At 42.3% G+C, this 72,089-nt stretch overlaps 2 protein-coding genes and 1 pseudogene across 3 annotated transcripts; 1 reads left to right on the top strand and 2 right to left on the bottom strand.

The window, feature by feature from the left end:
- Positions 1-4,314: 4,314 nt before the first annotated feature.
- On the bottom strand, positions 4,315-19,500 carry LOC311055143 (methionine-R-sulfoxide reductase B1-A-like; annotated as a pseudogene). Its single transcript, XR_014602906.1, has 4 exons — positions 19,383-19,500; positions 12,911-13,053; positions 5,275-5,389; positions 4,315-4,506 (listed from the first exon to the last, which is right to left on the bottom strand). The product of XR_014602906.1 is annotated as a methionine-R-sulfoxide reductase B1-A-like (transcript).
- A 2,026-nt stretch (positions 19,501-21,526) lies between these two features.
- LOC311055145 (methionine-R-sulfoxide reductase B1-A-like) lies at positions 21,527-28,787 on the bottom strand. Its single transcript, XM_084071247.1, has 4 exons — positions 28,664-28,787; positions 24,572-24,714; positions 23,063-23,177; positions 21,527-22,118 (listed from the first exon to the last, which is right to left on the bottom strand). Exons 1-4 carry the CDS (start codon positions 28,716-28,718, stop codon positions 22,099-22,101), a joined length of 333 nt encoding a protein of 110 aa, XP_083927373.1. The 5' UTR covers positions 28,719-28,787; the 3' UTR covers positions 21,527-22,098.
- An 18,803-nt stretch (positions 28,788-47,590) lies between these two features.
- LOC311056483 (uncharacterized protein) lies at positions 47,591-50,615 on the top strand (the record flags this gene model as incomplete). The annotated part of the gene is made up of 2 exons (XM_084073129.1): positions 47,591-47,747; positions 49,327-50,615. The coding sequence occupies 2 exons, from the start codon at positions 47,591-47,593 to the stop codon at positions 50,502-50,504; spliced, it is 1,335 nt and encodes a 444-aa protein (XP_083929255.1). The 3' UTR covers positions 50,505-50,615.
- Positions 50,616-72,089: the final 21,474 nt, after the last annotated feature.

Consider the following 72,089-nt stretch of genomic DNA (forward strand, 5'->3'; position numbering starts at 1 on the left):
CCATAAAAACACCACCAGGGGGCTTAATGAAGTTCTATCAACCTCATAGACACATGAAAAACAAACAAAAGTGCAAAACCATGGCACCACCTCTTTAACTTTTCGTGTTTATTTCCCCCCCGTAAATAAACATCCTACTTGATCCTACAGCAGCGTCACACAAAAGCATCAAAAGTAGCAGATCTACAAAGATCGAGCTTTGTAGATCTGCTACTTTTTATATTTTTGAATCCTAAAAATTAACAGTTTTGGACATTTTCCACCCGACAGAGACGACATCCACATTATAACCTTGGTGACCCTATTTTCAGTCAGTGAACAGGAGAAATCTTTCATTGTAATTTTTCAATTATTTTTTTCTATTAATCCATTGAATCCGGGAACACATCTCTGTCAATTTAAGATTCCTTTGGGCTATTCAAAAATAGCAGATCTACAAGCTCATAGCGCGGCACCGAGTGCCGCGCTATGAGCTTGTAGATCTGCTATTTTTGAAAAATCGTGAAAATGTGTGCAAATCTTTGAATATATATATTTTTTAAAACATTTTGTAAAATATTTTGTTCCAGGGACCCCCCCCCAGAAACAAAGATGAAAATATATATGTATATGTGACTGTTTTTGTCTGGGGGACAGTCATCTCCGCTGGTGCCCAAATTTGTTTTCTCCAAAAATGAGTTAATAGCCCAGTTAGGCTCTTCACATACTAGAGTATGTCTGACACAAACGTCAGAGCTTAAATCGACATGTAAATATGAAATAAAATGCATAAACATGTAGCTAAGATACAAGGTTATGGCAGCAAACCTCTAATTCAAGCGGTGTTTTCTCTACCTAAGAGTTTTAACTTGACTTCAGCTCTATAAGCTGTAGTGTCAAAACTATATTCACTCACTCGTTAGGGATGTTAACAATTAATCGAATTAAGCGATTAAGAAATTATCCGATTAAATCAAACGATTAAAAATTAATTGAAAAAACAAAAAAATATGTTCAGAACCCAAGATATGATGATTTGAAGATTTTCTGCTCCATTCACTTCTTGTTTAACTTACTTAAAAAGGCTGTATCTCGGCTTCTAAGCACTTTTTTTAAAATCTGCAATTAAGATTCTCAGATTAAAAAAAAAAAGCCGCTTATCAGTTAACCGGTTAATCGGTTGATAAGGTTATCAATTATCAATTAATGAATTGATCGATAATTTGCATCCCTATCACTCGTATTAACCAATATATCATTATTTTGCCATGATTCCCTTCTTTCATATGACATGAAAAAAATGAAAATGAAAAAATGCTAGATGACTGTCTCCCAGTCAAATTTGGTCGCATATATTCAAAGATTTGCACAAAAAAAATAGTAGATCTAGAGCTCATATGAGCTTGTATGTCTGCTATTTCTGAATAGCCAAATAAATCTAAAAATGACACAGTCAGATGCTTTCCCAGTCTTAATGGGTTAATACAAAATGAAAAAAGGGGGGGGGGTAATTGAAAAATGATGGTCCCCTCATACGCATTACAAGGACAATATCAGAGCAGAACCAGAGACGGGTGTTTTCAATGAGTCTAACATGGTCTAACATAGGAGTTTGAAGCTGAATGGGCTCATATATGCTTATTATGTCTGATCATATGAATATGACGTATCAAAAGATTGAATCAAGCAATTTAAACACTGTCTGGGGTGAAAGAGAGACATGGGGGGGGATGGGGGGCGGGGCAGTGGTTTAAAGTAACTAAGTACATTTATTCAAATACTGTACTTTTACTCCACTACAATTATTTGAAAACTTTAGTTACTAGTTACTTTTCAGATATGAATTATTACATTGTAAAACGTACATTAACCACTATTTTATACCTAGGCTATTTGAACATAGCCGATCTACAAGCTCACAATCTGCTATTTTCTGGGAAAAAAGCTTGTAGATCTGCTATTTTCCTCTAACATTTTCTGCTAAAATGTTCTGCTAACATTTTAGTATTTGCGTTTGGTACTTTAAGTACATTTTGATACCAATACTTTGTACTTTTGAATTCCGGACTTTTACTTGTAACAGAGTATTTCTATATTGCAGTATTGATACTTTTACTTAAGTAAAATATGTGAGAACTTTTTCCACCAGGGGGGGAGGGGGGGGGGAGAGAGAGAGAGGGGGACGAGAGCAAGAGAGACAAACAAATGAGTTGTTTGTTTATGATGAATGCATTTATTTGTTGTAATCATGTAAATCATGTAATCTGTATAGGATGCATGCACACACACCAATAAATAAATACTAGATTTTCTATACTATAGATGATAACAAACTGTATAGGTAGGCTAATGATACAGATGAATGAATACAACTCTGTATACAGTAATACAGTAAAGGCTTTGCACATCAAAAGGAACCAACCATGCTCAGACAGCAGGGACACTTTTGGTAAAGAAGGCAGCGCCATCTTGTGATGAAAACTTGTCATTGCACTTCAAAGAAGTTGAGACGTGTGCTGTTGCTGAACATTTAGTTCCATGCAGCGATGAAATAAGTACTCTTTTTTTGTTTTGAACTAAAGTAAAAGTATCAATACTGCAATGTAGAAATAGGCTTACTCTGTTAAAAGTAAAAGTCCGGTTTTCAAAATTCACTTGAGTGAAAGTACAAAGTTTTTAAAATGTATACAAATCTTTCAAAAACAGCAGATCTACAATCTCACACACAATTTCAAATATCCGAAGTGTGTGTGTGTGTGTGTGTGTGTGTGTGTGTGTGTGTGTGTGTGTGTGTGTGTGTGTGTGTGTGTGTGTGTGTGTGTGTGTGTGTATATATATATATATAGGACTGAAGGGGCTGAAGGGGTTAACATACGTTTTGTATTAATAATCAAAATATATTAAGTAACTAGTAACTAAAGCTTTCAAATAATTGTAAGTAAAAATACCTCAAAATCGTACTGAAGTAGGCTACAGTACTAGTTGTCGGTGTGCACACAAAATTGAAGTTAAACTTTGACATGTTTGTAACTCTGTTGATTATTAATTATGCCAGCTAATCCACACGGGGCAATCTGCCACAAAGAAATCATGAAATGCTCCAAATATGGTATAAAGATGAACTGTTTTCATTAAGCATAAAACTGTGATATGAGACATCCTAAATACTCATAATCAGTCTCCTTTGTGTCTCCCACCGGAACCCACTGTCGGACATCAAATTATTGCCTTATAGGAGCTGGACACAACTTATATGAGTGCTCTTATTATCGGTCATATTATGTTTTTGTTTCAGCATTTCTACTCCTCTCTTCTCTTTCTTCACTGACTTAACATTGAAACACAAACGGTCCTGTTGTGTCTCCACGATGTGATCGGTACTAGAAACACCTAAAGCCATCACCATTCCTTCAGTCAGTCAGTAAAATGTGTAAACAGGGAATTTGATTTAACCAAATGAACCGTCCCTATATCCTGGGGCAAACATTCGGCGAGAATAGCAGATTTTCAAGCTCATAACTACTATTTTCAGCGAAGATATTTGGTGTAGAAAGAACGAAAACAGGAGGGGACCTAGTATAGAGCCCTGAGAGACTCCGGGTCAACAACTTATATACTGTAGGGTTTCAATCCGGGAACGGAGCATCTCTGTCATTTTAGATTTCTTTGGGCTATTCAAAAAATAGCAGATCTACAAGCTCATAGCGTGGCACTTTGTATATCTGCTATTTTTGAAAAATCTTGAAAATTTGTGCAAATCTTTGAATATATATTTATTTTTCAAAGTGAAAATGTTTTACTCAAATCTTTGCTTCATGGGGGTCCCTGGAACAAAACATTTTGATTTGGGGGTCCGCGGCCAACTACAGATCTAAAAATGTTTTCTAAATCCTAACAGTATGTGGCTATATCAGTGGCGCTCCACCTTTTCTATGTCAAGGACCACCAAAATTATATGTATTTGGTCGCGGACCCCCCATCTCAAAATATGTTGTCCCAGGGACCCCCCAGAAGAACAGATCAAAGTTAAAAATGTTCGCTTTAAAACATAAATTACATATTCAAAGATTTGCTAATTTTCCTAGATGTTTCCAAAAAAATGCAAATCTACTAGATATATTTAGATTTGCTATTTAAATAGATCTGCTATTTTTGAATAGCCAAATAAATCTTAAAATGACACGGACGCGTTCCCGGTCTTCATGGGTTAAAGTGGGTAAGGAGAGCCAAAGAAAGCCAAGCGAAACAAAATGTGCGACAATAGATTGTATATGTTCCTAGGGTGGGACATTTTGGCTGCTGTACTGTGAGAGCGTATAACTGCGTACCACTGTGCCCACTGCAGGGCAAAAGGAGTTGCGTTGGGTCAGGGTGACACCCGTCCTATGGTGGCCCAGTGAGGACATTGTACCATCAGAGTCCTGGAGGTCCCGGTCGGTCACAGGGCTTTGTCCCAGGACCCTTCATCCATTGTCCACACCGTCAGCCTCCTAACAGAACACCTTTACTGTCCATGATCCACCTTATCTGTAGAGTGTGACAGAACACTGTGCTTAGAGCAGTGTTGATTTTGACACCAAATTTTGATTTCGTTTTTAATAGTCATATTCTAGTCATCTGAAATGTTTTCGTTTTTGTCTAGTTTTAGTCGACTAAATCTACAGTTGATTTAGTCGACTAAAATATATGTTGGTGGTGCCTTGATGGCTTCATAATGGCTGATTTTACACTTGGTTGCATGCTGAAAATAGCCGATCTACGACGCGTTGTGAGCTTGTAGATCTGCTATTTTCAGAGCACAACACCCGAGCGCAACCAGAAATAAAAATGACTTGTCTTTTAGTTCTACTGGATCTCTTCTCCACTAGTCCTTCACTAACATTTTAGTCTAGTTTTTATTTGTTGACGAAATGGTCAATATTATATTATTTAGTCTTAGTTTTAGTCACCTTTCAGTGCCCAAGGCACACCACTGTGTACAGCAAGGGTTCATATCTGAACTGGGGAACCCCCACCTTGTCAAGCACTTGGAATTGTAGCCATTACATTTAGTTTGACTCGGTTCCACAGATAAATATTGTGAAAATAGCCGATCGACAATTTTCACAATGTCTTTCTTATGTAATATTTGACAATTTGGCCACTTTGGTATTAAAAAGGTCTTAAAAACATTAAATTGTTATTTAAATAATAATAATACGTGCGTGCGTGCGTGCGGGTGAGATAGAGGGCGGGAGCGATGGAGAGACAGAGAGACAAAGTCAGAGCTGAAGTGTCCACTGAAGGCCTCTCTACCTTTAGGGATGAAGGTCAGTGAGCTGCTGAACACTCAGAAGCGGGACAGTCCCTCTCTGGGTCCGTCGTATAAGAACTCGTGACCTAATCCGTTGCCACACCTCCCACAGGAAACCTGGAATCACAGCAAAAACACCAACAACATAAAGTCCAGACTGGGAGAGTGAGAGCTCAACGGTGCGGGTGTCATTCAGTGCTGCCAAGTATAGTGAGAGAAAGGAGCCAGCCCGACCTACAAAAATAAGCCAAAAACAAGCACAAATATAGCTGCAAGCAGCGATAATACGGGGCCAGTGAATAGAGAGAGAGAGACATGGAAACGGAATAGATTGAAGAGAGAGAGAGTGACATGGAAACAATAGATTGATGAGAGAGAGAGATGGAAACATAATGGTTTGATTGGACATCTCAACCTACTGCCATTAACAGGATTCGAACTCTCAACCTTCAGACTAATAGGCTGCAACACTACCTATAGTGCTATAGCTTTGTCCAGGCTGATATTGTCTGTTGAAGATCATAAACTCTTGCCTTCTTTCATGAACCAAGCCCCTGTTTCACTAACACTAAGATCACTCGTTCACAAGCCATTTACCAATGAAGAAATTGTACATCTCCTCAGAACCAAAACTAATGAAAGTAGCCGATCTACAAGCTCACAAACCATGAAAAGTTGTGAGATTGTAGATCAGCTATTTTCAGAATGAAGTATGTCATACGTAAAAAACATACTCTCAAATAAGCATTTCAGGTTATCTTTACCATTTGCACATGTATTCATTGATACAGTCATGTTGTTTGCAATTCAACTTAAATTAAGTCTACATCAAGTGAGGCTTGAACTGGCGACCTTGAGATTGTGAGGCATTCATTTAAGGGAGACGCCATTGGCCCAACAGACAAGTAACTGTGAAAAAGGAGATCACACAGATGATACAGTTTCACGCAAATAGCTGAAAAATCCTGGGTTTAAGTGTTTTTCAAACTGCTCAAAATTGCGGACAATCTAAGGGCGGAGCTTAATGGTCAAATCGATACGTGTGTTCCTCATGAGTCAAGGCACATGTGTAAGCAAGTTTCACGACTTTCGGCCAAACGAGGCATGACTTATGCCTGTTTAAAGTCTGCATTTAAAAAAAATTGCTATAGCGCCCCCTTTTGGCCAATTGGAGTAAGATTGGTTTCAGTGATATTTGGAATGACCCTGTACATTTCTGCAAAGTTTCAAAGAAATGTGAGTCTGCATGTATGTTTTAGGCACAGATGAATAATTTTCATAAAACTGTAATAGTTAAAATCTATCTCCTCCTGGGATTTTTGAGCAATCTGCACGAAACGTTTACCACTTGAACTTTGGACCTCTGCCTACAAAAATTTCCAACGGATTTTCCATAAGTGAAAAAATGCAGAAGTTAGGAGCCAATGACTGTTTTTCATATAATTCAAAATGGTGGGAGATCTAAAGGTCAGAGGTCAAAAGTCAGACCACGAAAGTTGTCGGGCATGAAGAGACGCATGTGTGTATCGAAGTTTCATGGTTGTAGGTCAAACAGGGCATGAGTTGTACCTGTTCAAAGTTGGCACTTTCAATTGAGTGCTATAGCGCCACCCTTTGACGAATGAGTGTGAGAATTATTTCTTGGTAGTTTTTCATGAGCATCTACCATATGGCCGAGTTTCGTAAAAAGCGTATGCACGGTTAAGCCAGAACTGGCAAAAACAAGTATTTTTCAAACTGCTCAAAATTGCGGAAAATCTAAGGGCGGAGCTTAATGGTCAAATCGATACGTGTGTTCCTCATGAGTCAAGGCACATGTGTAAGCAAGTTTCACGACTTTCGGCCAAACGAGGCATGACTTATGCCTGTTTAAAGTCTGCCTTTTCAAAAAATTGCTATAGCGCCCCCTTTTGGCCAATTGGAGTAAGATTGGTTTCAGTGATATTTGGAATGACCCTGTACATTTCTGCAAAGTTTCAAAGAAATGTGAGTCTGCATGTATGTTTTAGGCACAGATGAATAATTTTCTTTAAACTGTAATAGTTAAAATCTATCTCCTCCTGGGATTTTTGAGCAATCTGCACAAAACGTTTAGCACTTGAACCTTGGACCACTGCCTACAAAAATTTCCAACGGATTTTCCATAAGTGAAAAAATGCAGAAGTTAGGAGCCAATGACTGTTTTTCATATAATTCAAAATGGTGGGAGATCTAAAGGTCAGAGGTCAAAAGTCAGAGGGTGAAAGTTGTTCAGCATGAGGAGACGCATATGTGTATCGAAGTTTCATGGCTGTAGGTCAAACAGGGCATGAGTTGTACCTGGTCAAAGTTGGCATTTTCAATTGAGTGCTATAGCGCCACCTTTGGACGAAAGATTGTGAGAATTATTTTTTGATCGTTTTTCATGACCATCTACCATATGGCCGAGTTTCGTAAAAAGCGACAGCGCGGTTCAGCCAGAACTGCGAAAAGTGGCAGAAGAAGAAGAAGAAGAAGAAGAAGAAGAAGAAGAAGAAGAAGAAGAAGAAGAAGAAGAAGAAGAAGAAGAAGAAGAAGTGACAGAATACTGCCAATAACAATACGTGTACAGAGCAGAGCTCTGTCCGCGTAATTTTATCCAAAAGTTGCGGTAAATAAACAGACTTGGCAACGCTGTCTACTAGTGATGCGCGGGTTGACCCGTAACCCGCGGGACCCGCGGGTCAACCCGCGGCGCGGGTGGGTCGAGTCAGAATTTCGGAGAAAATGATGCGGGTGAGCGGGTCACGCGCTCTCACACGCAAAAAAAATGAAAATAATAACATGCTCTTGTTTTGTCTTTATTCCTAATAAGAATAAGAATAATAACAATAAAACAGTTTGAATACACTTGGGGATTATTTTCTAACCATGATTTTACAGAATAAAAAAAAAATTGCGGGTCGCGGGGCGGGTTGAGCCGTAGATTTATATATGGGTTCGCGGGCGGGTTGAGGCGGGTTGGGTTCCGTCGCGGGGCGGGTCATGAAAAAACACGACCCGCGCATCACTACTGTCTACTAATACTAGTATGATGCCATAGTCTGGGAGTGCGCTCAGTAGCTCACGGCCATAGATATATATAAAGGCTAGATGACTCACCCGCTGATTGTTTATTAATGTTGAGTTTTAAAAGTCTAATAAATATGTATTGTATTTAATATATATTAATCAATATGATTAAATAGTGTGCCCATTTAAAGAACAACTCTTATGTTGTTATGCTCATCTGGAAAACGAAATTAATAACAGTTAATAAATACATAAATAATACAAATTGCATTTCAGGAGTTTGGGGGGCTCAGGGCTGGCTCCCCCAAATTAATTAAATAACCTAACCCTAACCCCGAAATAAAGTAACAAAAAACAAACAAAAAAAGTTTCAAAATTCGGCCAAAAACTGAAAATTGTTGCACGTGCGCGCGCCAGGCCCGGCGCCAGGATGAAATGACTGAGGGGGCAGTTGAAAGCGAGGGGGCACCGTTTTGTCAGGGGGGGGTGCAGCGTGGAAAATAATTACGTTTTCACTTTCCGTCAGCCAAGCAAACATTGGTCGAGCCTCACGTGACACTTGACAATACGGTGAAATAGTGTGATCTGATTGGCTAGTGACATATAACGGGCTATAAATACATGTGTCACTTTGAAAGAGTCTTTGCCTCTTTCAAAGTGAGGTAAGACAGGAATAATCACAAAATGGCTGAGAAATGGCGGATACTGTAACAATTGGATAGGACACTTACACAGACAGGACAGATAGGACACTTACACAGACAGGACGGATAAGACACTTACATAGACAGGACGGATAGGACACTTATACAGACAGGACGGATAGGACACTTATACAGAAAGGACGGATAGGACAGTTATACAGTAACTCCAGGTGGGGATACCAGTTTTATCCAACTAAGGTTTGGATAAAACAGACGGATAGGACACGGATAGGACACTTGTGTCATGTTACTATGACACAGTAACATGTTCTAATTAGAACATAAGAATTAGAACATTCCCAACATTCCCAACACAAGTCTGCTGGTGGAGACTTGTGCTCCGAGGAGCACTTTTTCTAGTTCTGTCTTCTTTCACTTTCTCCACGCCCTTTGGTGCCCCCCCAAGGTTGGTCAAGCATAAACTGAGGGGGCAGAATTTTCAACCAAGGATGCCGGCCCCCCCCCCAGGCACCCCCGTGGGGCCAGGCCCGGCGCCCGAGCCTACGCATTTCCTTTTTTGTCTGGCGAATAGACAGCGCCGGTGCCAGCGTCCTCTCACGGACGTTCTGCTCATCATCACGGAGGTACTTCTCAATCTCTTTACTGAGTGTCTTCTCCAGCTGAGCCACAGCTGTCTTCACAGTCTCCACATGTGAAGATGGGTGGACAATGATATTTGATATTTGCAATAATAATAATAAATATAGCTGCAAGCAGCAATAATACGGGGCCAGTTAATGAAGAAGAGAGAGAGAGAGGGAAAGAGAGAGAGAGAGAGAGAGAGAGACACATGGAAACGGAATAGATCGAAGAGAGAGAGCGCCATGGAAACGGAATAGATTGAAGAAAGAGAGACATGGAAACGGAATAGATTGAAGAGAGAGAGAGATGGAAAGAATGGATTGATAGGACATCTCAACCTATTGCCATCGAACTCTCAACCTTCGGACTGACAGGCTGCATCACTAGGCTCACTAGGCACCAGGCTGATGTTGTGTGTTGAAGATCATAAACTCTTGCCTTCTGTCAGAACCAAGCCCCTGTTTCACTAACACTAAGATCACTCGTTCACAAACCATTTACCAATAGAGAAATTGTATGTCTCCTCGGAACCGAAACCAGTGAAAGCAACCGATCTACAAGCTCAGAAACACGTTGCTATCTGAAAAGTTTTGAGATTGTAGATAATGAAGTATGTCGTACATTGAAAAAACATACTCTCAAATAAGCATTTCAGATTATCTTTAACAATTGCACACATGTATTAATTGACAAAATCATGTTGTGTGCAATGCAACTTCAATGAAGTCTGCATCAAGTGAGGCTTGAACTGGCAACCTTCAGGTTGTGAGGCACACGTTTCTTTTGACGAAAGATTGTGAGATTTATTTCTTGATAGTTTTTCATGACCATCTATCATATGGCCGAGTTTCGTAAAAAGCGTATGCACGGTTCAGCCAGAACTGCGAAAAGTGGCAGAAGAAGAAGAAACAGAATAATGCCAATATTAAAACAGGGCCAGGAGCCATGATGGCAGCCTGGCCCCGTAAATAATAATAATAACAACAATAGTTCTGGAGGAGCTGGGGGTGTTCTTCAGTGAGTGAGCGCTGCTTCAGCTCAGAGCTCCTCTTCTCTAACTGAGTGATTTCCTTTTGCAGCTCTTTGACGAGTCCCTCAGCCTGTTCCTCTGTTGTTTTCTGCTTCTCCTCAATGACCTCAATGACCTCAGCCTGGCTCCTCTCGATACAGCTGATCAGAGCAGCGGAGACCTGCACACCCTCTGCTATTCCTCTGTCGGCGTCTTCCCTGCTGAGCTCTACCGAGCGTTTGACGTCCTGAATCTTAACTCGTCTCTCCTGGATCATCTGCTGAACTTCAGCCTCTGTCTTTGCTTCATATTCTTCTTTCCACTTGAGGCTCCTGAACTTCTGAACCATCCCAGAAACCAAACTATTGACAAAGACTTCTGGTCTTTCGTGGAATATTTTTGTACACAACGGACACAGACACACACGACTGGTGTCCCAGAACCTCGTGATGCAGGCTTTGCAGTAGTTGTGTCCACACAGAGTGGTGATAGGATCAGTGAACACGTCCAGACAGATGGAACAGCGCAAGTCCTCTTCAGACAGGAGACTGCCGGCAGACGCCATTTCTACGAGTTGGGAATTAAAAGTCAAAGTGTTGAAAACACTGGAAACATATTGGATGGTGATGGATGGGTGACCTTCTGGCTCCGTGGGGTGTGGCTTTCTTTGACCAATGCGCCTCCCACTCTGTGTAATCAGCCTGTAATCAAGCATCATGACATCACTCTTGCCCAAATATGGACTTCCACATGGTTTCCAGACTGGCCTCCAGGTACATATCGGGTAACCACGGTAACCTGATAGGAAATGACTGACAAGAATGCTGTGATATTCCTTTCCATGAAATATATACATCCTTCTATAAAACTCCCTTCCCAAATGGGCTCTCAACGACTCATTCATGAAACAGAAAAGTCCTAAGTGATCGTATCAAATGACGATAAACTCACCAATATTGCACCTGTCCTGATAAACAAAGGGGGCATGCCCAATGCCCATATATGGGCATATAGAGGGATCTCCATATACGGGCATGAAAGGGACAAGGACCATCCTATTATAATTCTAGTAACCTCACGGTGGTGGTGGTGGTTGGGTGGTGGTTGGGTGGACTCTTGATCAAACTGCGTATGCGTCGTTGCCAGGTTTCGCGAGAGAAACAAGCAGCAAGGTCTATGAAAACGAGGCCAAACCAAACGAACCCTATAACACCAGAGTTAAAAATAATAGAGATGGCACCGGAAATCCCCTCCCATCCACTTGTATGGAGTTGCTCACCCAGCGCATACTCCATTTTGACCCCTTCTTCGGGTTGAGAAATGTGACAGGCGCGGCCTATTTGAGGCCTCTGGGACCAATTGCGCATGTGCGTCACAGAGGTGACGCACATGCGCAATTGGTCGAAACCGCTTTTGCTCGTTCATGTGTCGTGCCCCGGCCGTGATAAGCTGCATAGTGCGGCACCGAGTGTCGCGCTATGAGCTTGTACATACTGCTATTTTTGAATAATCGTGAAGATTATTTGTGCAAATCTTTGAATATATATTTTATAAAGCGAACATTTGGCAAATATTTTGTTCCAGGGACCTCCACCAGAAGCAAAGATTTGAGTTACAAAGGTTTGCTTTAAAATATATACGTATTCAAAGATTTGCACAAAATGTTCAAGATTTTTCAAAAATAGCAGATCTAGCTCAGAGCGCGGCACTCGCAGTATTGCAAGTTGTACTGCAACTGAGATGCGATCATCTCATCTAAGCATCTAAGTTGCTTGCGGCCAGTGTTATTTTCGTCGACTAAAACTATGACGAAAAGTGTTCGTCGACTCCCTTTTTTCACTGGCGAAAACTAAATAAAAACTAAGCTGTGATGACTAAAACTAAGACTAAATATATTGTCAATTTTGTCAACAAATAAAAACTAGACTAAAATGTTAGTGAGGGACTAGTGGAGAAGAGATCCAGTAGAACTAAAAGACATTTTATGTTTGGTTGCGCTCTGAAAATAGCCGATCTACAAGCTCACAACGGCTATTTTCAGCATGCAACCAAGTGTAAGATCAGCCATTACGACGCCATCAAGGCACTGCAACATACATTTTAGTCGACTAAATCGACTGTAGATTTAGTCGACTAAAATCTTATGATATTTAGTCGACTGAAACTAGACAAAAACTAAAACATTTCAGATGACTAAAATATGACTAAAAACTAAATGGAATTTTATTCAAAAGACTATGACTAAAACTGAATCGAAATGAGCTGTAAAAATCAACACTGCTTGCGGCTATTAAGACAGAACGGTAAACCCACCTTTAAGGGTCCCCACGCCTCAGGTCGTTTGGACACACTGTCATGGTGTATGGTCTCTGAAAAGGCCGGCCAGGGAGAGGAATGCTCAAACTTTGAAGTGCTGCTGAACAACTCATGTCCACACTCGGAGCACACGTATATACCTGGGAGGAGGGGAAAAGACAAGAGTATTGCTGTGGTGTACACTCCTATTATTCACCATGGCAAACATTTCAGAAAGTTGTTTCAAAATGTGCAGAGAGGACAGTGAATGTGTTATTCTTTCATGTCTCACAGGCCGAGGGGTTTTAAAGAGCTGGTGCCATGTTTTTGCACTTTTTCTGTTTTTCATGTGTCTATGAGGTTGATAGAACTTCATTAAGTGGTGGTTTTATGGTGTTTTATGTCTTCTCTGACTATTTGGAGTTTCTTCCTGGAGGCTGAAACCTTGAGGGTCAAACGTGCCAATAGAGAAACAGCGCTTTAGTGACATAGTAAAAACATACCCTCCCCCTCATTATCATAACACAACAGGTGTGGGCATGAGGAGGAGGAGGGACTAGGACACGTGGGTGGTGCTAAGGTGGTGGAGGAGGTGCTAAGGTGAGAACCAGGTATACTTAATGAACTGGAGGCGTGTCCACATAAAAACATAATTTCAACAATTTCTGTACACTTTTTTGAAAAAAATCTTCCTCCTAGTATAACCATAATACCTGATGATTATGTTTTAGGGGGGGGGGGATCACGGCACCCCGTCTTTAAGGGCATGAAACCCTAGTAGGCTGATTTTCTTTTTTATTTGCACATTTTATTGGAGGAGAAACCCCTTGAGATGCATCATCTCGTCTTCCAGGGGGTTCCTCTGGTTTGTTTTCTGTTTCAGGGTTCGGGTTACACAACAAGCTGCATAAGGCTGACCTTTTCCAGCGGAGAGTGGGCGTCAGTTCTGGTTGTAGGCTATACATATGCAGTCTCGCGAATGCTATATAGCATTGGTTCTCAAAGTGGGGTCCGTGGACCCCCAGGGGTCCTTGAGGGGGTTCCAGGGGGTCCCCAGCAAAATGTGTGAATATAGCGTCACAGTAATTGTAACCTTTTATACTTTGGCTATTTTTGAAAAATCTTAAAGATTCGCGGAAATCTTTGAATATATTTATTTTAAAGCGAACATTTTAACACAAATCTTTTGCTTCTGGGAGTCCCTGGCACAACATATTTTCAGATGGGGGTCCGCGGCCAAATATATATCGATTTGGGGGTCCCTGGCATGAAAAGGTTTGAGGAGCACTGCTATATAGAGTCTGGAACTACACCTCCCAAAACCCAAGAGAGGAAGCTGGCACTTCCGTTCACGAAAATATATTTTAAAATATCATTCTCTCTCATATATATATATATATATATATATATATATATATATATATATATATATATATATATATATATATATATTTATTATTTTTCCATTTCTGCTAAGCAGCAAGCTAAATATACTTAGATGATTTTGATTCATATTAGGGTAAATTTGCGCGACTGTAAAGACAGAACGGAAGTGGGGAGGAGGCTTCACATCCGGTTTATATTTTAATCATGACCAGAGCTTCCGAGTCCCAGACTGTATGGTGGGAAACATTTGAAAATTGTGGGAGGCAACAGTCTGAAAACAAAAATCACGATTTTTCAAAAATAATAGATCTTCAAGTTCATAGTGCGGCACTCGGTGCCGCGCTATGCCTATGAGCTTGTATATTAGTGGAGGTGCTAAGCAACATTTGACTTCAAGTCATGATGCAAAGGTCCCCTTTGGTATGGAAGTACCTTAGGGCCATAGGAAAAGAATTATCCAAAGAGACGAGTTAGATCACCCTTCTTTTTTTTTTTATAGGCGTTTTTTAAAATGGCCGCCGACAATTAACCACTATTACACCAGACCCCATATCTTTGCTTCTGTTAGAGCTATAATAATAATATTGGTGTCAAAGTGTACATTTTTGGGGTCAAGGAATTCAATTAAATAGGTTTCAATGCAAAAAAACGAATACTTCATTAATTGCCATGACAGCGGGGGGTAAAATATGCAAACTTCATTAAAAAAAATACGTTTTAACAGGGTAACTTAACCCCACCCCCTCTAAAACTTGTATTTACTTTTCCCTTTGTCATGGAAGTACCTTAGGGCCATAGGGAAAAAAATATCCAAAGAGACAAGTTTGATCACCCTTCATTTTCTTTATATAGGCGTTTAAAAAAAAAGCCTGACGACAATTAACCACTATTATATCAGACCCCATATCTTTGCTTCTGTTAGAGCTATAGTAATAATATTGGTGTCAAATTGTACATGTTTGGGGTTGAGGAATTCAATTAAATAGGTTTCAATGTAAAATACCCAATGCTTTACTAATTGCCATGACAGCAGGGGGTAAAATATGTAAATTTCATTTGAAGAATACGTTTTAACAGGGTAACTTAGCCCCCCTCCTCTAAAACTTTGAATTACTTTTCCCTTTGGTATAGAAGTACCTTAGAGCACTAAGAAAGAAATGATCCAAAGAGACAAATAAGATCACTCTTCATTTCTGAAATATATGCGTTTTTAAAAATGGCCACCACCATTTGAAGTGATACAGCAGAACCCATATTTACTTCTGTTAAAGCTATAATGGTAAACATTTTAGGGTCAAGGAATCCAATTAATTAGGTTTCAAGGCAAAACAAATCCCCAATAATTTTCTTACTACCATGACAATGGGGTTGTTGTGGTAATTTGCAAATAACCAGTTCTGCAAGTCCCTTGAAATAATTGAAATTGAAGCCATTCATCAAAGGGCAAAAGGAAGAGGGGGCTCGACTCATCATTTACAGCCTTTTCCAAATATCGCTCATAAGCCTTCATCACAAGTACAGAGCAGCTACAGACACCTGATGCATGTACCAGGTTCTGCAGATGTGGTCAACACCAATGAAAGACTGAGCTTTGCCACTAGTTGAATTACCACTATTGGTGAGAGCTGTAGTCCATCCACTGCCATTCATCCAGCCAGTCTCCAGACACACTCCAGAGCATCTTTTTTGGCAAGTGTGAATAGGGGTTGATCAGCTAACATGACTGGTGTCTGACCTGGATTTAGGTAGTTGATTGCTTGAAGGAGGACATTCATTGCATGCCAAGCCAAGCCATAGTGGGACTGGTAGGAGACTCTGTGAACAGTGGCAGTATGTATGATCTGGATGGGGGGGCTGAACAAGGCTCTGCAATGCTTGCATAATATGCACCCCATGAGATCCATTCTTCATCCTCAAGGTTGTCTTTCCCTACGAGGTGTTGGTGACTCTCTCCAACCACTGGCAGCCTTCTTCAAGTATGTTGCTGAGAGGACAAGAGGCTGGCTGAGGATGACTGTTTGTATTAAGGGCAGGAACATCAGTTTGGAGTGAAACATCCAGATCCATTGTTGTGTAGAAAGCTGGAAAGGATTGCACATGCTTCTTCCCCATCTTAGCTGGAACTAGGATGTTAGTGAGATTGGCTGTTTGTTGGTCATCTGACTGGAAGTGCTGCTGAATGCTTATGCATGTCCCGTGGAGGGCTGATTTTGCTGTTGTTGACGATGGGTTGAGGTCAATGTTGTCAAAACCACCATTAGTGAAGACACCCTTAACTGCCTGAGGTGTGTGCAATCTGCTCCCACTGATTGATCACTGTACTCAATGTTTTCAAGCGATCACATGATACACCATACCTCGCTTATGCATGGTATCCACCTGGTGTTTACTGCCAGTATGCAGGTGTAGATTCATTGCCAGATACAGTGAAGCTGTGGTTCCCTTTCTCTTATGTGACAACTAACACTACGGACATTTCTTGGATCTGCATTTCACAGAGTTGTAAATGATTTGCTGCCCAATTGATGTAGCAACCTGGCACTTCTCTGGTTCAGGGGCTGGCTGGTCAATACCTTATCCATCCAGAAGCATCTTTAGGAACAATTGCAGCAGGGGAGGGATTGAATCAGGAGGCTGTGAAGGAACCTGTAAATTATTGTTTCATCGGAAGATATTCTTCCCGGAGGATTTTAGCTGCTCTGAAGATGATGGAGACATCAGTAGATGTGTTGCTTTTCATGCCAACAACAGCTTTCAGGTCATCATCAAACAACATAACAGGGACCAGCCACGATCTAGTCGCACAGATCTGATGTCAATATCCTCGCGAAGGCGCGTGGTGTTACATTTAATAATAATTGATTGACTCAAACATTTCATTGAGGACATGTGCTCTGATGACCTGTGTTGCCTTATTTTCTGTCGTGTCACAACGGCGGTTTCTGCTTTTCTATAGAGCCTAGACAGGCATGCACGATGATGCACTGCCTCCATAGCTACCATGTCACCAGCAGCTTGTTTAGCTAACAGACACTTGTCACCCAGCACCTGAGCACATTATTTCACTTTTCGATCCAATCCCAGGGTGGAAGCCGTCCTTAGTTCCTTTCTGTTGCCAACTTCACCACAGAAGAAACACGGTGTGGTTTATTCACATGAGGATGATGATGAGCATGAGAGTATAGCCTGTGCAGTGAACTTGCCACCACCATTCATGCACTGTGTTTTTACTGGGCTCACAGACTCTTCATGTCTTCTTCTTGCTCTGTCGACTCTGTCCAATAATGGCACAGTTAACATAAAAAACATTCTGTATTCAATGAGAAAGTAATACAAACCTCAAATTGAACCTCAAAGTGTCTCAGATTTTCTGTCACCTCTGATTTAATCAAATTGTCGCAGTCCCTTGTGCAGAATTTATGTTTTGTGGCAGCAACAGGTGTAACTCTCAGGTGATAGCAGTCAGACATATACACTTACAGTCAGACAGACACTAATCTCTCAAGACAGATTCAGAGCTCTGCTGCTGAATCTGTCGGGAGCTCCTGATACAACGTGTATAGTTAGGAATGTTAGGAATGTAAACAAAGACACGTAGACCGGAAGTGGAGGGCTGAGGGCGGACCTAATGGCCACCATCCTGTTATCCACATTCTATTGGGAGGTCCCCCCCAGAGTCAAATCTTAAGGAAAAAAATAGCAGAGGGTGCTGTTTTTTCCTTTTTTTGACTGGGTTCCTAGATTGGACAGACACACATAAAGCATATGGCATGTGCATAAGAGGTTGTACTTCTTAAAGTTTTTTTAATAGGGGGAACATTTTAATGTCACTTATTTTGTTGATGAAATGTGCATATTTTACCCCCATTGTGAGGGTAATGAGAAAACTATTGGGTTTTTTAGTCTTGGAACCTATGTAATTGTATTCCTTGGCTCCAGAAATGTACACTTTGACACCAATATTATCATCATAGCCCCAACAGAAGCAAAGATATGGGCTATGCTGTATTGCTGTAAATGGTGGCGGCCATTTTTTAAAACACAAATACTTTAGAAATGACGTCTTATCTAGTTTGTGTCTTTGGATAATTTATTTCCTATTCCCCTAAGGTACTTCCATGCCAAAGGGAAAACTAAATTAAAGTTTTAGAGGGGAAATAAATGGAAAGTTACCCGTTATTTACGTATTTTTCTAATAAAATGTGCATATTTTACCCCTGTTTTCAATGGCAATAAGAAAATGATTGTTTTTTTTGCCTGGAAACCTATTGAATTGGATTATTTGACCCCAAAAATGTACACTTTGACACCAATAATATTATTATAGCTTTAACAGAAGCAAAGATATTGGTTCTGCTGTATTGCTGTAAATGGTGGCGGCCATTTTTTAAAACGTGTATATTTCAGAAATGAAGGGTGATTTAACTCGTCTCTTTGGATAAATGTTTTCCTATGGTCCTAAGGTACTTCCATGCCAAAGGGGAAACTAAATTAAGGTTTTAGAGTGGGGAAAAATGGAAAGTTACCCTGTTAAAACAACATTTTCCAATTAAATTAGCATATTTTAGCCCTGTTTTCATGGCATTGAGAAAATGATTTTATTTTTTTTGCCTTGAAACCTATTGAATTGGATTACTTGACCCCAAAAATGTACACTTTGACACCAATATTATTGTTATAGCTTTAACAGAAGCAAAGATATTGTTTTTGCTGTATTGCTGTAAATGGTGGCGGCCATTTTTTAAAACATGTATATTTCAGAAATGAAGGGTGATCTAACTCGTCTCTTTGGATAAATGTTTTCCTATGGCCCTCAGGTACTTCCATACCAAAGGGGACCTTTGCATCATGACTTGAAGTCAACGGCATATTTTTGGGTCCTAACACCTCCACTATATCTGGTATTTTTGAATAGCCAAACAAATCTAAAATCACACAGATGCGTTCCAGGTCTTAATGGGTCTTAATGGGTTTTTCTGAAAGTTTAAAAGTGTTTAGAATCTGGCTTTTAACCTGTGCGGGAAAAACAAATGGTATATCAGCCTTGGCTTTTTCACGGCCCTTGAAATCTGCAACGTTCCCCACTCACTGCATTCAAACTCACCAGGTTGGAAATGGTTCTTATATTCTTCTCCACCGGAGAAAGTGCAATATGACATTTCCTCCATGGCAGATAACTTTGGGTCTGAAAGGATTAAGACTGGGGATTACGGAGAGCAGCCACCACTACACCACAGGCCACAGCTAAAACCAAACATGTGCACATGAATACATACAGGTCAGGTGACAGGTCAGGTGACAGTGACCATTCTATTTGTGGAACGCCTGTTCTCATGTCTACCACATGGTGGCAGTATATTCATTATTACACAGCTGAATAGTATAGTGACATGGGGTGAAAACAAAATGTCATTCATCCGTCCACCTTGGGACAGAATTCTACCCATTAAAACCAGGCAAGAATCTGTGTCAAATTTAGATCTCTTCAGCTATTCAAAAATAGCAGATCTACAAGCTCGTACAAGCTTGTAGATCTGCTATTTTTGAAAAATCGTGCAGATTTTGTGCAAATCTTTGAATGTATATTTTTTTAAGCGAACATTTGTAAAATGTTTTGTTCCAGGGACCTCCAGAAGCAACGATTTGAAGGTTCGCTTTAGAAATATATGTATTCAAAGATTTTTCAAAAATGTTCAAGATTTTTCAAAAATGTTCAAGATTTTTCAAAAATAGCAGTTGTACAAGCTCAAGCTTGTAGATATGCTTTTTTTTTAAATAGCCAACGCTAAAATCTAAACGTTTCGAAGGTTTTAATGGGATAAACGAGAATGACCTGATTAAGTCTCATGCATTAACCAGAAAAAACAGACTCAAGAACCATATGGATACAGCAGTGCATGATATTCTCTTTATAAAATTATATTTATTTATTCATTCATTCATCACTATTGATAAAGCAATGCAAGATTCTCATTACAAAATTATAGATCTGTCTCTTTGCACATTTGACGTTTGCTTTTTCAAAACTATATATATATAAATATATATACTTTTATCTACATCAAAAATGCATATTTCCACTTCCAAATATCAACCAAAACAATGCACGTGTATGGTATTGTCAGTGAGTTCACCATACAGTAAATTACTAAATGGAAGTGATTAAAATCATTCAAGTTTGTCCTGTGTACCTACATTGTTGCATATGCATAACTTAATGTAAAGATTTAAATTATATCATTGTTGCCAGAAATATTGTATTTCCATATTTCATCTTTTTAATAAACTGATGCCCTATTTTATACTTTGTCGTATGACAGTGTCACGCAAAAGGTAGTGAAAATAGCTGATCTACAAGCTCACAAAATGCCCTTCTTTCACAAACAAACTAAAAGCTATGCTGAGAAAAAACTATGACTAACTATATTGATAATTTCGTCAACAAAGCTTAAGTTTATTTTATTATAGGTAAGATGCCGTGTTTATCAGTGTTGATTTCGTCGACTAAAACTCGGAAAATGTTGGTCGACTACCTTTTTTCACTGACAAACTAAATAAGAATTAAATAAAACTAAGCTATGATGACTAAAACTACAACTAAACATATTGACAATTTCGTCAACAAATAAAAACTAGACTAAAATGTTAGTGAGGGACTAGTGGAGAAGAGATCCAGTAGAACTAATAGCGGTTTCACACTATGGTCCCGGGTGCGCACCCTGGACCACTTGGCTGATGTTGTGGTAGTGTGAACGTAGTGAACCGTTCCCCGTAACACATCACCGTTCCGTACCCGAAACCACCTCGGGAGGTAGTTTCGGGTCCGATTGCTGCGGAGTCGGGAACGGAACGCGGCAGTGTGAATCCATCCGTACCAAGAGAAGGAAGTGGACTGTAAATCATATATCATTTATATATTTTTATAATGACGCATTATTTTAGCTGGGTTATACCTTCTCATAGTTATACTTGAATGTTGACAAGAAATAATAATCCCGCCAATGTTAGAGTAGCGCGAGCCGTGAAAAATAATAAACAAAAAACACATGTGTGGCGAACGTATTTGTAAGGATAAATACACCAAGGATTAGTCTGTGACGTGACGTCACTGCCAAATTACAAAGGATGCGTCCGTGACGCCAATATCATATTAACAGACGACAGTGCATTTCGAGGTTTCAAAGACCAGTGCACACACTGCTTTGGTTGTGTATTGTTGATCTGTTGTTATTATAACTCAAGACAACGTCAGGAACACAGTCAAACTTTATTTGTCACTGTCAAATGCGAATATGGACTAAAAACAAGAATGCACATTTGAGAACCACTGAAAACAGTGTATTACACTTTAAAGCCTCACTATTTACCTTTTTTGTATTAATAAAATGTAATTTTGTTGTTTTTTTGAGAACTGTTGGGATTTAGAAGACATGTGTAGAATCGGCTTCAGGTCTTAATGGGTTAATGTGTAATTTCTCTGTGCAACACTTTGTGACTTCTGTTCAGAAAAGGTGCTACATGAATAAAGTTATTATCATAAGGTTATTAGGCAAGGTTTCCCGCCACCGAAAGCCAAGACAATGTGATAAACAGATTTAGTTGTGAACGACGCCAACTCATTATTAGCTTAGTTTGTTTGTTTGTTTGTGCGTGTCTGTATGAGTGGTCTGTCCCTGCAGTCCAGAGGGGTCCACGGTTCCATCAGAGTCCTGGAGGTCCCAGGTTAGGGCTTTGTCCCAGAACCCATCATCCACTGTCCCCCACGCTGACAGGAACACACACAGCTCCATCCATCCATCCTGGACCTCCATCAGCTCACCTTACTGTCCATCCACCTTGTCTGTGAACAACAACCTTACTGTCAGTGGTGTACAGTAACTAAGTACATTTACTCAAGTACTGTACTTAAGTACAATTTTGAGGTACTTTTACTTTACTGGAGTATTTCCAATTTTCAATCCTTTTACTTCTACTGCACTACATCTCAGATCCAAATATTGTGCATTCAGTGCCTGACTTATTTCTGTCAGTTTGGCTCTGAGTGCCAGAGCAAATATACATTATAAAAAAAAAGTGCTTAGGAAGCGAGATACAGCCTTTTTCAGTAAGATGTTAAACAAGAAGTGAATGGAGCAGCAAATCTTCAAATCATGATATCTCACGATATTGATACGATACGATATATGGCACTTTTTTTATCATAAAAATATATGGGGGGGGGGGAGCAAATGCAAACAAATATTTCTGTTTTTGCATTATTATTATTATTATTATTGCAATAATATCTTATTATTATTTTTTTTAAATCTGCAAAACAATATATATATCGTCACAAAAACGTATCGCGGGACGATACATCGGCACACCCTTAATGGCATTTGTATCTCTGGGACCCAAATTTATATTGTAAAATCAATGTTAATGTAACTCTGAGCGTGTACAAATGGAACCAAATGGACCCGTTAGGGTCCATTTGGTTCCATTTGTACACTCTCTGAGTTACAGACCCATAAGGGTCCATTTGGTTCCATTTGTACACTCTCTGAGTTACAGACCCATAAGGGTCCATTTGGTTCCATTTGTACACTGTCTGAGTTACAGACCCATATCCATTTGGTTCCATTTGTACACTCTCTGAGTTACAGACCCATAAGGGTCCATTTTGGTTCCTAACCATCCATCATTTAGCTGGGGGACCCCCTGGAACTCCTTCAAGGACCCCCTGGGGGGGACCCCGGACCCCACTTTGAGAAGCAATGCTCTACAGAACCAGGCCGTTTGTACCTTTAGGGACGAACTTCAGGGAGCTGCTGAAGATTCAGAAGCGCGAGAGTCCTTTGCCCGGGCCGTCGTTCACGAACTCGTGGCCCAGTCCATTACCACACTTCCCACAAAGCACCTGGAGAAACACAACAACATAAGGACCGGTCCATTACCACACTTCCCACAAAGCACCTGGAGAAACACAACAACATAAGGACCGGTCCATTACCACACTTCCCACAAAGCACCTGGAGAAACACCACAACATAAGGACCGGTCCATTACCACACTTCCCACAAAGCACCTGGAGAAACACCACAACATAAGGACCAGTCCATTACCACAGTGGTTCTCAAACTTTTTCGTGCCAAGGACCCCAAAATAGACACTTATTAGTCGACAGACCCCCATTTGAAAAGATAAGCCAGGGACCCCAATAATAGAAGATTTTTACGGCTCTCTAGCGGTGATTTTCAACCATTTTTATTTCAAGGACCCCCAGTTTGACATGTATTAGGCTACGGACCCCCATTTAATGGCATGTATGTCTCTGGGGGCGATCAGACGCGGCGCTACAGGTGCAGACGCTTTAGGCACTTGCAGCACAGAGACAAACAAATGTGAAATATATCAATTATTTTCCAGATCTACTTATTTTCCCGTACACTTGGACTGTCTTGTCATGTTCTAATCGACTGGAAAACTGCATGAAAGACTTGGATAGACATTGTTGTTGATCCCACAAGGGAAACTCAGAGATGTCACAGCAGCACCGCAGTATAAAACACAGGTAAGAGGAGAGATACATCTAAAGCTTCAAAAGTAGACCAAGTCAAAACAAACAGGGATAAACAACAGGTAGTAGTGATGCGCGGGTCAGGTTTTTTGTCTCATTCCTAAGCCAATCATTTGATGACCGGACCAGCGGTTCCGGAAAAAGAGTCTCCTTTGTGTCTCCTTACCGGAACCGCTGCCTACCGGTCCACTGGTCATCAAGTTATTGGCTCATGAATTCAAGTCTCCATGGGGTGACTAATCCATAGAAATAAAGTCATTTATTTGGGTGAACTATCCCTTTAAAGGCTCTGTTCAGACCGCAGACAAGGCCCATTTGTTTCTCAAATCTGATCGTCAGGACTGACCGTCCATGAGGGAGTACCAGGGGGTCCCCAGCAAAATGAGTTAATAGCGTCACAATCATTTTCAACCACTTAGCTTTGGGCTATTCAGAAATAGCAGATCTACAAGCTCATAGCGCGGCACTCGGTGCCGCGCTATGAGCTTGTAGATCTGCTATTTTTGAAGAACCTTGAAAAAGTGTGCACATCTTTGAATATTTATATTTTTTAAAGCAAAAATTAACTGATATCTTTGCTTATGGGGGGGTCCCTGGCACAAAACATTTTCCAATGGGGGTCCGCGGCCAAATGTATATCAATTTAGGGGTCCTTGGCATGAAAAAGGCTTGAAAACCACTGAAATACTGCATGAATGAATGAATGAATGAGTGAGTGAGTGTGAGATGATGACCTTAAAGGCCCCGGGTCTCTCCTGGTGTTTGGAGACACTGTCCTGGTGGATGGTCTCTGTGAAGGCCGGCCATGGAGACGAGTGCTCGTACTTGGACCTGCTGGAGAACAGCTGGTGCTCACATTTCACACACACATACATGCCTGCAGAGAGAGAGAGACATAGAGAGAGAGAGAGACAGAGAGAGAGAGAGAGAGAGAGAGAGAGTCAGAGAGAGAGCAGAGGGATGAGAGATGCTGCTTTGGTCACCATACAATGCAACCACCCCAATTGTATTCACCCGTTTCCTAGGCCATTGGTTCTCACAAACCCTTATGGGTCTGTAACTCTGAGAGTGTACAAATGGAACCAAATGGACCCTAACGGGTCCATTTGGTTCCATTTGTACACTCTCAGAGTTAAATGAACATTGATTTTACAATATGAATTGGGGTCCCAGAGACATACATGCCATTAAATGGGTAGCCTAATGCATGTCAAACTGGGGGTCCTTGAAATTAAAATGGTTGAAATCACTGCTAGAGAGCCGTAAAAATCTTCTATTATGGGGGTCCCTGGCTTATTTTTTCAAATGGGGGTCCGCCGTCTAATAAGTGTCTATTTGGGGGTCCTTGGCACGAAAAAGTTTGAGAACCACTGTTTCCTAGGCTGTGTGTTTTCCACTTCCTGTCGATTTGATCCAATGAAATCCAATGAAACTGGTCAGGTGACCAATGATATCCAATGAAATCGACAGGAAGTGGAAAACACACAGGCCTAGGAAACAGGTGAATAGAGCACCGAAGTCCTGACGTCACTGCCACCAGTAGAGGGCGCTTTCCGCAGGTTCGTCGCTTTACTTTTTGTATTGATATATCCTCATTGGGGAATCTTAGATCGCATCATATAAGAACTGTGTTCCAAAAATAAACACACCAGCCCGGCGATTTTACTCATAATGGATATGAAGCATCGACTGAAGGTGTAAATGTACACATTTACCCAAAGAGTAACACAATATAAACACTAGAAACGAGTCAAACGACCCAAAGACTACATTTCCCATGAACGTGGCTGCTGTGGGGACAGTGATATCAGACCCAGAAGTAGCGGTTCTTAAGACTTTTAAGGCAGAATTAATTCCATTTTCGCCAGAAACAGGCTGTATCAAATATGAATGAATATCATACACGATGCAGAGCCACACCCCTGACAATAACGCCAGGGTGGTGTGTTTATGTTTGGAACACAGTTCTTATATGACGTGATCTAAGATTCCCAAATGGGGATTTCAACACAAAAAATAAAGCCACGAACCCGTAAAACAGCGCCCTCAATTGGCAGTGACGTCAGACTTCGGTGCTCTATAAGTTATATTGTATTAACATTCTCTACCATACAGATTGGACAAAATTATATTTTATGAATTTAAAAACATTTACATATACAAAGTGTCGCTTTTAAAGGAGTAGTTCGCTTTTCTATCAATTACACACCCCGTGAGGCCTTGAATTCATGGAGATCTTTTTTTTTTTTTTTGGTCACATTCCTGAGCCAATAATTTGATGACCGGGTCTCCTACTGAGTAATAATGAAAGTAATGTTGTGCCCTCACAGCAATGTGTGATCTAAACCTGCTCAGACTGACCGTGACTTACAGAGTGGACGGTTCACTTTGATACTATGGGTGCGTTCGGAAATTGCGCACCGGAGCGCACTGGCCTATTAGTTTGTATTGGCCAGTGCACTCAGTGCTGTATTTCCGAACGCACCCAATGTTAAAGACGGGGTGCCGTGATTTTCAGTAATTTTTTCCCCCCAAAACATAATCATCAGGTATTATGGTTATACTAGGAGGAAGATTTTTTTCAAAAAAGTGTATAGAAAGTGTAAAAATTGTGTTTTTATGTGGACACGCCTCCAGTTCATTAAGTATACCTGGTTCTCACCTTAGCACCTCCTCCGCCACCTTAGCACCACCCACCTGTCCTAGTCCCGCCTCCTCCTCATGCCCACACCTGTTGTGTTGATGATAATGAGGGGGAGGGTATATTTTTACTATGTCACTAAAGCGCTGTTTTTCTATTGGCACGTTTGACCCTCAAGGTTTCAGCCTCCAGGAAGAAACTCAAAATAGTCAGAGAAGACATAAAACACCATAAAAACACCACCAGGGGGCTTAATGAAGTTCTATCAACCTCATAGACACATGAAAAACAGAAAAAGTGCAAAACCATGGCACCACCTCTTTAAGCTCATTGAAAACGGGAAAGCATCCGTATCATTTTAGATTTTAGCCATATTTTATACTACTGCAGATATAAACAAGCTCATGACGCGCTATGAGCTTGTAGATCTGATATTTTCGAGAAAAAAAAACATGAAAGTTTGTGCAAATCTTGGAATATTTAGATATTTATAAAGCGTATATTTTTAACTAAAATCTTTGCATTTTGTGGGTCCCTGGAACAAAATATTTTGAGATGGGGGTCCGCGGCCAAATACAAATACATACATGATTTTGGGGGGTCCTTGTTGACATGAAAAAGTTTGAGCACCACTGATATAGAAGCATAGGTTTTTCAGAAAACTGTTAGGATTTGGAAGACATTTTGTAGAAGCGGCCTCAGGTCTTAATGGGTTAAATGTATCACCAGCTACTGTAACTCTGATGTAACTTTATTGCAGTGGTGTAAAGTAACTAATTACATTTACTCAAGTACTGTACTCAAGTGCACTTTTGAGGTATTTTTACTGGAGTAAAGTAAAAAAAATAATAATAATTTCAATAATTCTACTTCTACTCCACTACATCTCAGAGGCAAATATTGTACTTTTACTCTACTACAATTATTTGAAAACTTTAGTTACAATGTAGATTTTGATTATGAATACAAAACGCACAAACCACTTCAGCCCCATGTATACTTATGGTTATTTGGAAATAGCAGATCTACAAGCTCACAATGCGTCGCGAATTGTGAGCTTGTATATCTGCTATTTACAAATCATTATTATACATTTGGAAGCTTGTGAAATGGGACAGTCTGCATATTGAGTACTTTTACTTTCAAGTACTGTAATTTTACTCAAGTACATTTTTAATACCAGACTTTAATTTGTAACAAAGTGTTGCTACATGGTATTGGTACTTTTACTTAAGTAAAGAAATGTTAGTACTTTTTCCAACACTGCCAGCCAGCTACTGTAACTCTGATGTAACTTTATTGTGTAATAATCAATTTTCAATTCAAAGGGCTTTATTGGCATGAGAAAACATACGTTTACATTGCCAAAGCAATTACACAACCACTGGCTTGTGTAATGATCATAAAGTAGGTTACAACAACGTCTTTGGTTTAAAGTACTTTAGCAGTAAGTTAAGTACATTTGTATACAACTTCATAACATACGAGTTATTATATCAGACCATTAGGTCGTTATCAGCTTAGAATCGATGTTTTTAGGACATCTGGGCTTGTAGCTATAGTAGCCCTGGACCCTGAAACATGACTGTCATATTATATGACCGTCATGGATGAACTTCAACCTGGTGTTTGCACTTTCTCCCTCTTTGGTCCGTACATCTACATAAAACGTCCAGATCTCAAATATAAAGTGCTTACCTGGTCACCACGGATGTTACAATTATGTACGGGCCCTCAGAAAAAAAACAGTATCGTCCGTATTGTTCACTGAAAACCATTTTAATCCGATCGGTGGCCATTTTCTTAGTATTTTCCCCATGCGCTTTCAATTAACGCGACCCTATCGGTTGGGAGGTGTATTGCACTCTGACATTATAACTCTATGAGAAAATGGCCACAGATCAGATTAAATTAAAGTAAAAGATTACTTCTGAGAGCCCGTACATAATTGTAACACCTTTGTTCATGGGGATACACATTTTATAATTGAAATCTGAACGTTTATGTAGATGTACGGAGCAAGAAGGGAGAAAGTGCAAACACCAGTGTTGAAGTTCATCCACGACGGACTCTGTGAGAGACTACATTAGGTAACGTTTACCACCGGGCTAGTTGTTGTTTTAAAGGTTGTTAAAATGACATGAATGTGAATGTAAGAAGACAGAAGGAGACATATAAACCTGACCTGGACTGAAGTGGTCCTTAAAGACCTCTCCACCTAAAAAGGAGCAGAAAGACATGATGATGGTCCCTGTTGATGAAGAACTACTGAAGTTACACCAAAACAACTACACTAGTCCTCCAGTCAGGGTTGCCAGATCTGCTTATTTATTATAATTTCCCCGCAAGATTTTATTTGAAAATAGCCGATCTACAAGCTCACAGACACGTTGTGAGCTTGTAGATCTGCTATTTTCAAATAGCTGATGTATATGTTGAAGTACTCATGTCAGGCCCTTAGTCGCTTCTTTTGGGCTGTTTTTTCCTAGACCTGGTTGCTTATTTCTCTCACAGAATCTGGCAACACTGGCTCCAGTCAGCTGTGTTCCGTGAGCAGCAATAACTTAGCAGCAATAAGACTTCCGGTGGAGGATCTCTTCAGAATAAGAGTACACTCTAGAGCAGTGGTTTTCAACCCTTTTCATGTCAAGGACCCCCAAATTGACACGTATTAGCCCGCGGACCCCCATTTGAAAAGATAAGCCAGGGACCCCCATAAGAGAAGATTTCTACGGCTCCATTTGGTTCCTATAAATCATTTAGCTGGGGACCCCCTGGTATCCCCTCATGTACCCCTGGGGGTCGCCGGCATAGATATATATAAAGGCTAGATGGCTCAAGGGGCGGCGCAAGCGTAGCTCAACCGCGGCCATCTTGCGACGGTCACTCATAACATTATGTCTATGGTGCATATACTTTGAAATAACCATAGCGTGCTCAATTTTCATCCGATTTTTAAACGGTTTGGTGTTTTGTAAACACCAAAGATGTAGTTATGATACTGCATACTTATAATTATAATCATGTTTTTTTTAAAAAATACAATAATATCATAACTACATCTTTGGTGTTTACAAAACACCAAACCGTTTGAAAATCGGATGAAAATTGAGCACGCTATGGTTATTTCAAAGTATATGCACCATAGACATAATGTTATGAATGACCGTCCCAAGATGGCCGCCATGTGGCGACGTCGTACTCCATTGGCCAGCAGCGCGGGTGAGTCATCTAGCCTTTATATATATCTATGGTCGCCGGACCCCACTTTGAGAACCAATGCTCTGGAGTAAACAGAAGCCATTTAAAAAGACATACATCATAAATGCATATTTTTCACATTTGTGTCTTTAAAAAAAAAAAAAAACGTGGCACTTAGAAGTGTTCTAGTATGAGCCATTTAAAATACACAAAATACATATATCATAAATATATTTTTAAAATGGATTTATGTCTTTAAAAAAACATTAAAATATGGTCTTATTTTGAGGGCAACCGGAAACCTTATTGTTGCTAGCTCATACACCGGAAGTGTTATTGCTGATAATGGAACGGAGCTACAGCCATTATACCTCTATGGCTACAGCTAGCATTCTGTCACTGGAATGCCGGGTGAAATACCCACGTGTACTGTGCGTACCGCCACCTACTGTACCGGAGTGTGTGTAGTGAGAGAGAAAGAGAGAGAGAGAGAGAGAGAGAGAGAGAGAGAGAGAGAGAGAGAGAGAGAGAGAGAGAGAGAGAGAGAGAGAGAGAGAGAGAGAGAGAGAGAGAGGGAGGGGGGGGGAGAGAGAGTGAGTGAGTGAGTGAGTGAGTGAGTGAGTGAGTGAGTGAGTGTGTGTGTGTGTGTGTGTGTGTGTGTGTGTGTGTGTGTGTGTGTGTGTGTGTGTGTGTGTGTGTGTGTGTGTGTGTGTGTGTGTGTGTGTGTGTGTGTGTGTGTGTGTGTGTGTGTGTGTGTGTGTGTGTGTGTGTGTGTGTGTGTGTGTGTGTGTGCGCGCGCGTGTGTGTACACTTGCATAACTATACTTGTGAGAGCTGAATGTCAAAATAAGTAATATTAGCTTTATAGAAATAGACATGTGTGAGGACAAGTTCCCTGACCATCATCACAAGACAAATAGTTGTTTTATTGATGTATTTATTGTTGTTTTGTAGTAGATTAAATTAAAGTTAAACAGATTTGTGTCAATAAAGCTGATTCTGGGAGCAAGAACCAACCACGTTCACAGTAGACAAGGCAGTACCGCCATCATGTGATGAAAACATGTCATTGCACTTCAAAGAAGTACTTGTAATGTTGCTGAACAACATTAGTTTCATGGATGTAGTTAACCCCGATTATCACAATTTAAAAAAATACTTAAATTGTGTTAAAATGAGTAAAAAAATACTTATAAGTTGTCAAAATGGGTAAACCTACTAAAAGGTTGTTAAAATGAGTAAAAATACTTCAATGTACATACAATGAGTAAAAAATACTTTAAGGTTGTTCAGTAATAATACTTAAAAGTTGCTAAAATTAGTAAATATACTTAAAAGTAAATGCATTGAGCAAAACATATTTAAAAGTAAATACATGTATTTGAGTAAAAGTACTTACAAGTAATCAAAGGGAGCTAAAACACAGCAAGTGGAAGGCACACTTTTATTTTATTTTTTAAATTTTGTTTCTAGTTCATATTATTATTCTGCTTTAAACTAGTCTAAAATGTGTTTAATTAGATAATTAATTACTTTAACTAATTTAAGTTTATAGTTTTAAGTTACTAAACAGACAAAACAGAGGACATTTCTCTCTTTAAGGCCAAACCTTGTCGGTAAAACATGAAAACAAAGACGAAATTGAGAATATATGTCATTTGAAAAAGACTTAATATATATATATGAATATGTATATATATGATTGTGAATATGAATATAAATACGTATCTATGAAAATTGTGAATATGAATATAAATGCGTTGTATATCGAGTGCCTATACTTTTCAGGAAATGTAAAGCAAGAACCCTGTGTGTTCCAATGATCTAATGCAGGGGTCTTCAACGTTTTCAGACCAAGGACCCCCTAGCTGAGAGAGAGATGAAGCAGGGACCCCCTACTCTATATTGTATAAAATTGTGTTTCAGATTATTACTCTCCGCAGGAGAGTATTGTTTCCACTTTCTAAATATGACACACCGATTGGTCAAGCCTCACGTGACACGTGACAATACGGTGAAATACTGTATAAATACATGGCAAAGTGAGGTAAGACAGGAACCATCACGAAATGGCTGCATGGCTGATACATAATTGGCAGATAGGACAGATAGGACACTTATATTGACAGGAGGGATATGACACTTACACAGACGGATAGGACACTTACAGTACACAGACAGGACGGATAGGACACTTATACAGACAGGACGGATAGGACACTTATACAGACAGGACGGATAGAACACTTACACAGACAGGACGGATAGGACACTTACATAGACAGGAGGGATATGACACTTACACAGACAGGACGGATAGGACACTTACAGTATACAGACAGGACGGATAGGACACTTACAGTATACAGACAGGACGGATAGGACACTTATACAGACAGGAGGGATAGGACACTTACACAGACAGGAGGGATAGGACACTTACATAGACAGGACGGATAGGACACTTATACAGACAAGACGGATAGGACACTTATACAGACGGATAGGACACTTATACAGACAGGACGGATCGGACACTTATACAGACAGGATGGATAGGACATTCCCAACATTCCCAACACAAGTCTGGTAAGAGTGAGGTAAGACAGGAACAATCACGAAATGGTTGAGAAATGGCGGATACTGTAACAATTGGATAGGACACTTACACAGACAGGACGGATAGGACACTTACACAGACAGGACGGATAGGACTCTTACATAGACAGGACGGATAGGACACTTATACCGACAGGACGGATAGGACACTTATACAGATAGAACATTCCCAACATTCCCAACAGCGGAGAGTTGTGCTCCGAGGAGCACTTTTTCTAGTTATTATTTTTTTTACTTTAATAGTCTGCTCTTTTTTTCCCTCTACACCTATAGCCTCTTTGCCAAAAATAGCAGATCTACAAGCTTGTAGATCTGCTATATTCGGCTAATGTTCCCCCCAGAAAAGGAATTCTAGGGTTCAAGTGGTTAATGTAAAAAAAAACTAAATCCTATCACACAAAGATTTGGCAGACCCCCTGTAGTAGCTCTGAGGACCCCCTAGGGGTCCCGGAAACCCTGTTGAAGACCCCTGATCTAATGAACTAGTTGTCATCTACATAGCTGCATCATCTCTGAGAGAAGAAGCACCTGGTTGAACCTGCTGTCAGCCATCTGACGTCACAATTACTGCTTCAGCAGTGAGCTTACGTCATCGGCCCACAGGTTAAAAGGAGATTCTTTTGGCATAACCTTGAGTTCCAGTAGATGCGTCTATCAGAGTAGAATAAAAAATTATATAATAATAATTCTTATTCAGTTTGATTCCGTAACTTGTAACTTAAACTAAAACTTTAAAACATAAAACATAAAACTTTAAAGTTTTTAACTTTAAACTTGAACTTGAGCAGAAATTTAAACTATCAGACTTTCAAATGAAAAGGAATTCATTCAAGATGAGGTGTTTGAAGGTGTTTCTGATAGTTTTCTGTCTAGTACAGAAGATCGGATGTCAAGACAGAAGCGCTCAGGACCACTACATCAGTCACCATGACGACCTGTATGACACCCTGCAGAAGAGAGCGGCAGCCTCCTATGATGAAGCCAGCGTTCTGAAGTTGACCTCCCAAGCTCATGGAGAGGACTTTGACTTGATGGAGGAGAGGGACTCCGAGCTGTTCTCTCCACATCCCATGGTAGAAGGGTCAGAAGACGAGGCGGCCAATGCCTCTCACGTGGGCAGCGGTGCCCACCGCTCTGTGACTGATGGACGTTTTGAGCAGCACAACACCTCGCTGAAGAATGGGTCTTTCAGCGAGATATACAACGAAACAATATGGAATCTGTTTCGAATGAATATGGCTCACCAAGCGGTCCAGGGCCGCTATGACGCATTAGTGTCAATCTGTCCAGCTAGAACCTGGGTCCGATGGGGCGAGTCGTGTATAGAGGATGAAATGAGAGCATCGTATAATCAAAGCCTTTCGTATTGTCAACGGATGAATGTGTATCCTACTGTTTTTAAACACCGTCTGTTGGTCTTACCGGAGGAGGCAAGAATGGAACTTGTGAAGTTGCTCGCCCGACATTATCCACATGCATTTGAGAACTATGGCCAGTGTGTAAATGCTGTCACCGGACAGTTATACCCTTGTCGTTCTGGTTACTGGTGGGTTCATAGTGATCATGTGGGGGAAATCGGAAAAGTATTCTTTGGTTCTCGTCATGCATATAGTAGTAATGAATATTATTATAAGGCATCCATGGTGGAGTTTCATAAAAAGTTTCAGGTGAGGTCAATCTGTCAACGGGTTGAAATTGAAATGTGATGTGCCAATTTGCCATGGTTCACCCTGAATAGCCCTGTTTGTAACCTCTCCTTAGCGCTCAAGAAAAACTAACGAGCGTTTTCCCAATGCAATCTTACGGGAGCAGTAGCCTACAACGCGGCGCATGTGGACGGGGTTGGCTGGCCACAGGCTGACTTCATAAGCGATTTAAACGCTTGTTTCAACTAGTCGTCGCTTAGATTTTCTTGACCGCTAAAAGTTGAAATATCTGAGAGCAGGAATTCTTTTACTTTTTGGATACGATGTGTGGAAAAGGTTAAGAATCATGAAGTGGAAAAAGGGGTGTGTCCCCCCCCCCCACACACACAGGCACCGAGCTATGTGGGACCTCATCTCTGAGCTATATACTGTAGCGGAAGAGAGGTTCCAAATGGAGCTAGCTTTTTTTTTCTCCACATTTTGACACAAGGAAGAAGGGTGGCCATTCATTCAGCTCAGCTGTCCTCCTTCCAGCTCAACCTCTGGCCGGACGCATAATTGTTTTTTTGTGAGAGTGATTACAGTGTATGTCATTTACATGTCTTGGTAAATCTCCCGTTTCATTGTTATAGAATACAGCTCTGCCAGTCAGCCTGCTGGCATATATTTACATATCACGGTCATTCTCACGTTTCATTGGTGTATAATATCAGCTGGCAGCCAGCCTATTGGCTACGCATTGCTGAGTGAACGCCTGAGCTTTTTTTTTTCGCGGAACAACGGTTTGAATACCATCGGACCTGCCCCGGGGCGACTGTGTTTTGGGGCGAGCGTTTTCATTCACACTGAGAACGCCTCCCATGCTTGTTTGTTTACATGTGAATGCCGTGAGAGACGGCCGGTGTTGTGGCTGAAACTGTGCTCACTATGCTAGTAGGCTAATATTTAAGAAAAACATCACATGGATGCACCTGGGACGTATCATCAGTGTTGTAGCCTGGGGTGATCGGGTGTTTCGGGTCTCGCAACAACATACACCCTCGCCCAGGTGACCCAGCCAGGGTTGATCAAGCCCCGACTTACGTCCCAGTAGCTATACTGTACCCACGGTCAGTCCTCTTAGGGACAGACAGGGACACTCAGTCCGCTTCTCCGGAACTACTCTGCCGGGACCGGGGGAGAGGAGAGGCTCTGGCACGTGGAGGGACTAGGCTCTGTGGGTGGCCTCCTGGCCGGGCTCCTCCTTCGTCTTACCAGGTCCAGGACCTGAGCGTTGCACCAGACTCCCCCCATTCCAAACATTTCCTTCTGGCGTGATGGTTTCTTGGGCCGTGGTGGTACTGCAGGCTCTGCTTGCGGCTTGCTTGAATGGCCCTCCTAAAGGCCTCACCGTGGATTTGTTGGCCTTCTTCCTCACGGAAGACACAGGCTGGGGCACTAACCCATCCTGCTCAGGCTTATTGTTTGTGAAACGCAGATAATCTTCCAAGGATGCCGAAAAGAAAAACTTCTTTTAGTGAGCAATGGAGCAAGGAACTGGAGTTCATTAAAAAAAGAGTCGCATTGACGAACTTCATACATTTTGCATTGTGTGTAGAATGGACTTTGACATCAGCAGCAAAGGCAGAGGTGCAATTGAAAGGCATGCTTTGACAGATAAACATCGCACAAAATGTGAAGAGTGCACATCAAGCCTCTCATCATTTTACCACCCCGTTGGATCACCAGTTGAGAACAGAATAACAAGCACCAGTCAGAGCTCTGTAAAGCAGGGGTCTTCAACAGGGGGTCCGGGACCCCTAGGGGGTCCTCAGAGTTACTACAGGGGGTCTGCCAAATCTTTGTGTGATTTTTTTTACCTTAACCACTTGGACCCTAGCATCCCTTTTCTGAGGAGAACTTTAGCCAAAATAGCAGATCTACAAGCTCACAACGCCTCGCAGAGCTTGTAGATCGGCTATTTTTGGCAAAGAGGTAGGTGTGTAGCGGGGGAAAAAAGAGAATACCAAGTAAACAAAAAAAGTTTAATCTGAAACACAATTTTATAGAATATGGAAGTGGTCCCTGCTTCATCTCTCTCTCAGCTAGGGGGTCCTTGGCCTGAAAACATTGAAGACCCCTGCTGTAAAGTATATCACTCTGTCAAACACCATCAGTCCTACTAACAGGAGTGTTGACTGTGGCATTAAAGTAGATAGAGAAATCTACAATGATTCAACCATAGCTAAAGGAATCACATGTGGAAAAACAAAGGCTAAAGCACTCTGTGAAAATGTACTGGCACCATCCTCTGTGGAGACCCACACTGATTAAGGCTTCCTTTCTCCCTAGCCACTGATGCTTCCAACAAATGCACATCAAAGTGCTTTCCCTTATATAGACAATAGACAATTGAAAATACTTCAGTAAAGTTAAAGTACCTCAAAATTGTACTTGAGTAAATGTACTTAGTTACTTAGTTACTTTACACCACTGCCCTAATATGATTGTCTCATAGTGACATCATCGGGGATGAGATGAGACCCCCTGATCAGAGCGTATATAAAGACCTGTAGTTATGAGGGGCCGTTTAGGCCAAAAATAATGAAACACTTTCACACACGCTAACGAGACAGTCTTATACTTATTACTGAAATGCTTTTACATTCAATTTTGAGACACTTTCACACACGCTGATGAGACACTCTTACATATACTACTGAAATGATATACGTTCAATATTGAAACACTTGCACACTCACTACTGAAACACTCTCACATACATACATACTTTGTAAATCGATGCACGTTCATATATGAAACTATACTCATCTGAACACTTACGCATACACATGAGAAACACATACACATACATATATACTTCTGTGTCATATACACATGCATACGAAATGCTTGCACGCATACAAGTTAAACATTTATACATTTATATCTGAAACACTCACACATACACATATGAAAAGGCTGCATATATATTGCTGAACACTTGTACATTTACAACTGAATTTCTTGTATATTATTACAAACTAAAATGAAAACTTTAGATGCATGTGCAAGCCTTTCACATGTATTCATACAAGTAATTTCAGTAGTATGTATAAATAAATTCAATAATATACATTCACATAATTTCAGTGATATGTATAAGTGAGTTCAGTATAATGTATAAAAGAGTTTCACATGTATTCATACAAGTGATTTCAGTAGTATGTATAAATGATTTCAATAACATACATACATACACATAATTTCATTATAATGTATACAAGAGTTTTACATGTATTCATACAAGTGATTTCAGTAGTATGTATAAATGATTTCAATAGTATATATACATAATTTCAATAGCATGTATAGATCATCTCACTATTATGTATACAATAATTTCACATGTACGCATACAAGAAATCTCAGTAGCATACGGAAGTGGTTTCAAGATGACCCTTGTGACCCCAGTAGTACAGCAGATTAATGGCAAATTACAAAAGAATCGTTCCCTTTGTGATGCAAGCATGTAATTTGGCACAGATACTCTCTAAGGGCCACTCTTATGGAAAAGGGCGCTCGCCACTAAAAAATCCAAGATGGCGCCCATTCTTTTCAAGATGGCCGCTACCTTAGCAGAGAAGCAGTAGTGATATAATCTTTCAGGTTGTGATACAAGGATGAAATTTGGCAAACATACTTTGTAAGGGTCACTCTTATGGAAAAAGTAACTGGCCGATCAAAAATCCAAGATGGCGACGATTTTTTTCAAGATGGCCACCAGCTTAGCGGAGCAGATAGTGATATAATCTTTCAGGTTATGATACAAGGATGAAATTTGGCACACATACTCTATAAGAGCCACTCTTATGGAAAAAGGCGCTGGCCACTCAAAAATCCAAGATGGCGACCATTTTTTTCAAGACACTTTAGCTGAGCAGATAGTGATATAATCTTTCAGGTTGTGATACAAGAATGAAATTTGGCACAAATACTTTGTAAGGGCCACTCTTATGGAAAAAAAGCAGTGGCTGATCAAAAATCCAGGATGGCAACCATTTTTTAAGATGGCTGCCACCTTAGCGGAGCAGTAGTGATATAATCTTTCAGGTTGTGATACAAGGATGACATTTGGCACACATACTCTGTAAGGGCCACTCTTATGGAAAAAGGGGCTGGCCACTAAAAATCCAAGATGGCAACCATTTTTTAAGATGGCTGCCACCTTAGCAGAGCAGATAGTGATATAATCTTTCAGGTTGCGATACAAGGATAAAATTTGTTACACATACTTTGTAAGGGCCACTCTTATGGAAAAAGACGCTGGCCACTTAAAAATCCAATATGGCAACCATTTTTAAGATGGCTGCCACCTTACCGGAGCAGATAGTGATATAATCTTTTAGGTTGTGATACAAGGATGAAACTTGGCACAAATACTCTTCAAGGTCCACTCTTATGAAAAGGAGAGCTGACCACCCCAAAAAATCAACATGGCCGCCAGTCAAGGTGACTTCCAGGAGTTGTACCACTGTCTTACAGTATATAGCTTATTATAATAGAGTGAATGTCATTGAGCAACCAGGGCACAATTGTGGCATCACTGCTGTGTAACTCAATGTCAGCTAATCTAGTTTTACTAGTACTGTAGTAATAGTATAGCTTATCAGTGTCCCAAATGCTAGTTTTACTAATACTGTAGTAATAGTATAGCTTATCAGTGTCCCAAATGCTAGTTTTACTAATACTGTAGTAATAGTATAGCTTATCAGTGTCCCAAATGCTGTCTAACAGCTCTGGTCAATTAGCTAGTAATAGTTAGTAGATGTAGTTAGATACCCGTGCCTGAATTGACAGGGTGTGCCAGCACGGAAGAGCCGAGCCAAGGGTAAGCGGGGCTATTCATAACTTGTATCTATACTTATCCGGAAGGTGTATAGATCACATGGGACTTAAATGGCACTGGATGAATGATCGGGCTAGGTGCTAGGTGTGTTGGTGTTTTGCTCTACTGCACAACAACCAGCCTGAAATAATGTCTCTCTCCAACATCATCCCAGTGCCTACAGTTGGAGACCTCTCAAAGCCTGACAACTACAGAGGCATCAGCCTGACATGTATCACCGCAAAGGTGTACAACAGAATGATACTAAACAGGATTCGGCAGGCCATCGACCCTGGCAGCGGTGGCCTAGTGGTTAGAGGGGCGGCCTTGATACCGGAAGGTCCCTAGTTCGATTCCCCAATTCATCACATCGATCATGAATCACCGCTGAATAGCCCTTGAGCAAGGCTTCCATGCAGGGTCCGGCTGGAAACAAGTTTCGTACTTAGTCCGACACCCTGGGTAAACAACAAACTTTGCTTTGCTTTACCTGAGAGAGAACCAAAATGGCTTTCTGGAGGGGAGAAGTACGTAACCCAGATCTTGGCCCTAAGGAGATTGATAGAGGAGGTGAAGAAGGATAACCTGACTGCTGTACTATGCCTCAGAGACTTTAAAAAACGCATTTGATTCCATCCACAGAGGCACCTGAACGATTATATCACTACCTGCTCCGCTAAGGTGGCAGCCATCTTAAAAAATGGTTGCCATCTTGGATTTTTTTGTGGCCAGCCCCTTTTTCCATAGGAGTTGCCCTTATAGAGTATGTGTGCCAAATTTCATCCTTGTATCACAACCTGAAAGATTATATCACTCTCTTCTCTGCTAAGGTAGCGGCCATCTTGAAAAGAATGGGCGCCATCTTGAATTTTTTGTGGCCAGTGCCTTTTTCCATAAGAGTGGCCCTTAGAGAGTATCTGTGCCAAATTACATGCTGGCATCACAAAGTGAACGATTATTTTGTAATGCCAATAATCTGCTGTACTATGGGGTCACAAGGGTCACCTTGAAACCACTTCCGTATGCTACTGAGATTTCTTGTATGCGTACATCTGAAATGATTGTATACATAATAGTGAAATGATCTATACATGCTATTGAAATTATGTATATATACTATTGAAATCATTTATACATACTACTGAAATCACTTGTATGAATACATGTAAAACTATTGTATACATTATAATGAAATTATGTGCATGTATGTTATTGAAATCATTTATACATACTACTGAAATCACTTGTATGAATACATGTGAAACTCTTTTATACATTATACCGAACTCACTTATACATATCACTGAAATTATGTGTATGTATATTATTGAATTTATTTATACATACTACTGAAATTACTTGTATGAATACATGTGAAAGGCTTGCACATGCAACTAAAGTTTTCATTTTAGTTTGTAATAATATACAAGAAATTCAGTTGTAAATGTACAAGTGTTCAGCAATATGCATGCAGCCTTTTCATACGTGTATGTGTGAGTGTTTCAGATATAAATGTATAAATGTTTAACTTGTATGCGTGCAAGCATTTCATATGCATGTGTATATGACACAGAAGTATATATGTATGTGTATGTGTTTCTCATATGTATGCGTAAGTGTTCAGATGAGTATGTATAAAGTTTCATATATGAACGTGCATCGATTTACAAAGTATGTATGTATGTGAGAGTGTTTCAGTAGTGAGTGTGCAAGTGTTTCAATATTGAATGTATATCATTTCAGTAGTATATGTAAGAGTGTCTCAACAGCGTGTGTGAAAGTGTCTCAAAATTGAATGTATAAGCATTTCAGTAGTAAGTATAAGACTGTCTCGTTAGCGTGTGTGAAAGTGTTTCATTATTTTTGGCCTAAACGGCCCCTCATATGTAGTCCCAGATTGACACCCATTAATTGTACAGGATTCTAGTCATTATTCAGATCCATACTGCAGCTACAGGTGCCTGAAAATAACCCTTTGAATTGCACAGAGGAGGGGCAGACAACCTCACCAACGTGACTGCGGTCCAAGTGACAGCTGCCGTATGTACGCCATGCGGGGGAGAAGAGGCCTCCACTGTGCGCACATCACTGCGTTCCTGTGTCTCCTCTCGCTCCCGTATCTCATCTCCTCTCACTCCCTGGGAGCTGGCAGCCAAGGTGAAGAGGGAGGCTCAAGTGGCACGCCGTCACCCGAGCCGTTCGCGGCCTACATCATTAACGAGATAGACAAATGCCCGGAGGGGAAACCAGCACCGTTCCTAGTGCTGCTGATTGATTGATTGATTGAGATTTTTATTAGGCAAAAGAATGTAAAACAACACAGTTACATTTATAATGCTTTTGTCTAAAAGGTCCGGACAAAAAAGTCCTTGCGGGCTTGTTTCCATTGGGGTCCTTGAATTAATTTCATAGACATATATAGTAGCAACCAAACAGTTCAAAAATCAACATAAGAATACAGAGGGAAAAAAATATATACCATTATGTACAAAAAAGGTCATGGGAAAATAATGAAATATATACAAAAACAAAACATGATCAAAATAAAAATAAAAAGTGTGTACAAAAAAGGGGGAGGGGGGGGGGTCATCTGTCTACAGGGAAACTGGTACTAGCTCCTCTTTAGGCCTCTAGAAAGATGAGTTTTTAGGGCTGTTTTGAATGAGCCCAGCGAACTGCATTTTTTGAGGGATGGGGTTAGACTATTCCATTCCTTGGTGGCAGTGCTATAGAAGGAGAATTTGCCCATGTTTGTTTTATGGGTGGGTGTTACCAGATTGTTGTTTACGCTCCCTCTAGTTTTGTGACTGTGGGTGTCACTAACTTTTTCGAGGTACTTATACAGATATGCAGGTATAGGGGGCATTTCGGGCAAATCTGCATTTACAATTTTGAAGACCAGTCCCATTTTTAATTGTATAACCCTGTCTTCCACCCTGAGCCAGCCTAGGCTGGCAAAGTGAGTGGGAGAGAGGTGGGTCATGGGCCCCAGTCCGAGAAGTAGTCGAATCAGTTTGTTTTGGGAGGTTTGAAGCTTAGTCTTCAGTGACACTGAGGTGTTGGAGTACCAAGAGGAGCTAGCATAGTCAAAAAGGGGCTGAATCAGGGCCCCAGAGAGGGTCCTGAGTGCCTGAGGGTTGACAAAAGAGGAAACTCTGCCCATAAATCTGGTTCTCTGGTTTACTCCTTTGAACACCTTTGTTGCCATGCTTTCACCTGTCAGGTGTTTGTCAAGAATACATCCCAAATAGGTCATCTCTTCTTTGCTAGTGATGATTGTGTCATCGACTTTGACCTTGAAGTCATTTACCTTAATTTTACTGAGGGAATGTTTGGTCCCAAATAGGATGGATTCGGTTTTCCCAAGGTGTAGTGACAGTTTGTTATCGGTAAGCCAGGTACGGATTTTTGAGAGTTCAGAGCTGAGAGCTTCCTCGACTTGCAACTTGTCCTCACCCGAAATCAGGAGTGCCGAGTCATCAGCGAACAGGAACAGTTTGCAGTTACAGGCAGCATTCATGTCGTTAATGTATAGAAGAAACAGTAACGGCCCTAGAATGCTGCCTTGAGGAACCCCGCAGCTCACCGGGAGGGATGAGGACATGGTTCCGTTGATGTCAACCACTTGTTCTCTACCCTCCAAGTAAGATCTCATCCAATTTAGTGATGTGCAATCAAAACCAATCGCCCTCAGCTTATCAAGTAGAATTTCGTGGTTTACAGTGTCAAATGCCTTTTGGAGGTCCAGCATGACCATGCCGCAGTATTTGCCCGAGTCTACCTCACGTTTGATGTGATCGGTCAAGTACAGTAGGCATGTGTCAGTGGAGTGGGATGTTCTGAAGCCCGATTGGAATTCAAACAACAGCTTACGCTCGCTGAGGTAGCTGTTGATTTGTTCTTGGATTGATCGCTCTATAACCTTTGAGATTGAACAAAGGATGGAAACAGGCCTATAGTTGCCAGGATCTAGTTTGCTTCCTTTTTTAAATAGAGGGATTACTCTTGCCAACTTGTATTCTTGTGGGACATGACACTGACTTATGGATAAGTTTGTAATATGGGCTACTAAGGGAGCAATGGAGACCGCTGCGTCTCTGAGGAATCTGGTGGGGATGTTGTCAAGGCCGGTGGCCTTGTTTGGCTGTAGGGCGAGGAGTTTTTTTTGCACATCAACAGTCAAAACAGGTTTGAAAGAGAAAGAATCCTTTTTAGCCCCTAGTTTCTCATAGTGAGCTTGAATGTGGTCGGGGCCATACAGACCTGAATGCTGAGGGAGTTTGCTTACCAACTGGGTTGCAACTGTGGTGAAGAAACTGTTAAAACAGTCCGCTACCAATTGCTTGTCGGTAGTGAGCGAGCCACTTGAAATAATGCAAATGTTTGTAGATTTTGTCTGAATTTTTCCGTTGCAGCCTAATTGTTTTAGTGCCTCCCACAGTTTTTGTGGGTGGCTTTTGTTAGCCTCTATATGTTCTCATTTAAGAAATTCTTTTTTGGCATTTCTGATCAAATTAGTAACTACGTTTCGTAGTTTTCTGCACTTTTCAAGTAGCTCCTCACTTTTGTTTTTTCTGAACTCGGAGAAGCTTTTGTTCCTGAGTTTGATGGTATTCAAAATATCACCCTTCATCCAAGGTTCTGTGCTAGCTTTGACCCTCACCACCTTTGTGGGTGCGATGTTATCAAGTACACACAAAAAAGCTTTTTTGAAACAGGACCAGGACTCCTCCACAGAGGTGCAATTTAGGACATGGGACCAGTCCATTTTTTCAAGAGCTGTTGTTAGAAGATCACTAGAGTAGTGTTTCATAGACCTGCAGCTGATTGTCCTGTGACAATGAGCTCTAGGTCCGTGAATCTTCCGAGTGCAGAAAATGATATTGTGATCACTTAAACTGCACTCAATAACACCGCTCTTGGAAATTCTGGACTGGTCCGTCGTCAACACTAGGTCTATGATTGATTGAGAAGCAATGCCCACCCTTGTAAAATGCTTTATCAGCTGGGTAAAGCTGTGCAGGTCACAGAACTTTCTGAGGGACTTAAAGGTAGCTGAGTCTTCCTTCAGAACACAAGTGTTAAAGTCACCAATTAGTACCGTCTCAGTGTTTCCTAAACCCACAACATGTTCCTCAATCAAGTCATAAAATGCATTTTGATCTGGGGGTCTGTATATGGCGCCAATTATCAGTGGTTTTGCATGTGGGTATAAGATTTTGACCCAGACCGATTCAGTGGAGTTTTTATCCATATCTGGGATCACCTTGTAAATAATGTCTGATCTTACATAGATGCAAACCCCACCCCCATAGAGATTTCTGTCTTTTCTGATGACATTGTAGCCCTTTATTTCAATCTCAAAGTCTTTGATGGAATTATCCAACTTAGTTTCTGAGAATGAAATAATGTCCACCTTGCCATTTCCAAACATGGATCTCAGCTCAGACATTTTTTTTTTTACCCACCCAGGCTCATGAAGTAGAGGTACGGGATGCCATACGACGGACGTGGGGCGACGAGAACATCGCTCCGGGCCTGGGAGTCGTCCGGCTGTTCCTGCTGGGGGTGAAGGAAGGCGAGCTGGATCAGAGAACCTTGGCGTCCGAGAGCCTGATGCACCACGATATCCTTCAGCAGGACTTCTTGGATACCTACCACAATCTCACCCTAAAGACCCTGATGGGGATGCAGTGGGTGGCCAAGCATTGCCCACGGGCCAGCTATGTTATGAAAACCGACAGTGACATGTTCGTCAACACCAACTACCTCATCCACAAGGTGCTCAGACCTGAACTGAAGCCCAAGGAAAACTACATGACGGGCTCTGTCCATAGTCCCCACGGACCAGACCGAGACAGAGCCAGTAAGTGGTACGTGTCCAGAGAGATGTACCCGAGAGATGAATACCCCCCTTTCTGCTACGGAACGGGTTACGTGTTCTCCGGAGACTTGGCGGCGAAGATCTACGGAGCCTCTCTGAGCGTGCGCCGCCTGTATTTGGAAGATGTTTACGTGGGAATGTGCCTGGAAAGCCTAGGGATTGAGCCCACACCAAACAACTGTGTGTTCTTCAACTGGCGAGTGCCCTACTCCAGATACAGGTACAGTCAACTGGTCAACTCCCATTGGTTTAGCCCCAGTGAGCTGCTGGAGATCTGGCCCCTGGTTGCTCGTGTCACTGTACATTAATGTAACGCCCCAGCAGGCAATCGCAAAGAAGAGAGAGCTATATAGCAGGCTGATAGAACATCTGCAGCATCTTGTTATACACCCCCCTGTAGACACCCCCCCCCCCCCCCCCTCAGCCTCCACAGGAAGAACAGTCTATTCCGGACCTTGCCATAGAGGGTATCAGAGTAGTCAGTCCTACGGAGCTCCTAAAGCAGTGGTTCTCAAAACTGGGGTCCCGGAACCCACAGGGGTCGTTGAGGAGTTACGGTACTGTAGGCGGAGAGCACACATTACGCATATTTCAAAGTCCCTGCACTGGTTGCCTGTCAGTTTGAGAATACATTTTAAGATCCTTTTACTTGTTTTTAAATCATTGAATGGGAATGCACCTGCCTACTTGTCAGCAATGCTTCCTAAGTACAGCACGTGCCCGGCAGGGCCCTTAGATCCTCTAGTGCTGGTCTCCTAGAGGTTCCAGAGACTAATACGAGAAAGTATGGAGAGGCAGCTTTTAGCTACTATGATCCCACGGTCCACGCTTTGGAACAGCCTGCCGGGGATCTGCGGGTCTCTGAATCTGTGGACCTTTTTTTTTTTAAATAAATCTTAACTCATTCAGTGCCAATGATGTTTAACACGTACATTTTTTCCAAAGCCCAGATTGCCAATGACGGACATCTAACTGGCTTAGGGAAACACCACCGTCGTAGGCATTATAACTCTATGGTCGTAGGTTCTCAAGAGCACGGCGTTACGTGTCTGCCAATCTGGCTTCGGGAAACCGCACTTAAGTTACATAATGCACCTAACGCACAACCAGCTGCAGTTTTGGGAAACCGCACGTAAGACCCTTCGTAAGGACCGCACGTAACTCCCTACGCAGCATCTCTTTGGGAAACCCGGCCATTGCCTGTTATAGTATCTTAGTTCTTGGTTTGTTTGTTTTTTCTTAGTTTAGTTATCAAGTGTTTATTTCTTACTTAGTTTTACTGTTTTTGAAAGTGTATTTTTGTCCAGTATTATTAGTTTTGAAGTATATATTTTTTTCCTCAGACCTTGACTGTAACAATCCTTAATGGGGCTGTTTTATTAGTTTTGGAGGTAAATAAAATACCAAAAATCTACATTCTTGGACTTTGTCGATTCTTGGAGCCATGACCATCCGGCCAACTGTTACAGCGCTCTTGGCCAACCTATGAGTGATCCTATGACTTCCGGAGAAGAATATACCTGGAAATAACGTGATCACAACAAACCAAGGCCTGTCCGATCTAATTTGAAAGAATTAAAAGCTGACAGTCGTGTTAGTTTACTTTTTTTTTTACAAGTTTTTTGTAACCCATTTTTTTCACCCGGAGCCAATTTCCTAAGTGATCCTGGGCACTACACCAACCCTACACCAGCGCTACACCAGTCCCCCACAGTCTAGGGAGGCCAGGGCCGAGCTCATGCTTCCTTCAATGCATGAGCGCCAATTGACCTTCTTGTCACCTGACAGGGGGGAGTTTCCCCGGTAGGACGTAGCGCGTGGAGGGAACACATTATTCCAACCAGTTCCCTTCCCCTCCATCAGGCGCCCCGGCTGTCATGGGGGAAGCGGTATAGCGACCAGGATTACTACATGTTTTTGTGAGGGTATTAACTACCCTAGGACAGTGTTTATCAACACTGGCAAACGGCCCATTTTTGTGCCGGGAGTACAGCTAGGGTGTGCCGCGTCGTTTGAAGAAGGTGTGAACCCAGCCCCCCGAGAACAATAGCGGCGATCGTCCGTCAATCGATGCGGCCATCATCCGTTTCACCCACAGCCTCGCCCGAGTCCATTCAGTGTAGCGACCATCACCCATAGGAATGAAAATATGTTGGCCCTGGTACTGTATAAAAAGGGCACAGGATACATGCTTTGGCACTCAGTATTATTACTACAAGATGACGATGAGAGCTCCACCAGGAAAGAAGCGGTCCACTCAGGGCCAGAAGACGCTAAATGAAGACATTTCTGCAGACATTGAGAGTGCTGTCATACAAAAGATTGTGACTAGTGGAAAGTTTGCACTGCAGCTTGACGAATCAACAGATATGTAGAGCCTTTACCTGTAGCTAGATATAAGTGGACACGCACAGCTGTTGGCAAACGTGAGATTCATTGAAGGAGACGCCATCAGAGAGAATTATCTGTTTTGCAAACAACTGCCTGGGAAAACAACAGGAGAGGAAGTTTTCCAGGTGACATCGGAGTATTTGGAGTAATGCAACTTGTAGCTAAAAGTATGAAGGACTAGTTAGGGGCCAAAAAACGGTCCCACAAATAGTGAAGATAACAGTAGTGTGATCGCTTTAGCGATCCCACAATAAGGAAACAAGCCCAAATAAGCAACTACACTTTAGAAACAAGCCCAAATAAGCAACTATACACTTTAGAAACAAAAACAAAACGCAGCCCGCAACTACCAATATTTACAAGCAAATTTACAGAAAAAGAACCCCAAAGTCGCTTATAATAAGCAGACATGGCAACACTGAAGCCCCGCCCCTTCCACTCAGACGCGTGGACGAAACTAGGACCGTTGCAGTCAGTCTGGTGGAGAATAGAACTGTGGACGACATGTTACACATCAGAGCCTTCGTGTCCGAGCGGCTGTCCGCCGCAGCCCTGGACATCTTTGGGGAGGTGGATAAGACCCTGTTGTTGTACCAGGCGGAAGTGTCCAGGTCCAGAGAGGAGATCTGTCTCCTGCGGCAAGAACTGGACCTTCTCAGAGGTCTGTGTGTCGCCAGCACGGCGCTAACTTGCTAGCTTGTAATGTAAACCAGTGGTTTTCTACCTTTTTTGCATCAAGGACCCCCAAATTGACACACATTAGCCCAGGGACCCCCATTTGAAAATATATGCCAGGGACCCCCAATAAGAGACGATTTTTACGGCTCTAGCAGTGATTCTCAACCATTTTAATTTCAAGGACCCCCAGTTTAACATGCATTAGGCTACAGACCCCCATTTAATGGTATTTCTATGATAGAAATACCATTAAATGCATGGGGGTTCCATCTAAATTCTATCTCTGGGACCCCAATTTATATTATAAAATCAATGTTAATTTAACTCTGAGAGTGTACAAATGGAACCAAATGGACCCATAAGGGTCCATTTGGTTCCTATCCATCATTTACCACCACTGGTGGTCCCCGGACCACTGGTTGAGAACCACTGATGTAAACAATGTCGAGTCCTACTAGATGATGCTCCTTGATGAGGTCCCGCTGTCTCGGGTCTCGGCAGAGGTACAGTCCATCTAAATGCAGTGAAGATCAGCTTTTTCAGTGAAACGTTGACCGGGCTAGAACCGGGCCAAGGGGGAACCGGTTTGACGGCTAAACTGGTGTCCTAATGGCCACTCATTAACAATTTGGCCGAATGCAATTTGCAAATTGCAAAATTGCATTTGAAAACAAAGGCGACTTTCTGTGGTCGGCTACAACAGAATAGGGTGAGGGCTGCTAATGTTGATTTCTAGCCCCTACACAGGGGCAAGCTGGGTCTACAGACTGGGCCATGGCCTCGTTGGCCCCAATGACGAAACGCGCCTGTTTTTCACAACATCGTATCCAAAAGCAAAGGTAGTCCGAGATACCTAGATGTTTGACATTTCGTCGGAAAGTTCAATTTAACCGACGGTGTTGAAAAAAAACGTTTAAATCGCTTATTTAGTCAGCCTGCGCCATGTTTTCCCATTCAACCTGGAAGAACCCCCGTTGGCAGATGCCAGTACTGCTCCCGATTCGGTTTTCAACCCCGTCGGTAAAATGTTACATTCCAGAAAAATGACAAACATCTGTAGGTGTCTCGGACTACCTTTGCTTTTTTGGATACGATGTTGCAAAAAAGGTGATCTTCACTCCATTTAGACGTACTCTACCTCTGCCGAGACCCGGTGTTTCAATTTGTAACGAGACCAGATCAACTTGAGACCGCGTCTACTGTTGTCCTAGTAACAGCAGATGTTGTCCACGGTGAAAGAACGCGTAGCTGTCCATGTCAAGCCATTAGTAGCCATTAGTGATCATTATTTATCTAAAAAATCTCATTATATAAATATATAGTGAAAGCAGCAGTAGTCATCCCCGCAATTGTGGATTTTTCAGTGTAGATTGATTGGGGTCCCAGAGATTTTAAAAAACGGGTCTGTGTTTGCCCTTGCCTTAATTAATTAAAAAGTACAGGAAGGACTTCAGAGTGCCGGCTATTCTTTCTATTTCATGAGTCTTCTCGTTTTTTGTTTCTGCTTTGATTGCTAACTCCCCACCTCCCCCCACTCCCCCCGTCTTCCCCTGCAACTGTAGATCCTCTGCAGGCCACCAGCACCATGCTCGACCACATGTACATCCCCGACCTGCAGGAGAAGGACCAAGGACCCCCGGGGGTCCCGGCCACAGTTGAGAAGGAAGAGGAGTCGGTAGACCACAGTGTGGGGCACGAGTTCCTTCCAGGGCTTTCGGAGAATACTGAAAATGACGCGTGGAACAGCGGCATGACTCAGCCAAACCCCGAGATACCGCAAATGAAAGAGGAGCTGGACGAGTTTAGCATCGCGGTGGGAGTCGGCCCCTCTCCTGATGTCCTGAAGAGCGAGCCGCACGACCGAGATGGAGTGGAGATGGAGTTTACGTACCAAGCGCTGTCCCCGGATGACGACGCCGCAGACGAGGAGCGGGCGATGGGCGATGAAAGACACCGCTCGTGTGCTGAGAAGTCGAACGTGGCAAAAGGTCTAAGTGATGGTAATGAGCAGATGGGAGTCACAACAACAACAACATCCCCCTGTGAGGACGATTCCACGTCGAGAAGCTCTTGCCACTTGTGCGGCAAGTCTTATCAATACCGAGCCTCTTTAATGAAGCACATGAAAACGCACAACAGCAATTGCGGCGTTTGCGGGACAACCTGCGCGTCCACGGAGACGCTGCTGTGTCACCTGAGTGCCGCCCACGGCAAGTCGCACTTCTGCGACGTCTGCGGAAGGACGTTCTCCCAGCGCCGCTTCCTGCTCGCGCACGCCAGGACGCACGCGGGCGAGCGGGAGTACCCGTGCAACGTCTGCGGAAAGGCGTTCTTCAGGAAGGAGCACCTGGTGGTGCACGTGAGGACGCACTCCGGCGAGAAGCCGTACGCGTGTGACATCTGCGGCAAGGCGTTCAGCCAGAGCCAGAATCTGACCATCCACAGGAGGAGGCACACGGGGGAGAAACCGTACCGGTGTTTTGCGTGTGGCAAACTCTTCATCACCAGCAGTCAGCTCAAGTCACACATGTGCTACCATTCGGACGAGAAATCGTACGCCTGTGACATCTGCGGTAAACAGTTTAGACAAAGCGGGCAAATGACGAGACACAAGAGGAGGACGCACGCCGGAGAGTGGCATTATGGTTGCACGGTGTGTGGCAAGCGGTATAAATTTGCGTCGAGCCTGAAGTCCCACTTAAGAACCCACGAAAAACAAACCTGGGGAATTAAAACGTAAAAAATTGTATATTGCATTGGTATAACTTTATTAAAGTGATTATTTTTTGGTGTGAAAACAAGTGTTGAATAGCTCTATATTCTGATAGTACTCATTGCTATAGAGTGTTTGTTCAGTTACGGGGCAGGGTCGCATTATTCAGGTCGGACACCACATTTTATCCAATCAGATGAGATAACTCGTACAGGATGCAGGATAAACGAGTTAAGTTGGGAGTGATGACACAAAGAACTGAGCAGACAAAATTGGACCTGGAACACTAGATAAATGGGTAAACTAAATAAAAAATGTGAAATCTTGTTGGGGGAAAAAAAAAAGCCTGCTTAACGATGATATCACTGGTAGACAGGTTTCTGGACTCCTCCTCCTATGAAACACAGACCGAGTAGAAAAAAATGGTACCATTTTATCATGAGTATTAATGAGGACCAATTATATGAAGATAGGTTGAAAATGGGTGAAGTCTTATTTAGATTTGTATTAACACGAGAACAATGGCTTCTATTATTGCATTGCAACTTTCCAGGAATAGAAAGCCTGCAGTTTCTATTAGCTTGGATTCCCCATCGATGATGTCACTGGTAGGCGGGATTCTGAACTGTCTACACCCACCTCTGAGACACAGACAATAACATAAACAAACAAAAATTAATACAAAAATAAAAATGAAAAAATGGGGGAAAGAAGGGGAAATGAAGAAGGTAAAATAAGAGAGAGAAAAAAGAAAAAGGACCAAATTATATGAAGACCGGTTGAAAATGGGTGAAGTGGTCATTGATGAGCAGTTGGCCAGATGGACACAGGAGAGAGGGCCACTATATTTCCACACTCACTCTAAAGAGGGCCACATTGCATATACTGTCGGGCCATTCTATGCCACACAAAAATAGCAAAAATAGCAGATCTACAAGCTCAAAACGCGGCGCGCTGCATTCCAAGTTAATTGGAATTCAGATTTCTTTTTTTTCAGCTATTTTTAAATTGGAATCCTGAAAAGTAACATTTTTATTTAATTTCAAATGCATTTACTTATACTTAAGTTAACTTTATGAACTTAAATACAAATACATTGGACATAAAGATTGGACAATAATATATCAGTATTCTGATATTAACCTGCGGGCCAGGTTAATGGCCCGCAGGTTAACAATTCTCAAGCCCAGATCATAGCCAAAAGACCCAGCTATTAGGGGGGGTGCTACTTCCATTCCGACATCTCGCCACTCCGACTAGTGTCTTCGGCGTGCGGTTAGGGTTAGGTATAGGGTTCGTTAACGTCGGAAAGGCGACATGTCGGAAAGGCGAAATGCACCCCTATTAGGGTTCTTTATTAAATCAAAGCTGAAAACTTTTCTGTTTGTTTCTGCCTTTTTTTTTTTGTTCTTGAGGTTTTTGATTCTTGCACTGCACCATATGTTCTCGTCTTATCCTACTTTAGCTCATTTTTATTTTCTATGCCCTCCCTAAACTCTTTAAGGTAATTATTATTATTGTATTTAATTGTCCTTTTTATAATATGTGTATTTTTTTTTACTTGTCTGTCCTCGCGTTAATGATTTGTTGAAGCACTGAATTGCCATGGTTGAAATGTGCCATACATAAACTTGCCTTGCCTTACTTGAGTTTTTTGTGGCAAACATTTATAACTTAAAGTGTTCTATTGCTTCTTGTTCTTCTTTGGTCACTAAGTGGCAGTGGTGGACAAAGTACACAACCCCATTACTTGAGTCCTGGTCAAATATTACTCCAAAACGTTGCAGAGTAAAAGTCCCAGTGACTTGTGGTGTTCCGCAAGGAAGTATACTAGGACCTACTTTACAAGCCCAAATAAGCAACTACACTTTAGAAACAAGCCCAAATCAGCAACTAGAAACCAGCCCACTGAGCAATAGTCGTCTATTAGACGTCCGTCTAAAACAGGGTTATAATTGGTCTACTGGTGAAAGTTTTTTAGCGGTCTAGGCTTAGCCTAGACGTTGATTAGCTGTTTTTTAAACGTCTATTTATAGACCGTCTATATTATAGACGTCATTTCAACGTCTATAATATAGACGGTCTATAAATAGACGTTTAAAAAACAGCTAATCAACGTCTAGGCTAAGCCTAGACCGCTAAAAAACTTTCACCAGTAGACCAATTATAACCCTGTTTTAGCCTACCCCATAGACGTATTTTAGACGTCTAATAGACCAAAAAATGCTCAGTGGGAGCCCAAATAAGCAACTACGCTTTAGAAACAAGCTCAAATAAGCAACTACACTTTAGAAACAAGCCCAAATAAGCAACTATACACTTTAGAAACAAAAACAAAACGCAGCCCGCAACTACCATTTACAAGCAACTTTACAGAAAAAGAACCCCAACGTCGCTTATAATAAGCAGACATGGCAACAGCAGACAAGCCCCGCCCCTTCCAATGGGACGCGTGGACGAAACTAGGACCGCTGAAGTCAGTCTGGTGGAGAATAGAACTGTGGACGACATGTTACACATCAGAGCCTTCGTGTCCGAGCGGCTGTCCGCCGCAGCCCTGGACATCTTTGGGGAGGTGGAGAAGACCCTGTCGTTGTACAAGGTGGAAGTGTCCAGGTCCAGAGAGGAGATCTGTCTCCTGCGGCAAGAACTGAACCTTCTCAGAGGTCTGTGTGTGTGTGTGTGTGTGTGTGTGTGTGTGTGTGTGTGTGTGTGTGTGTGTGTGTGTGTGTGTGTGTGTGTGTGTGTGTGTGTGTGTGTGTGTGTGTGTGTGTGTGTGTGTGTGTGTGTGTGTGTGTGTGTGTGTGTGTGTGTGTCGCCAGCACGGTGCTAACTTGCTAGCTCAGGGGTGGGCAACTTTGTAGATGGTGAGGGCCACTAACTTAACACACTCCCTCTGGGGGCCGCAATGTTTATCGGCACTCTCGCCAGTAGTACCCCATTACTTAAAAAGCCCATAATAGTCACATATGTGATAAATAAGGGATATTAACAATCATTCTTTGTTGTAACTTTGTTTTCATTTAGCATTTAGTAATGCTTCTATCAACTTACTATAGCTTTACTGTTAAACAAAACTTCACATTCCTGAGTTTCTTTGTGATTTCAAAAGTGCAAAAGAAATATATATAGTAATGTAAACAATGCGAGTCCTACTCGAACTCAGGTCCTACTTATTTTTAACTCTATGGTCCTACTAGATGATGCTCCTTGATGAGGTCCCGCTGTCTCGGGTCTCGGCATAGGTAGAGTCTGTCCAAATGCAGTGAAGATCAGCTTTTTCACAACATCGTATCCAAAAAGTGAAGGTAGTCCGAGATACCTACAGATGTTTGACATTTCGCCGGAAAGTTCAATTTAACCGACGGCGTTGAAAAAACCTGTTTAAATCGCTTATTTAGTCAGACTGCGCCATGTTTTCCCATTCAGCCTGGAAGAACCCCCGGTGGCAGATGCCAGTACTGCTCCCGATTCGGTTTTCAACCCCGTCGGTAAAATGTTACATTCCAGAAAAATGGCAAACATCTGTAGGTGTCTCGGACTACCTTTGCTTTTTTGGATACGATGTTGCGAAAAAGGTGATCTTTACTCCATTCAGACGTACTCTACCTCTGCCGAGACCCGGTGTTTCAATTTTTAACGAGACCAGATCATATTGAGACCGCGTCTATACTGTTGTCCTAGTAACAGCAGATGTTGTCCACGGTGAAAGAACGCGTAGCTGTCCTTGTCAAGCCATTAGTAGCCATTAGTGATCATTATTTATCTAAAAAATATCATTATATAAATATCTTGTGAAGGCAGCAGTAGTCATCCCCGCAATCGTGGATTTTTCAGTGTAGATTGATTGGGGTCCCAGAGATTAAAAAAAACGGGTCTGTGTTTGCCCTTGCCTTAATTAATTAAAAAGTACAGGAAGGACTTCAGAGTGCCGGCTATTCTTTCTATTTTATGAGTCTTCTCGTTTTTTGTTTCTGCTTTGATTGTTAACTCCCCCCCCCCCCCCGTCTTCCCCTGCAACTGTAGATCCTCTGCAGGCCACCAGCACCATGCTCGACCACATGTACATCTCCGACCTGCAGGAGAAGGACCTAGAACCCCCGGGGGCCCCGGCCCCAGTTGAGAAGGAAGAGGAGTCGGTAGACCACAGTGTGGGGCACGAGTTCCTTCCAGGGCTTTCGGAGAATACTGAAAATGACGCGTGGAACAGCGGCATTACTCAGCCAAACCCCGAGATACCGCAAATGAAAGAGGAGCAGGGCGAGTTTAGCATCGCGGTGGGAGTCGGCCCCTCTCCTGGTGTCGTGAAGAGCGAGCCGCACGACCGAGATGGAGTGGAGAAGGAGTTTACGTACCAAGCGCTGTCCCCGGATGACGCCGCCGCAGACGAGGAGCAGGCGATGGGCGATGAAAGACACCGCTCGTGTGCTGAGAAGTCGAACGTGGCAAAAGGTCTAAGTGATGGTTATGAGCAGATGGGAGTCACAACAACAACAACATCCCCCTGTGAGGACGATTCCACTTTGAGAAGCTTTTGCCACTTGTGCGGCAAGTCTTATGAATACCGAGCCTCTTTAATGAAGCACATGAAAACGCACAACAGCAATTGCGGCGTTTGCGGGAAAACCTGCGCGTCCACGGAGACGCTGCTGCGTCACCTGAGTGCCGCCCACGGCAAGTCGCACTTCTGCGACGTCTGCGGAAGGACGTTCTCCCAGCGCCGCTTCCTGCTCGCGCACGCCAGGACGCACGGGGGCGAGCGGGAGTACCCATGCAACGTCTGCGGAAAGGCGTTCTTCAGGAAGGAGCACCTGGTGGTGCACGTGAGGACGCACTCCGGCGAGAAGCCGTACGCGTGTGACATCTGCGGCAAGGCGTTCAGCCAGAGCCAGAATCTGACCATCCACAGGAGGAGGCACACGGGGGAGAAACCGTACCGGTGTTTTGCTTGTGGCAAACTCTTCATCACCAGCAGTCAGCTCAAGACACACATGTGCTACCATTCGGACGAGAAATCGTACGCCTGTGACATCTGCGGTAAACAGTTTAGACAAAGCGGGCAAATGACGAGACACAAGAGGAGGACGCACGCCGGAGAGTGGCATTATGGTTGCACGGTGTGTGGCAAGCGGTATAAATTTGCGTCGAGCCTGAAGTCCCACTTAAGAACCCACGAAAAACAAACCCGGGGAATTAAAACATAAAAAATAGTATATTGCATTGGTATAACTTTATTAAAGTGATTTTTTTTGGCGTGAAAACAAGTGTTGAATAGCTCTATATTCTGATAGTACTCATTGCTATAGAGTGTTTGTTCGGTAACGGGGCAGGGTCGCATTATTCAGGTCGGACACCACATTTTATCCAATCAGATGAGATAACTCGTACAGGATGCAGGATAAACGAGTTAAGTTGGGAGTGATGAGACAAAGAACTGAGCAGACAAAATTGGACCTGGAACACTAGATAAATGGGTAAACTAAATAAAAAATGTGAAATCTTGTTGGGGGAAAAAAAAAAAAGCCTGCTTAACGATGATATCACTGGTAGACAGGTTTCTGGACTCCTCCTCCTATGAAACACAGACCGAGTAGAAAAAAATGGTACCATTTTATCATGAGTATTAGTGAGGAGGACCAATTATATGAAGATAGGTTGAAAATGGGTGAAGTCTTATTTAGATTTGTATTAACACGAGAACAATGGCTTCTATTATTGCATTGCAACTTTCCAGGAATAGAAAGCCTGCAGTTTCTATTAGCTTGGATTCCCCATCGATGATGTCACTGGTAGGCGGGATTCTGAACTGTCTACACCCACCTCTGAGACACAGACAATAACATACACAAACAGAAATTAATACAAAAATGAAAAAATGGGGGGAAAGAAGGGGAAATGAAGAAGGTAAAATAAGAGAGAGAAAAAAGAAAAAGGACCAAATTATATGAAGACCGGTTGAAAATGGGTGAAGTGGTCATTGATGAGCAGTTGGCCAGATGGACACAGGAGAGAGGGCCACTATATTTCCACACTCACTCTAAAGAGGGCCACATTGCATATACTGTCGGGCCATTCTATGCCACACAAAAATAGCAAAAATAGCAGATCTACAAGCTCAAAACGCGGCGCGCTGCATTTAATTGGAATTCAGTTTTTTTTTTCAGCTATTTTTAAATTGGAATCCTGAAAAGTAACATTTTTATTTAATTTCAAATGCATTTACTTATACTTAAGTTAACTTTATGAACTTAAATACAAATACATTGGACATAAAGATTGGACAATAATATATCAGTATTCTGATATTAACCTGCGGGCCAGGTTAATGGCCCGCAGGTTAACAATTCTCAAGCCCAGATCATAGCCAAAAGACCCAGCTATTAGGGGGGGTGCTCCTTCCATTCCGACATCTCGCCACTCCGACTAGTGTCTTCCGCGTGCGGTTAGGGTTAGGTATAGGGTTCGTTAACGTCGGAAAGGCGACATGTCGGAAAGGCAAAATGCACCCCTATTAGGGTTCTTTATTAAATCAAAGCTGAAAACTTTTCTGTTTGTTTCTGCCTTTTTTTTTGTTCTTGAGGTTTTTGATTCTTGCACTGCACCATATGTTCTCGTCTTATCCTACTTTAACTCATTTTTATTTTCTATGCCCTCCCTAAACTCTTTAAAGTAATTATTATTATTGTATTTAATTGTCCTTTTTATAATATGTGTATTTTTTTTTACTTGTCTGTCCTCGCGTTAATGATTTGTTGAAGCACTGAATTGCCATGGTTGAAATGTGCCATACATAAACTTGCCTTGCCTTACTTGAGTTTTTTGTGGCAAACATTTATAACTTAAAGTGTTCTATTGCTTCTTGTTCTTCTTTGGTCACTAAGTGGCAGTGGTGGACAAAGTACACAACCCCATTACTTGAGTCCTGGTCAAATATTACTCCAAAACGTTGCAGAGTAAAAGTCCCAGTGACTTGTGGTGTTCCGCAAGGAAGTATACTAGGACCTACTTTACAAGCCCAAATAAGCAACTACACTTTAGAAACAAGCCCAAATAAGCAACTATACACTTTAGAAACAAAAACAAAACGCAGCCCGCAACTACCATTTACAAGCAACTTTACAGAAAAAGAACCCCAACGTCGCTTATAATAAGCAGACATGGCAACACGGAAGCCCCGCCCCTTCCGATGGGACGCGTGGACGAAACTAGGACCGCTAAAGTCAGTCTGGTGGAGAATAGAACTGTGGACGACATGTTACACATCAGAGCCTTCGTGTCCGAGCGGCTGTCCGCCGCAGCCCTGGACATCTTTGGGGAGGTGGAGAAGACCCTGTCGTTGTACAAGGTGGAAGTGTCCAGGTCCAGAGAGGAGATCTGTCTCCTGCGGCAAGAACTGAACCTTCTCAGAGGTCTGTGTGTGTGTGTGTGTGTGTGTGTGTGTGTGTGTGTGTGTGTGTGTGTGTGTGTGTGTGTGTGTGTGTGTGTGTGTGTGTGTGTGTGTGTGTGTGTGTGTGTGTGTGTGTGCAGGGTTGAGCTGTAGGGGGTACGGGGGGGTACGGCGTACCCTTAGTTCTGAGACTGTGGGGGCTGGACTCACGAGCACACAAGTCAGCCGCCCGCGAGAAATCAATCATTAACACAACAACGCACCTTCAGGGGCGAGCCGTTTTTAACACCTTAAACAATGGCCTCAACCTGGCTGCTTTGCATAACAAGAGCTGGTAGCCTACCAGACACTCACAAATGTATCCTTATCTAGCTCTGGTCCATAGCGTTAGAAGGAGTTCTCCTTAACGCTATGGTACTTTCCATTCTTTCCCCTCGTACCGCGGTAGCGCAGCCTCTCGTCTGTAGTAAAATTTAAAAAAAACGCTTTTGGTACTCACCAAAACAAAGACGGTTTAATGGAGTTGAAAGCCTATTCTATTAAGTGGGAACACTCTGAGCCCCCACCTCACGTATAAAATACACTTTTTGGCCAGAAAAGAAAATATTTCACCGGAAGGAAGAATCTGGTCAATAGGAAAATTCCATTGACCAGATCTGTAGAGGGCACTGTGGAGTAACCAAAAACAGGTTTTAATTCCGGTGAAATATTTTCTTTTCTGTCCAAAAAGTGTATTTTAGACGTGAGGTGGGGGCTCACAGTGTTCCCATTTAGTAAAGTAGGCTTTCAACTCCATAAAACCGTCTTTGTTTTGGTGAGTAGCAAAAGGGTATTTTTTTATTTTTTTTAACTTGTTTTAAAAAACACTGTTTTGAAAGCCTTAAAAAAAAAAAAGTCTTAAAAAAAAGTAATTCAAGTAAACTGATTATTTTAAGCACTTATGTGTGGGTCTATGTAAAGGGCATTTATATAAAAGTAAAAGGAAAATAGAATAATTAATTAATTGAAACAAAAATAAAAACAACACATTAACAATGCAACAAAATAATAATAAATATAAATACATTAATAATCACATGTTGAATACAGTATTTCAACTAGCACTGAGCTGAGTGGCTATGTGCACATGCTTGCGCACGCACGTGCCCGCGTGCGTGACGTCATAAAATAGAGTACCCATAGTTCAAAAATCCACAGCTCACCACTGTGTGTGTGTGTGTGTGTGTGTGTGTGTGTGTGTGTGTGTGTGTGTGTGTCGCCAGCACGGTGCTAACTTGCTAGCTCAGGGGTGGGCAACTTTGTAGATGGTGAGGGCCACTAACTTAACACACTCCCTCTGGGGGCCGCAATGTTTATCGGCACTCTCGCCAGTAGTACCCCATTACTTAAAAAGCCCATAATAGTCACATATGTGATAAATAAGGGATATTAACAATCATTCTTTGTTGTAACTTTGTTTTCATTTAGCATTTAGTAATGCTTCTATCAACTTACTATAGCTTTACTGTTAAACAAAACTTCACATTCCTGAGTTTCTTTGTGATTTCAAAAGTGCAAAAGAAATATATATAGTAATGTAAACAATGCGAGTCCTACTCGAACTCAGGTCCTACTTATTTTTAACTCTATGGTCCTACTAGATGATGCTCCTTGATGAGGTCCCGCTGTCTCGGGTCTCGGCATAGGTAGAGTCTGTCCAAATGCAGTGAAGATCAGCTTTTTCACAACATCGTATCCAAAAAGTGAAGGTAGTCCGAGATACCTACAGATGTTTGACATTTCGCCGGAAAGTTCAATTTAACCGACGGCGTTGAAAAAACCTGTTTAAATCGCTTATTTAGTCAGACTGCGCCATGTTTTCCCATTCAGCCTGGAAGAACCCCCGGTGGCAGATGCCAGTACTGCTCCCGATTCGGTTTTCAACCCCGTCGGTAAAATGTTACATTCCAGAAAAATGGCAAACATCTGTAGGTGTCTCGGACTACCTTTGCTTTTTTGGATACGATGTTGCGAAAAAGGTGATCTTTACTCCATTCAGACGTACTCTACCTCTGCCGAGACCCGGTGTTTCAATTTTTAACGAGACCAGATCATATTGAGACCGCGTCTATACTGTTGTCCTAGTAACAGCAGATGTTGTCCACGGTGAAAGAACGCGTAGCTGTCCTTGTCAAGCCATTAGTAGCCATTAGTGATCATTATTTATCTAAAAAATATCATTATATAAATATCTTGTGAAGGCAGCAGTAGTCATCCCCGCAATCGTGGATTTTTCAGTGTAGATTGATTGGGGTCCCAGAGATTAAAAAAAACGGGTCTGTGTTTGCCCTTGCCTTAATTAATTAAAAAGTACAGGAAGGACTTCAGAGTGCCGGCTATTCTTTCTATTTTATGAGTCTTCTCGTTTTTTGTTTCTGCTTTGATTGTTAACTCCCCCCCCCCCCCCGTCTTCCCCTGCAACTGTAGATCCTCTGCAGGCCACCAGCACCATGCTCGACCACATGTACATCTCCGACCTGCAGGAGAAGGACCTAGAACCCCCGGGGGCCCCGGCCCCAGTTGAGAAGGAAGAGGAGTCGGTAGACCACAGTGTGGGGCACGAGTTCCTTCCAGGGCTTTCGGAGAATACTGAAAATGACGCGTGGAACAGCGGCATTACTCAGCCAAACCCCGAGATACCGCAAATGAAAGAGGAGCAGGGCGAGTTTAGCATCGCGGTGGGAGTCGGCCCCTCTCCTGGTGTCGTGAAGAGCGAGCCGCACGACCGAGATGGAGTGGAGAAGGAGTTTACGTACCAAGCGCTGTCCCCGGATGACGCCGCCGCAGACGAGGAGCAGGCGATGGGCGATGAAAGACACCGCTCGTGTGCTGAGAAGTCGAACGTGGCAAAAGGTCTAAGTGATGGTTATGAGCAGATGGGAGTCACAACAACAACAACATCCCCCTGTGAGGACGATTCCACTTTGAGAAGCTTTTGCCACTTGTGCGGCAAGTCTTATGAATACCGAGCCTCTTTAATGAAGCACATGAAAACGCACAACAGCAATTGCGGCGTTTGCGGGAAAACCTGCGCGTCCACGGAGACGCTGCTGCGTCACCTGAGTGCCGCCCACGGCAAGTCGCACTTCTGCGACGTCTGCGGAAGGACGTTCTCCCAGCGCCGCTTCCTGCTCGCGCACGCCAGGACGCACGGGGGCGAGCGGGAGTACCCATGCAACGTCTGCGGAAAGGCGTTCTTCAGGAAGGAGCACCTGGTGGTGCACGTGAGGACGCACTCCGGCGAGAAGCCGTACGCGTGTGACATCTGCGGCAAGGCGTTCAGCCAGAGCCAGAATCTGACCATCCACAGGAGGAGGCACACGGGGGAGAAACCGTACCGGTGTTTTGCTTGTGGCAAACTCTTCATCACCAGCAGTCAGCTCAAGACACACATGTGCTACCATTCGGACGAGAAATCGTACGCCTGTGACATCTGCGGTAAACAGTTTAGACAAAGCGGGCAAATGACGAGACACAAGAGGAGGACGCACGCCGGAGAGTGGCATTATGGTTGCACGGTGTGTGGCAAGCGGTATAAATTTGCGTCGAGCCTGAAGTCCCACTTAAGAACCCACGAAAAACAAACCCGGGGAATTAAAACATAAAAAATAGTATATTGCATTGGTATAACTTTATTAAAGTGATTTTTTTTGGCGTGAAAACAAGTGTTGAATAGCTCTATATTCTGATAGTACTCATTGCTATAGAGTGTTTGTTCGGTAACGGGGCAGGGTCGCATTATTCAGGTCGGACACCACATTTTATCCAATCAGATGAGATAACTCGTACAGGATGCAGGATAAACGAGTTAAGTTGGGAGTGATGAGACAAAGAACTGAGCAGACAAAATTGGACCTGGAACACTAGATAAATGGGTAAACTAAATAAAAAATGTGAAATCTTGTTGGGGGAAAAAAAAAAAAGCCTGCTTAACGATGATATCACTGGTAGACAGGTTTCTGGACTCCTCCTCCTATGAAACACAGACCGAGTAGAAAAAAATGGTACCATTTTATCATGAGTATTAGTGAGGAGGACCAATTATATGAAGATAGGTTGAAAATGGGTGAAGTCTTATTTAGATTTGTATTAACACGAGAACAATGGCTTCTATTATTGCATTGCAACTTTCCAGGAATAGAAAGCCTGCAGTTTCTATTAGCTTGGATTCCCCATCGATGATGTCACTGGTAGGCGGGATTCTGAACTGTCTACACCCACCTCTGAGACACAGACAATAACATACACAAACAGAAATTAATACAAAAATGAAAAAATGGGGGGAAAGAAGGGGAAATGAAGAAGGTAAAATAAGAGAGAGAAAAAAGAAAAAGGACCAAATTATATGAAGACCGGTTGAAAATGGGTGAAGTGGTCATTGATGAGCAGTTGGCCAGATGGACACAGGAGAGAGGGCCACTATATTTCCACACTCACTCTAAAGAGGGCCACATTGCATATACTGTCGGGCCATTCTATGCCACACAAAAATAGCAAAAATAGCAGATCTACAAGCTCAAAACGCGGCGCGCTGCATTTAATTGGAATTCAGTTTTTTTTTTCAGCTATTTTTAAATTGGAATCCTGAAAAGTAACATTTTTATTTAATTTCAAATGCATTTACTTATACTTAAGTTAACTTTATGAACTTAAATACAAATACATTGGACATAAAGATTGGACAATAATATATCAGTATTCTGATATTAACCTGCGGGCCAGGTTAATGGCCCGCAGGTTAACAATTCTCAAGCCCAGATCATAGCCAAAAGACCCAGCTATTAGGGGGGGTGCTCCTTCCATTCCGACATCTCGCCACTCCGACTAGTGTCTTCCGCGTGCGGTTAGGGTTAGGTATAGGGTTCGTTAACGTCGGAAAGGCGACATGTCGGAAAGGCAAAATGCACCCCTATTAGGGTTCTTTATTAAATCAAAGCTGAAAACTTTTCTGTTTGTTTCTGCCTTTTTTTTTGTTCTTGAGGTTTTTGATTCTTGCACTGCACCATATGTTCTCGTCTTATCCTACTTTAACTCATTTTTATTTTCTATGCCCTCCCTAAACTCTTTAAAGTAATTATTATTATTGTATTTAATTGTCCTTTTTATAATATGTGTATTTTTTTTTACTTGTCTGTCCTCGCGTTAATGATTTGTTGAAGCACTGAATTGCCATGGTTGAAATGTGCCATACATAAACTTGCCTTGCCTTACTTGAGTTTTTTGTGGCAAACATTTATAACTTAAAGTGTTCTATTGCTTCTTGTTCTTCTTTGGTCACTAAGTGGCAGTGGTGGACAAAGTACACAACCCCATTACTTGAGTCCTGGTCAAATATTACTCCAAAACGTTGCAGAGTAAAAGTCCCAGTGACTTGTGGTGTTCCGCAAGGAAGTATACTAGGACCTACTTTACAAGCCCAAATAAGCAACTACACTTTAGAAACAAGCCCAAATAAGCAACTATACACTTTAGAAACAAAAACAAAACGCAGCCCGCAACTACCATTTACAAGCAACTTTACAGAAAAAGAACCCCAACGTCGCTTATAATAAGCAGACATGGCAACACGGAAGCCCCGCCCCTTCCGATGGGACGCGTGGACGAAACTAGGACCGCTAAAGTCAGTCTGGTGGAGAATAGAACTGTGGACGACATGTTACACATCAGAGCCTTCGTGTCCGAGCGGCTGTCCGCCGCAGCCCTGGACATCTTTGGGGAGGTGGAGAAGACCCTGTCGTTGTACAAGGTGGAAGTGTCCAGGTCCAGAGAGGAGATCTGTCTCCTGCGGCAAGAACTGAACCTTCTCAGAGGTCTGTGTGTGTGTGTGTGTGTGTGTGTGTGTGTGTGTGTGTGTGTGTGTGTGTGTGTGTGTGTGTGTGTGTGTGTGTGTGTGTGTGTGTGTGTGTGTGTGTGTGTGTGTGTGTGTGTGTGTGTGTGTGTGTGTGTGCAGGGTTGAGCTGTAGGGGGTACGGGGGGGTACGGCGTACCCTTAGTTCTGAGACTGTGGGGGCTGGACTCACGAGCACACAAGTCAGCCGCCCGCGAGAAATCAATCATTAACACAACAACGCACCTTCAGGGGCGAGCCGTTTTTAACACCTTAAACAATGGCCTCAACCTGGCTGCTTTGCATAACAAGAGCTGGTAGCCTACCAGACACTCACAAATGTATCCTTATCTAGCTCTGGTCCATAGCGTTAGAAGGAGTTCTCCTTAACGCTATGGTACTTTCCATTCTTTCCCCTCGTACCGCGGTAGCGCAGCCTCTCGTCTGTAGTAAAATTTAAAAAAAACGCTTTTGGTACTCACCAAAACAAAGACGGTTTAATGGAGTTGAAAGCCTATTCTATTAAGTGGGAACACTCTGAGCCCCCACCTCACGTATAAAATACACTTTTTGGCCAGAAAAGAAAATATTTCACCGGAAGGAAGAATCTGGTCAATAGGAAAATTCCATTGACCAGATCTGTAGAGGGCACTGTGGAGTAACCAAAAACAGGTTTTAATTCCGGTGAAATATTTTCTTTTCTGTCCAAAAAGTGTATTTTAGACGTGAGGTGGGGGCTCACAGTGTTCCCATTTAGTAAAGTAGGCTTTCAACTCCATAAAACCGTCTTTGTTTTGGTGAGTAGCAAAAGGGTATTTTTTTATTTTTTTTAACTTGTTTTAAAAAACACTGTTTTGAAAGCCTTAAAAAAAAAAAAGTCTTAAAAAAAAGTAATTCAAGTAAACTGATTATTTTAAGCACTTATGTGTGGGTCTATGTAAAGGGCATTTATATAAAAGTAAAAGGAAAATAGAATAATTAATTAATTGAAACAAAAATAAAAACAACACATTAACAATGCAACAAAATAATAATAAATATAAATACATTAATAATCACATGTTGAATACAGTATTTCAACTAGCACTGAGCTGAGTGGCTATGTGCACATGCTTGCGCACGCACGTGCCCGCGTGCGTGACGTCATAAAATAGAGTACCCATAGTTCAAAAATCCACAGCTCACCACTGTGTGTGTGTGTGTGTGTGTGTGTGTGTGTGTGTGTGTGTGTGTGTGTGTCGCCAGCACGGTGCTAACTTGCTAGCTCAGGGGTGGGCAACTTTGTAGATGGTGAGGGCCACTAACTTAACACACTCCCTCTGGGGGCCGCAATGTTTATCGGCACTCTCGCCAGTAGTACCCCATTACTTAAAAAGCCCATAATAGTCACATATGTGATAAATAAGGGATATTAACAATCATTCTTTGTTGTAACTTTGTTTTCATTTAGCATTTAGTAATGCTTCTATCAACTTACTATAGCTTTACTGTTAAACAAAACTTCACATTCCTGAGTTTCTTTGTGATTTCAAAAGTGCAAAAGAAATATATATAGTAATGTAAACAATGCGAGTCCTACTCGAACTCAGGTCCTACTTATTTTTAACTCTATGGTCCTACTAGATGATGCTCCTTGATGAGGTCCCGCTGTCTCGGGTCTCGGCATAGGTAGAGTCTGTCCAAATGCAGTGAAGATCAGCTTTTTCACAACATCGTATCCAAAAAGTGAAGGTAGTCCGAGATACCTACAGATGTTTGACATTTCGCCGGAAAGTTCAATTTAACCGACGGCGTTGAAAAAACCTGTTTAAATCGCTTATTTAGTCAGACTGCGCCATGTTTTCCCATTCAGCCTGGAAGAACCCCCGGTGGCAGATGCCAGTACTGCTCCCGATTCGGTTTTCAACCCCGTCGGTAAAATGTTACATTCCAGAAAAATGGCAAACATCTGTAGGTGTCTCGGACTACCTTTGCTTTTTTGGATACGATGTTGCGAAAAAGGTGATCTTTACTCCATTCAGACGTACTCTACCTCTGCCGAGACCCGGTGTTTCAATTTTTAACGAGACCAGATCATATTGAGACCGCGTCTATACTGTTGTCCTAGTAACAGCAGATGTTGTCCACGGTGAAAGAACGCGTAGCTGTCCTTGTCAAGCCATTAGTAGCCATTAGTGATCATTATTTATCTAAAAAATATCATTATATAAATATCTTGTGAAGGCAGCAGTAGTCATCCCCGCAATCGTGGATTTTTCAGTGTAGATTGATTGGGGTCCCAGAGATTAAAAAAAACGGGTCTGTGTTTGCCCTTGCCTTAATTAATTAAAAAGTACAGGAAGGACTTCAGAGTGCCGGCTATTCTTTCTATTTTATGAGTCTTCTCGTTTTTTGTTTCTGCTTTGATTGTTAACTCCCCCCCCCCCCCCGTCTTCCCCTGCAACTGTAGATCCTCTGCAGGCCACCAGCACCATGCTCGACCACATGTACATCTCCGACCTGCAGGAGAAGGACCTAGAACCCCCGGGGGCCCCGGCCCCAGTTGAGAAGGAAGAGGAGTCGGTAGACCACAGTGTGGGGCACGAGTTCCTTCCAGGGCTTTCGGAGAATACTGAAAATGACGCGTGGAACAGCGGCATTACTCAGCCAAACCCCGAGATACCGCAAATGAAAGAGGAGCAGGGCGAGTTTAGCATCGCGGTGGGAGTCGGCCCCTCTCCTGGTGTCGTGAAGAGCGAGCCGCACGACCGAGATGGAGTGGAGAAGGAGTTTACGTACCAAGCGCTGTCCCCGGATGACGCCGCCGCAGACGAGGAGCAGGCGATGGGCGATGAAAGACACCGCTCGTGTGCTGAGAAGTCGAACGTGGCAAAAGGTCTAAGTGATGGTTATGAGCAGATGGGAGTCACAACAACAACAACATCCCCCTGTGAGGACGATTCCACTTTGAGAAGCTTTTGCCACTTGTGCGGCAAGTCTTATGAATACCGAGCCTCTTTAATGAAGCACATGAAAACGCACAACAGCAATTGCGGCGTTTGCGGGAAAACCTGCGCGTCCACGGAGACGCTGCTGCGTCACCTGAGTGCCGCCCACGGCAAGTCGCACTTCTGCGACGTCTGCGGAAGGACGTTCTCCCAGCGCCGCTTCCTGCTCGCGCACGCCAGGACGCACGGGGGCGAGCGGGAGTACCCATGCAACGTCTGCGGAAAGGCGTTCTTCAGGAAGGAGCACCTGGTGGTGCACGTGAGGACGCACTCCGGCGAGAAGCCGTACGCGTGTGACATCTGCGGCAAGGCGTTCAGCCAGAGCCAGAATCTGACCATCCACAGGAGGAGGCACACGGGGGAGAAACCGTACCGGTGTTTTGCTTGTGGCAAACTCTTCATCACCAGCAGTCAGCTCAAGACACACATGTGCTACCATTCGGACGAGAAATCGTACGCCTGTGACATCTGCGGTAAACAGTTTAGACAAAGCGGGCAAATGACGAGACACAAGAGGAGGACGCACGCCGGAGAGTGGCATTATGGTTGCACGGTGTGTGGCAAGCGGTATAAATTTGCGTCGAGCCTGAAGTCCCACTTAAGAACCCACGAAAAACAAACCCGGGGAATTAAAACATAAAAAATAGTATATTGCATTGGTATAACTTTATTAAAGTGATTTTTTTTGGCGTGAAAACAAGTGTTGAATAGCTCTATATTCTGATAGTACTCATTGCTATAGAGTGTTTGTTCGGTAACGGGGCAGGGTCGCATTATTCAGGTCGGACACCACATTTTATCCAATCAGATGAGATAACTCGTACAGGATGCAGGATAAACGAGTTAAGTTGGGAGTGATGAGACAAAGAACTGAGCAGACAAAATTGGACCTGGAACACTAGATAAATGGGTAAACTAAATAAAAAATGTGAAATCTTGTTGGGGGGAAAAAAAAAAAGCCTGCTTAACGATGATATCACTGGTAGACAGGTTTCTGGACTCCTCCTCCTATGAAACACAGACCGAGTAGAAAAAAATGGTACCATTTTATCATGAGTATTAGTGAGGAGGACCAATTATATGAAGATAGGTTGAAAATGGGTGAAGTCTTATTTAGATTTGTATTAACACGAGAACAATGGCTTCTATTATTGCATTGCAACTTTCCAGGAATAGAAAGCCTGCAGTTTCTATTAGCTTGGATTCCCCATCGATGATGTCACTGGTAGGCGGGATTCTGAACTGTCTACACCCACCTCTGAGACACAGACAATAACATACACAAACAGAAATTAATACAAAAATGAAAAAATGGGGGGAAAGAAGGGGAAATGAAGAAGGTAAAATAAGAGAGAGAAAAAAGAAAAAGGACCAAATTATATGAAGACCGGTTGAAAATGGGTGAAGTGGTCATTGATGAGCAGTTGGCCAGATGGACACAGGAGAGAGGGCCACTATATTTCCACACTCACTCTAAAGAGGGCCACATTGCATATACTGTCGGGCCATTCTATGCCACACAAAAATAGCAAAAATAGCAGATCTACAAGCTCAAAACGCGGCGCGCTGCATTTAATTGGAATTCAGTTTTTTTTTTCAGCTATTTTTAAATTGGAATCCTGAAAAGTAACATTTTTATTTAATTTCAAATGCATTTACTTATACTTAAGTTAACTTTATGAACTTAAATACAAATACATTGGACATAAAGATTGGACAATAATATATCAGTATTCTGATATTAACCTGCGGGCCAGGTTAATGGCCCGCAGGTTAACAATTCTCAAGCCCAGATCATAGCCAAAAGACCCAGCTATTAGGGGGGGTGCTCCTTCCATTCCGACATCTCGCCACTCCGACTAGTGTCTTCCGCGTGCGGTTAGGGTTAGGTATAGGGTTCGTTAACGTCGGAAAGGCGACATGTCGGAAAGGCAAAATGCACCCCTATTAGGGTTCTTTATTAAATCAAAGCTGAAAACTTTTCTGTTTGTTTCTGCCTTTTTTTTTGTTCTTGAGGTTTTTGATTCTTGCACTGCACCATATGTTCTCGTCTTATCCTACTTTAACTCATTTTTATTTTCTATGCCCTCCCTAAACTCTTTAAAGTAATTATTATTATTGTATTTAATTGTCCTTTTTATAATATGTGTATTTTTTTTTACTTGTCTGTCCTCGCGTTAATGATTTGTTGAAGCACTGAATTGCCATGGTTGAAATGTGCCATACATAAACTTGCCTTGCCTTACTTGAGTTTTTTGTGGCAAACATTTATAACTTAAAGTGTTCTATTGCTTCTTGTTCTTCTTTGGTCACTAAGTGGCAGTGGTGGACAAAGTACACAACCCCATTACTTGAGTCCTGGTCAAATATTACTCCAAAACGTTGCAGAGTAAAAGTCCCAGTGACTTGTGGTGTTCCGCAAGGAAGTATACTAGGACCTACTTTACAAGCCCAAATAAGCAACTACACTTTAGAAACAAGCCCAAATAAGCAACTATACACTTTAGAAACAAAAACAAAACGCAGCCCGCAACTACCATTTACAAGCAACTTTACAGAAAAAGAACCCCAACGTCGCTTATAATAAGCAGACATGGCAACACGGAAGCCCCGCCCCTTCCGATGGGACGCGTGGACGAAACTAGGACCGCTAAAGTCAGTCTGGTGGAGAATAGAACTGTGGACGACATGTTACACATCAGAGCCTTCGTGTCCGAGCGGCTGTCCGCCGCAGCCCTGGACATCTTTGGGGAGGTGGAGAAGACCCTGTCGTTGTACAAGGTGGAAGTGTCCAGGTCCAGAGAGGAGATCTGTCTCCTGCGGCAAGAACTGAACCTTCTCAGAGGTCTGTGTGTGTGTGTGTGTGTGTGTGTGTGTGTGTGTGTGTGTGTGTGTGTGTGTGTGTGTGTGTGTGTGTGTGTGTGTGTGTGTGTGTGTGTGTGTGTGTGTGTGTGTGTGTGTGTGTGTGTGTGTGTGTGTGTGTGTGTGTGCAGGGTTGAGCTGTAGGGGGTACGGGGGGGTACGGCGTACCCTTAGTTCTGAGACTGTGGGGGCTGGACTCACGAGCACACAAGTCAGCCGCCCGCGAGAAATCAATCATTAACACAACAACGCACCTTCAGGGGCGAGCCGTTTTTAACACCTTAAACAATGGCCTCAACCTGGCTGCTTTGCATAACAAGAGCTGGTAGCCTACCAGACACTCACAAATGTATCCTTATCTAGCTCTGGTCCATAGCGTTAGAAGGAGTTCTCCTTAACGCTATGGTACTTTCCATTCTTTCCCCTCGTACCGCGGTAGCGCAGCCTCTCGTCTGTAGTAAAATTTAAAAAAAACGCTTTTGGTACTCACCAAAACAAAGACGGTTTAATGGAGTTGAAAGCCTATTCTATTAAGTGGGAACACTCTGAGCCCCCACCTCACGTATAAAATACACTTTTTGGCCAGAAAAGAAAATATTTCACCGGAAGGAAGAATCTGGTCAATAGGAAAATTCCATTGACCAGATCTGTAGAGGGCACTGTGGAGTAACCAAAAACAGGTTTTAATTCCGGTGAAATATTTTCTTTTCTGTCCAAAAAGTGTATTTTAGACGTGAGGTGGGGGCTCACAGTGTTCCCATTTAGTAAAGTAGGCTTTCAACTCCATAAAACCGTCTTTGTTTTGGTGAGTAGCAAAAGGGTATTTTTTTATTTTTTTTAACTTGTTTTAAAAAACACTGTTTTGAAAGCCTTAAAAAAAAAAAAGTCTTAAAAAAAAGTAATTCAAGTAAACTGATTATTTTAAGCACTTATGTGTGGGTCTATGTAAAGGGCATTTATATAAAAGTAAAAGGAAAATAGAATAATTAATTAATTGAAACAAAAATAAAAACAACACATTAACAATGCAACAAAATAATAATAAATATAAATACATTAATAATCACATGTTGAATACAGTATTTCAACTAGCACTGAGCTGAGTGGCTATGTGCACATGCTTGCGCACGCACGTGCCCGCGTGCGTGACGTCATAAAATAGAGTACCCATAGTTCAAAAATCCACAGCTCACCACTGTGTGTGTGTGTGTGTGTGTGTGTGTGTGTGTGTGTGTGTGTGTGTGTGTCGCCAGCACGGTGCTAACTTGCTAGCTCAGGGGTGGGCAACTTTGTAGGATGGTGAGGGCCACTAACTTTCCACACTCCCTCTGGGGGCCGCAATGTTTATCGGCACTCTCGCCAGTAGTACCCCATTACTTAAAAAGCCCATAATAGTCACATATGTGATAAATAAGGGATATTAACAATCATTATTTGTTGTAACTTTGTTTTCATTTAGCATTTAGTAATGCTTCTATCAACTTACTATAGCTTTACTGTTAAACAAAACTTCACATTCCTGAGTTTCTTTGTGATTTCAAAAGTGCAAAAGAAATATATATAGTAATGTAAACAATGCGAGTCCTACTCGAACTCAGGTCCTACTTATTTTTAACTCTATGGTCCTACTAGATGATGCTCCTTGATGAGGTCCCGCTGTCTCGGGTCTCGGCATAGGTAGAGTCTGTCCAAATGCAGTGAAGATCAGCTTTTTCACAACATCGTATCCAAAAAGTGAAGGTAGTCCGAGATACCTACAGATGTTTGACATTTCGCCGGAAAGTTCAATTTAACCGACGGCGTTGAAAAAACCTGTTTAAATCGCTTATTTAGTCAGACTGCGCCATGTTTTCCCATTCAGCCTGGAAGAACCCCCGGTGGCAGATGCCAGTACTGCTCCCGATTCGGTTTTCAACCCCGTCGGTAAAATGTTACATTCCAGAAAAATGGCAAACATCTGTAGGTGTCTCGGACTACCTTTGCTTTTTTGGATACGATGTTGCGAAAAAGGTGATCTTTACTCCATTCAGACGTACTCTACCTCTGCCGAGACCCGGTGTTTCAATTTTTAACGAGACCAGATCATATTGAGACCGCGTCTATACTGTTGTCCTAGTAACAGCAGATGTTGTCCACGGTGAAAGAACGCGTAGCTGTCCTTGTCAAGCCATTAGTAGCCATTAGTGATCATTATTTATCTAAAAAATATCATTATATAAATATCTTGTGAAGGCAGCAGTAGTCATCCCCGCAATCGTGGATTTTTCAGTGTAGATTGATTGGGGTCCCAGAGATTTAAAAAAACGGGTCTGTGTTTGCCCTTGCCTTAATTAATTAAAAAGTACAGGAAGGACTTCAGAGTGCCGGCTATTCTTTCTATTTTATGAGTCTTCTCGTTTTTTGTTTCTGCTTTGATTGTTAACTCCCCCCCCCCCCCCCCCCCCCCCCCGTCTTCCCCTGCAACTGTAGATCCTCTGCAGGCCACCAGCACCATGCTCGACCACATGTAC

Source organism: Gymnoscopelus microlampas (genome assembly GCF_963454915.1).
Source record: "Gymnoscopelus microlampas genome assembly, chromosome: 11".
Classification (NCBI taxonomy): Eukaryota; Metazoa; Chordata; class Actinopteri; order Myctophiformes; family Myctophidae; genus Gymnoscopelus; species Gymnoscopelus microlampas.